The 68,814-nt window shown below is 46.4% G+C and overlaps 4 protein-coding genes across 19 annotated transcripts in view; 2 read left to right on the plus strand and 2 right to left on the minus strand.

Moving 5' to 3' along the window:
* LOC118578333 (solute carrier family 35 member E2A) overlaps positions 1-5,108 on the plus strand; it is a 35,152-nt gene extending 30,044 nt beyond the window's left edge. For all 6 annotated transcript variants that reach the window (XM_036179195.1, XM_036179192.1, XM_036179196.1 and 3 more), the window contains 2 exons: positions 685-830; positions 2,566-5,108. In XM_036179195.1, coding sequence (XP_036035088.1) covers positions 685-830; positions 2,566-2,803 — 384 coding nt within the window. In that variant the 3' untranslated portion in view covers positions 2,804-5,108. The remainder of the gene's footprint in view (positions 1-684; positions 831-2,565) is intronic.
* A 3,262-nt stretch (positions 5,109-8,370) lies between these two features.
* Positions 8,371-35,670, plus strand: Cdk11a (cyclin dependent kinase 11A). 4 transcript variants are annotated; one of them, XM_036178955.1, is made up of 21 exons: positions 8,481-8,544; positions 9,145-9,268; positions 9,341-9,387; positions 10,398-10,513; positions 12,983-13,110; positions 14,597-14,735; positions 18,191-18,327; positions 24,406-24,528; positions 25,832-25,927; positions 26,013-26,177; positions 26,563-26,628; positions 27,353-27,528; positions 28,285-28,375; positions 32,934-33,055; positions 33,317-33,422; positions 33,723-33,844; positions 33,929-34,036; positions 34,152-34,268; positions 34,442-34,590; positions 34,836-35,025; positions 35,108-35,670. In XM_036178955.1, exons 3-21 carry the CDS (start codon positions 9,379-9,381, stop codon positions 35,198-35,200), a joined length of 2,253 nt encoding a protein of 750 aa, XP_036034848.1. In that variant the 5' UTR covers positions 8,481-8,544; positions 9,145-9,268; positions 9,341-9,378; the 3' UTR covers positions 35,201-35,670. The 4 variants fall into 4 exon arrangements, with proteins under 4 accessions (XP_036034846.1, XP_036034848.1, XP_036034847.1 ...); XM_036178953.1 differs by lacking the exon at positions 9,341-9,387 and having other exon boundaries at positions 8,371-8,544; XM_036178954.1 differs by lacking the exons at positions 8,481-8,544; positions 9,341-9,387 and adding an exon at positions 8,785-8,950.
* Positions 35,671-36,057: 387 nt separating this feature from the next.
* Positions 36,058-40,093, minus strand: Mmp23b (matrix metallopeptidase 23B). 3 transcript variants are annotated; one of them, XM_036177866.1, is made up of 8 exons: positions 38,467-40,093; positions 37,828-37,967; positions 37,595-37,734; positions 37,357-37,524; positions 36,844-36,975; positions 36,652-36,762; positions 36,408-36,534; positions 36,058-36,288 (listed from the first exon to the last, which is right to left on the minus strand). In XM_036177866.1, the coding sequence occupies exons 1-8, from the start codon at positions 38,617-38,619 to the stop codon at positions 36,114-36,116; spliced, it is 1,146 nt and encodes a 381-aa protein (XP_036033759.1). In that variant the 5' UTR covers positions 38,620-40,093; the 3' UTR covers positions 36,058-36,113. The 3 variants fall into 3 exon arrangements, with proteins under 3 accessions (XP_036033759.1, XP_036033758.1, XP_036033760.1); XM_036177865.1 differs by having other exon boundaries at positions 36,844-37,008; XM_036177867.1 differs by lacking the exon at positions 36,652-36,762 and having other exon boundaries at positions 36,844-37,008.
* A 61-nt stretch (positions 40,094-40,154) lies between these two features.
* Positions 40,155-56,079, minus strand: Mib2 (mindbomb E3 ubiquitin protein ligase 2). 6 transcript variants are annotated; one of them, XM_036177858.1, is made up of 21 exons: positions 55,790-56,076; positions 55,226-55,346; positions 53,273-53,422; positions 46,583-46,851; positions 46,328-46,499; positions 45,261-45,367; positions 44,973-45,167; positions 44,706-44,848; positions 44,476-44,583; positions 43,336-43,440; positions 43,070-43,232; positions 42,861-42,994; positions 42,638-42,786; positions 42,385-42,541; positions 42,114-42,274; positions 41,862-41,988; positions 41,541-41,774; positions 40,990-41,168; positions 40,722-40,909; positions 40,579-40,644; positions 40,156-40,469 (listed from the first exon to the last, which is right to left on the minus strand). In XM_036177858.1, exons 4-21 carry the CDS (start codon positions 46,827-46,829, stop codon positions 40,231-40,233), a joined length of 2,874 nt encoding a protein of 957 aa, XP_036033751.1. In that variant the 5' UTR covers positions 46,830-46,851; positions 53,273-53,422; positions 55,226-55,346; positions 55,790-56,076; the 3' UTR covers positions 40,156-40,230. The 6 variants fall into 6 exon arrangements, with proteins under 6 accessions (XP_036033752.1, XP_036033757.1, XP_036033755.1 ...); XM_036177859.1 differs by having other exon boundaries at positions 40,155-40,469; positions 44,476-44,571; positions 55,226-56,077; XM_036177864.1 differs by having other exon boundaries at positions 40,155-40,469; positions 44,476-44,571; positions 46,800-46,851; positions 55,226-56,076.
* Positions 56,080-68,814: the final 12,735 nt, after the last annotated feature.

The raw sequence follows: 68,814 nt of genomic DNA on the forward strand, positions 1-68,814 counted from the left end.
ATAAATTCATACCTAGGGCCAGGTATTGTGGTGAATGCTGGAAGACCAGAGAGACAGAACAAGCCACACCTAACCTCATCTGGCCAACTTCTCAGCTGATCTTGTTTCCTCAGACTGGAAGCCTCTGTGTCCTCATATCTGAATGGATCTCAGCTGAACTGCTGCTCAGAAGCCTAAAAGCTTAACCAGGCGTAGTTCTTTGTCCTTTTTTTTTGGTTTTGGAGACAAGATTTCTCTATAAAATAGTCCAGGTTGTCCTGGAACTCACTCTGTGGACCAGGCTGGCCTTGAACTCACAGAGATCCGCCTGTCTCTGCCTCCCAAGTGCTGGGATTAAAGGTATGCACCGCCGGCCCAGCTACAGGTTTCTACACTTGTACTCCAAGTGCTTGACTTGCTGGAACATTTCCTCAGCACACTCCTCCCAATATTTGCGATAAGGTCAGAATTGACCCAAGTTGGGCTCAAATTTTCTGTTTATCTCGGACAGTCCACATCCTCCTGTCTCTACTTCCTAAATGCTGGGATTATGGGCATATAGTACCATGCCAATCCCATGCTGAAAGTCAGAGAGGCATTCAGAGCTGAGTGTTACTGCTTTTCAGTTACTAGGCACTAGTGAGACATATCCAGACACAGCAGGGAGACACAGGCCTGAAGACTGTCCTGTTGTTTTGGCCACAGGATGTCCCAGTGATTGGCAGGAGTGGGAGAAGCTTCAGCTACAGCCAGGACATCGTGCTGCTGCTGCTGACAGATGGTGCCTTGTTCCACCTTCAGAGTGTCACTGCATATGCCCTTATGGGAAAGATATCCCCTGTGACTTTCAGGTGAGTGGAACATTTTTTCAAGAGACGTGGAAGATGTTGAGGTTCTCTTCTGTAGTGACAGCTGGTGGCACATTATGGTTCCTTTGATATTTTGTATAGAAGAGAGCTAGCTGTCAATGTGTCTAAATAGTCTGTTTGAGGTGTTCCAGACAGGAGCTGGTGGCAGCATGTTGCTCTTGAGCACTTAGTGTGGGAGTGACAAAAGAGTTCTCTCTATATTTGATTTTAATCAGTTTACTTTTTCTTGTTTGACTTTGTTTTTATTTTTCAATTCTCTGTGTAGCCCTGGCTGTCCTGGAACTTGCTCTGTAGACCAGGCTGGCCTTGAAATCAGAGATTTTCCTGCTTCTGCCTCCCAAGTGCTGGAATGAAAAGCATGAGCCACCACCACCGCCTGGCTTTGTTTTATTTCTGTTGTGCGATTAAATAGTATAGGACCCTTAGTATCTGAGGGAAAATCGTGCTGGGACCATCCACTAATACCCAAATCCACAGATCATTTTCTATATTCGAGATTGCTTATATGTAGTCCCAGCTAGTCTGGAACTCACTATATAGCCAAAGAAGCCTTGAACTCCTTATGCTCCTGCGTCTATTTCTCAAATGATGGGAGCATAGCCATGTACTATCATTCTTGATTCAAAATTCACAGATCTTAAATTCCATATATAAAATAAATAATGAGACAAGCGTTGTAGCACACTTGTGCAATTCTAGTATTCAAGAGGCTAATGCAGGAGGACCACTGCAAGTTCAAGGCCAGCCTAGGGCATATAGCAAGACCTTGTCTCAAATAGCTAAGACAAGGACCTGGAAAGATGGCTTAGAGTTTAGAGCACTTGTTTCTCTTGCAGAATACCTGGGTTTGATTCCCAGCACCCACATGGTGATTCACAGCCATCCACAACTCCATTCCAGGGGTTCTAATGCCCTCTTCTGTCTTCTGTGAGCACCAAGTATGCACATGGTTCATATATAGACATTCAGGCAAAACACTCACACAAAAAGTGAAATAATAAATAAAATGTTTTTAATAAGGGAAAAATAACTAAGGCAAAAGTGGGTGTGATAATGCACATTTATAATCCCAGTACTTAGGCATAGGCAGGATTGGTAGTTCAAAGCCAGCCTCATCTGGGAGTTAGATGTTGGCCTGGGCTTGGAAGGAAAAAAGAAAGTTCAAGCAAAGGTGACAAAATGCCATTCATTAAGTCCAAGTGATGGGGATATGTCATAGTGTTTCACTACTTCTCTGTTTAAGGTTTTTCTTCTAAATTTATTTATTTAATATGTACAGATGTTTTGTCTATATGTATGAGTGTATGTCATGGGCATGCTTGGAGCCAATGGAGGCCAGAAGAGGGCATTGGATTCCCTGGGACGGCAGTTATAGACAGTTGTGAGCCGCCATCTGGGTGCTGGGGACCAAACCCACATTCTCTGGAAGAGCAGCCACTGCTCTTACCCACTGAGTCATTTCTTCAGCCCCCGTTTTGACAGTTTTCATTAAAAAGAATAAACCTGATAAATAAAAGGACGTTTCAGGCAAAACCCCTAATGCTCCCCACCCTAGTGCTAGTCGCCTCATCCTTGTCCCCCTTGGGGCCAAGACCGTGGATGGAGGACACAGGGGTGGGACATTGTGTGACATTTGTTAGTCACTGCCAACAGCAGGCTCTGCTCTGTGTGGGTGTGAACCCAGAGCCTAACTGTTCTCTCCGCTCTGTTGCCATAGTGTCGCCAGTACTGTGAAACACGCCTTATCTATCTGGCTCAGCATCATCGTTTTCGGCAACAAAATCACCAGCCTGTCTGCCGTCGGCACCATCCTTGTCACAGTGGGTGTCTTGCTCTACAACAAGGCCAGGCAGTATCAGCAGGAGACCATGCAGAGTCTAGCCACAGCCACTAGCCGGGCCCCAGAGGATGACACAGAGTCGCTGGTTCCACAGGACTCTAGACAGCACCACTGAGCTCCTTCTGATGCTATGTCCCCTGGAAACCAGGCTTGGACTGTCCCCCTGTACTATATGCTGGAATAGAGAGGCAGACTATGTGGTCATGTCTCTTGCTCCTCACTCAACATCGGGTGAGGAATTTGGGGATCAGCTTCTGCCTGACAGAGCCCTGCAGGAGGAAGCAAATGGCCTGCAGCTACCCTGGCACACTGCCCAGGCTACAACTGGGCCAATGACTCGGTGGGCCAACTGTGGATTAAGCACAGGTTCCAGTACCAACATGAACTGCTCTCTGCTTGATGCCATCCAAGAGACCTCAGCTTTCTTATGCCCACCACCACCACCACCACCACAGGCACTAAAGCCTCCCGGTTCGTGACACTCTGTGAAACAGAAATCTCAGATGCCAATGACTCTCGCACGGAGCCACAAAACCCTGGGAAACCAGAGTTGCAGACAGAATGGAGACAAGTGTCTCCTTCCACAGAGGGACAGTGCTTGTGTGAAGGGAGAGTCTCCCCTTTGGGGCCTGTGCTACACTGATCTATCCCACTCCAGGTTTGCTGTCTCATGTTTCTGCTACCCTTTTGGTCATTTATCCAACTCTGGGAAGTAGGCGATGGATCTCTAATTAGAACAGGTGCCCTGGAGTTCTTTTCCATCTTGGGTATGATGAATGTGAAGCAGGCTGTTTTAAATGGCATAGTTGACCACCACAATTCCCCTTCAGGATGGATAGTAGGAAAGTTTAGCAGAGATGTTTACAGGTTATGGTGCATTTAAAGTAACGCCGCTTTTTAACAGAGCAGGCCCCTGTAAAAGCTTCTGGAGTATCTGCATGTAAGGTGAATGAGTCTGTGTACACAGCGGCCTCTTCCCAGGGATCATAGGTGTCACTTGCTGAGCCACCAGGTGCCCAGAGCCTGTCCCTCCTCCCAGGGTCACTAGTGTCAGAGCTCAGGGTATCTGAGTAGTGGAGGACCGTAGTGGAGGCTTGGGCAGCATGAGATGCTGAGGTTCTTCTATCTTATCATTTTGTGGGATCTAATGTATGGTGCAATCCATGGCCAGCCAGTCTTTAAGACGCTCTCCATTGACCCAAACTCTGAGACTTACTAGCCTTAGCCACTGGCACTTCTTGTTCCAAGTCTCACTTCACGTCCCTGCTGTACATCTTCAGTGCCCATGGTGGTTCACTTTCCAAGTTGGACTCCTTGCTTGGAAAATATGAAAATAGCCCCACAAAGAGATAGATTGAGGTAAAAAGAGCAATAATTATGTCTAAGTTTATTTACTTGAAAAAGTCTGGTATGATGATGGATCAAAATGAGGCCTTTATATCTATAAGCCACCTGTTAAAAGACGCTGACTTGTGTTCTGGACACAGGCTAGTGTGTTCTCCCTGTGCAGTGTCAGGTCAGCTCCACTGTGAAGGAGTTCTCTCCTTTGACTTTGCCCAGGTTTCTAGGTCCTTCCTCTTTGCTTTTCCCAAAATAAAGATGCAATGGAGGGTAGATGATGGATGTTGGATTAATCTGTACATTAGGCCTGTCTACTCAAGAATCTGGGTGTGGAGCTACTGACACACACAGAAAGGCACATGCTTGTGGGCATTGGTTGGAAGATCCCTCTGGCCTTCCTACAGACCTTGACTAATTATGCTGAGAGCCCCAAAAGACTGGTTTCTGAGTAATGTTTGTAATTTCTGTCTGTGTCCCATGTGGACATGCTCTGTCTACCCCTCCCCACTTCACCAGCCTCACAGCTTGCTTTGATTTTCTAAGTGTGGACTAGAAACAGAAACAGCAATTTATTGTAAAGCTGCTTTGAGACTTGTGCTCATCATAGGCAGAAAGATCATGGAATCTGTACTAAAGCCAGCACCAGTACCCTGTCCATCTTTACATTCCATCTACGTCATTGCCACACACGGCCACTTCTTCCAGCATCTCCAGGACAGGCATGGATTCAGAGTCCTGGAAGGACCCTGCTTGGCCATTTGGTATGACCATACCATCACAATATTTTTTTTATTAACTTTGTGAGTACTTTTATAGAATTCTATGTTCTTAAGAATTGTCGCTGATGTACATGTAGAAATATCAACACCAGGTGTCATTACTTGTGGTGGGTTAATTCTTCCTGGGTCTGTGTCATTGTCTGGTCTGTTTAAACAGAACACTGGATGGATCTTCTGAGCCAGCCATCTGCTTACTCACTACACCCATAGTTAAGAGACATACAGATTTCTGGAAGCCAGATGCTGGTGGAACAAACCTTTAATCCCAGCATTCGGGAGGCTGAGCCAGGCAGATCTCTGTGTGCTCTACAGCGTGAGATCCAGGACAGGCGCAAAACTACACAGAGAAACCCTGTCTCGGAAGGAAAGAAAAGAAAAGAAATACACAGATTTCTAAACATTTCTAGGGGCTGGAGAGATGACCTACTGGTTAAGAATGGTTAAGAACTAGTAGTACTCTTGCTGAGGACCCCTGTACAGTTCCCCGAACACATGTAGGGTGCCTCACAAGTGCCTGTAACTTAAGGATTTTGATGCCTCTAGCTTCTTTGGGCATCTGTACTCCCATGCACATACATACCCATGCACACACAAATTTAAACATTAAAAAACAAACTTCCATGGCTTTGGGGTGTAGCTTAGTGGTACATCACTGTATGCATTGTGAGGCCCTTGGGTTGGTCTCCCGCAGCACACATGGGGTAGAGAGATGAAGGGGATACAACAAACCTCCGAAACTTCGACCACCAAAAGACATAGAAGATGTTTTGTTTTGTTTGTTTTTAAAGTTGGGCGTGGTGGCACTGAGTGTAATCATAGTCCTGTGGAGGCATTAGGCTACATAGTGATTTCAAGGCCAATTTGTGCTACATATTGAGACCTGGTTTCAAAACAACAACAAAAAAAAAACATTTTTTTTTCTGATCTTTATCATTTCTTGCATATCAGCACTATAACTGTCTACCTGGGAAGTTGAGAGTACTCTTGTGAAATCCAAAATGAGTTTCTAATTTGAGAAACATAGAAACAATGAGTCAGAGGAGATGAAAGAGAAAGAAACTGCACAGGGATCAGTCAAGTCACCTTCACAGACAAGTGCTCTGTGACCTGCTCTCTAGATACCACCTTGCTCAGTGGAGATAGTAAATGCACGTCTCTGAGTGACGTCTTCTAGAACCTGCAAGCATTTCCTAACATTGGAAAAGAGTAAACAGAGGTGTTACTAGAGATGGGAAACCATGCCAGTTCTGAGTTGAGTTTCCCTTCGTAAGCCATATTGTCCTTGTAGTCCCTGAACTCTACATCTACTTGAGCCTTCTTAGTATTGACATTACAAACATAGGTCACCACTCCTATTTTTTTTTTTTTTTCAAATCTCTTGCCCTTGAGAAACTGCTGTTATTTTCCCTCAATACAGAAATATATGGCCTACCTCTGGGGGCCTCTTCATCTGCTTTTTTTTTTTTTTTAGGGCTAGAATTCAGTGCTTCAGGAATGCTAGGCTGTTGCTCTTTTCTGGGCTATACCACCAGTCTGTTTTCTTTTCAGTTTTTCGAGACAGGGTTTCTCTGTAGCTTTGTGCCTTTCCTGGAGCTTGCTTTGTAGACCAGGCTGGCCTCAAACTCACAGAGATCCGCCTGCCTCTGCCTCCAGAATGCTGGGATTAAAAGCGTGAGCCACCACCGCACGGTTACCCAGTCTGTTTTCTTAGTTGATAAATGTCTTGGCTGTCTGCATGAATTACAACAGAACCTTAAGGTCATGCTAATTATTGACAAACAGTATGATCCACAATTCAGAGTATAGTAGATTTTAACTTCTCCTAAGTATGTTTCCAGTTTTCTTGGGGGCTCTGATTCTGAGCTAGGTGGGTGTCGGATCCATGTTCAAGTTTAGTTTGAAACAAATTCAATTGGCGAATATTTTGTGATTTTGTGTGTGTGTGTATGGGGGTGGGATATGTTTGCTTTGTCTTTAGATTCCATTTCTGGGACTCAAACTGCATCAAATGTCTGGATTTGGTGATTGTTGTGAATCTGTATTTGTTCAAGCAGTGTTGGCACTGTGGAAAAGGCCACAGTTTCAGGTGGTAAGTCCCACATTTTAAAAAAAAAAAAAAAAAGGAAAAAAAAACCCCTTGATACTATCTTGGTAATTGTTTTATATCAAAGTCAAGTCATATTTGTCTTGCACCAAACAATGAGGGAACTAAAATGCATCATAAAATCTATAAAATGTTTTGTATTTTGCCTATTTCAGTATTTCAGTGATTAGATTAATGCCTCCTAGAATTCTGTTAAATAATTCAGTGAGTCATGTAATAGATTGGTATTGTGAAAGCCTCCTCATTCCTTTTATCCAAGCCACCAATAGTTCTTGTAAAAGAAAATAAATGAGAAATATGTACTACTTGTTTTCTTGATGTAACTTTTTTTGGGGGGAGGGGATTCAAGATATTTCTCAGTGTAGCCCTGGCTATCCTGGAACTCTCATCGTAGACCAGGCTGGCCTTTAACTCACAGATTTGCTTGTCTGCTTGCAGAGTGCTAGAACTAAAGGTCAGCACCACCACCACCTGAATTTGCTTTTTTTCCCCCAAAAATCCCAAAGGATAACCTGACAAAGACATGCTGAAGAAATTTTTATTTCTGCTCTGCTCTCCCTGTCATAAGCTCTGATAGGCTTTTAGTGGAATTGTAGGACCCTTCAAAAAGATATCTAGTTGATTTAAGTAAACACCTTTGAGAAGTACTGCCAATATGTCCACTTTAAAATCTCACTGTAATCTACCTGCCCTGTTTCAACGTGTCAAGACAAAATGACAACTTGGAGATCTTAATTAGCTTAGTGATTCTGCAATTAGAATGAACAGAAAACAAAAGAACACAAGATGGTGGTACACACAAGAGGATCTCTCAGTTCGAGGCTAGATCTACATATGGAACTTGGTCTCAGAGCAAAACAATAACAACAGAACTCCCAATCACTTCAACAGGCCACGCAGAAGAGGTTGGTTTTAAAGACAAAACGGCTGAGGAAACTGGATTCGTTTCAATGTTATTTTCTTGAACAGGGGGCTTCCTCATCAAGACAGGTGTAACTAGCCTATCTGGGAATTCGGCTTCTTGAGTCAGGCAGATCAAAAAGGTTCCATTTGACGGCATGACCCTCCAATGTGACTCCACTTGGGGGCTTAGCACGGCTTAGCCCAAACAAAGGCCTCAGGTAAGTTTGGCAGGAAGACACGAATGTCGAGTTGTGGAGGCTCGAGTAGCATGTCGGGAGGGGAAAGGCTGTCCAGCCTGTTGCCGATGCTACCGAGTACCTGCCCGTAGTTAGTCCTGCACGCCAACGTGGCGGTGCAAAGGCAGCCAAGGCCCAGAGTTTCTCATCGGCGGCTCGTGCCTGTCCAGATCCAGAAACGACGCCCGGGCGGGTCGTCTCAAACTACGTCATCTACTAGAGACACCCAGGGCCGGGCCAGAGGCCAGTCTGCCCTTAGTCTCTCAGTCGCGCGTCATTAGCAGGAACCAACTCAGGTAGCAGGGACACTTCCGGTGCGCGCAGGGTACCATGGGGGCGGGGGACATAAAATGGAGGCCGCACGCGGCCCGCTAGCGTCATCCCGACGTAATCAGCACGCGTCCACGAAGGAAGTGGCGACGATCCTGCCGCGCGCCGGTGCTGTTTCTTCTCAGACTCCAGGAACGACGGCGGCGGCGGCGGCGGCGCAGGGGTGAGTGGTGGCGGGAGGTCAGCTGTAGGTTGACTGTTTGGCCTGAAGAATCGGGGCTAGGGACACATTGCTGCCGCGTACAGCCTTGCTCCACACAGAACTAAGGCAATGGAGGCGGCAGACCCTGGCGCTCCCCGGAGCCGGCCCCTGCCTCAGTTTGACGCGACTGAGCCCTCAAAAGTAGGACCCCGCGCTGGGGCCCAGAGTTTGACAGTACACCCTGATCTTACCGTCACCCAGGCCTCCTCGCATCCCGGAGCTTTCTCATACAACCTTTTGACACCTAAGGCAGAGTTTGTTGAGTGCGAGGCACTGAATAAGAGCTTTGACCTGGATGGTCTCTCATCCTAGAACAGTACCATTACGTGGAGGATGATGATTGCGTTTTACGGAAAAGTGAACCGAGGTAAACAGTTGCCCAAAACCTTACAGGAATGTGACAGAAATATTATGTTAAGGCCGAATCCTTCCCACTTACTTGGAGTTCCGGGACTTATTCTGAAACACTACTGATTAGACTTCAAGTGTTTAGAAAAGAGAGAGCAACAGACCATAGTTTCCTGTGTCCCGAGGTTGCTTGAATTATTTTTCTTTTTGCAGTGTTTTAACTCAAATGGGTGATGAAAAGGACTCTTGGAAAGTGAAAACGTTAGATGAAATTCTCCAGGAAAAGAAACGAAGGAAAGAACAAGAGGAGAAAGCAGAGATAAAACGCTTAAAAAATGTAAGCTATGTTTTTTAAGTAAGTGGTTTTCTTAAAGGAGATTTAATTTCTTTGCCCTCATTTTTCCATTAGAACAACGCTTCTTCGGTGAAGTTCTTTTGTACTTCCAAATGTCACAGGTGAGCCCAAAATCTATTCTAAAATTAACAAAAACATATACTCAGTTGACATTGAAGGTAGATTGATAACACACTGAAGCTGTATCTAGGGTTTTGTTTTTTATGTTTTGCATGTATGTCTGTGAGGGTGTGAGATCCCCTGGAACTGGAGTAACAGGCAGGTGTGAGCTGGCATGTGGGTGCTGGGAATCGAACCTGGTCCTCTGGAAGAGCAGCCAGTGCTCTTATTCACTGAGCCATCTCTCCAACCTCTGAAGCTGTATCTAAATATCTCTTTTAAAAATAAAATGGTGTGAACTTGGAATCAATATCGCAACCAGACTATTTTTTCTCATTTCATATTAGTATATTCATAATACCATTTCCAAGTATTTTTAATATAATGGGAATTTGCCTTGCAGTTAAAACGAGTGCTTTGTAACTTCCTTGGTGTGAGTGATAAAATAGTCGAGGTTTTTGGTGATTGGACATAAGTACTTCTTTTGATAAAATTAGAAAGAGACCATTTTGAAATGTATATATAAATCTTGTATGATGTATTTGATGTATAAAGTCTAACTTAGGCCTTAATTTTGGCTCATAAATAAATAAACTAACATGCTTTGCGCAGTCTCATGTCCCTTATCGTACATAGCATTTTTAACTTCCTATTCTTGGGTTCGGGGTTACAAAAAGAAAAAGTGATGTAAATTACATGAAATGTGAACAAAAGTTATCTTGCATTTTGTAATGTCTCCAATCAACGTGTATATTTAAAGTTACTCAGCAAACTTCAGTTTTAATCCCAAGACTCAGGAACTCAAGAGGCCAGTGCTATATAGTGAGACCCTGTCTCAAAAAAAAAGAAAAAAGATATGTTTAGTAAGGTAAGGTAACCACAGCATTTGGGAGCTGAGGCAGAAGGTTTTGAGTTCAAAGCCAGCCTGAGCTACATAACAAGATATTTTTCAAATATTAGAAAAGTTATCTATAAGGAAAATGACAATGTTTCACTTTTCTTTACATCTTAGTCTGATGACCGGGATTCCAAAAGGGATTCCCTTGAGGAGGGGGAGCTGAGAGATCATCGAATGGAAATCACAATCAGGAACTCACCATATAGAAGAGAAGATTCTATGGAAGACAGGTGAGAAATTGTAAGGTGTTGTCATAGGCATGTTTAACCTGCAACCCATGGGCCACTTGTGCCCCAGTTAGCTGTGAATACATTTCATACCGAATTGTAAAATACTCAAAACATGAGTTTTGTTCTTTTTTTGCAGTTTGGTGAGAGAGAAGGAGAGAGTGAGAGGTAGAGGGAGAGAGGAAGGGGAGAGAGAGAGAGAGAGAGAGAGAGAGAGAGAGAGAATGAGAATTTACTCACAGAAGCCAGAAGAGGACATTGGATCTTTTAGGAGTAACAGGTTGTTGTGAGATGCCCAATATGAGTCCTGGACACCAATCTTGGGTCTTCTTCAAGAACAACTGTAGTCAGAAGTTTTCCGCGGTCATGACAAATCTCTCCCACTGAGTCCCAAAGCTGCTTAGACCCAAGTAAATACACAGAGGTTTATATTATTTATAAACTGGATGGCATATGGCTCATGCTTCTCCCTAGCTAACTTAAGCCATTTCTGTTTATCTGTAAGTTGCCAGGTGGCTTTGTGGTTTACCTGTACTTTGACATCTTGCTTTCTTGGTGGCGGCTATCAGCGTCTCTCTCCTGCCTCTTCTTTCCTCTTTTGTCTCTCTCCAGTTGAAATGTACCCCCTAACCTTATTCTGCCTCACCATTGGCCAAACAGCTTTATTTATCAACCAATCAGAGCAACACATATTCACAGCATACAGAAAGACATCCCACAGCAAACAGTAAATGTTTTTAACCACTGAGCCCCATAGACTGCCTCTTTCAGTTGAAATAGTTTTGGAGCTGGATAGAAGGCTTAGTGGTTAAGAGCACTTGTTGCTCTTACAGTGGACCTAGGTTAGGTTCTTAGCACCATATGGCCATGATGGCTAACAACCCCCTGTAAGTCCAGTTTCAGAAGATCTGATGCCCCTTTCTGACCTCCATGGGCACATGTAGCGCACATACATTTATGCAGAAAAATATTCATACTCATACACAAATCTATAATAATTTCAGTTTTTGAAAATTTTGGTTTTTGTGTTTACTTGAGACAGGGTCTCTGTATGTAGTCCTGACTTTCCTGAAGATCTCTATATAGACCCTTGAACTCAGAAATCCATCTATCTCTGCCTCCTAGGTGCTGGGATTAAAAGGTGTGCACCACCACACCTGGTTGTTTAAAGTTTGTATTTTGACTTGAAGTTTACCTCACATGTGATGTTGCTTTTGTGTGGAGTTATGAAGGAATGTAAACATGTATTCCTTTCTTTATGGCAATTCTTCAGTCAAGCCAGCACCATTTAGATAATACATTTAAATGTTTATCTGTATTACAAGCCTACAGTTTTAGAAGTAATCCGAAGTGGAATTCAGAGGGGCCACTATCAGCAGTATCATGCCAACATGTATGTCTGATAACTCTTTCAGTGTGGTGATGTCTTATCATTTGTTTTCTTCCCATGTCTTGTAAGATAACTAAGGAAAATAAAATCAAAAGTTAAAATAACATGTTTGATGTTTTTTGTTGTTGTTGGTTTGGTTGTTTTTTGGTTTTTTTGTTTTTTTGGTTTTTTTTGAGACAGGGTTTCTCTGTGTAACAGCCTTAGCTGTCCTGGAACTACCTCTGTATGTAGATCAGGCTGGCCTTGAACTCACAGAGATCCACCTGCCTCTGACTTCTGGGATTAAAGGCATGTGCCACCCCACCCAGCTAGTATGGTTCTTTTGAGAAGCTCAGAGTGTAAACTTTTCCTTATTCTTGGTGTTATAGAATTAGTTGAAGATACTATTAAATGAACTTTTGGTCTTGTTAAAGTTGATGAAAATTATAGGACATTAGGAATCTTACTGAAGTATAAGTGACTAAATGAACTGCATATAATGTGTGATTTGACACATTTTTATTTGGCCATCAGCCCATTACCACAATCAAGAAAATGATCCTGCATATTGGGCGTTAACAGCCTAGATGCAAGATTGTAAAACACCAGAAGCGAACTTCTGCCCTCTGGTGTTCTCCCATTGTGTTGCAAGCCTGTATTTAAGACTTCCTCCCTCCTTCAATAAACAGCATTCAAAAAAAAAAAGAAAAAAGGAAAGAAAAAGAAAATGAACAAATTGACATGCCACTCCATAAAGAAGCATTTTTGTTTACAGACATTGATTTCTCATATTTTTCATTTAACTCTTAAAATAGGTTCAATTTCAATTTTTGCTTTTGTTTTTTTCAAGACAGGCTTTCTCTGTATAACAGCCCTGTCCTAGAACTCAATTTGTAGACGAGGCTAGCCTGGAACTCAACAGAGATCCACCTGCCTCTGCCTCCCGAGTGCTGGGATTAAAGGAGTGTGCCACCACACCTGGCTTCAAATTTTCTTAGGTGATGGTTGGAGTTGAACTTTATTCTATTGGGATTAATGCTTTTCTTTGGGTATACTCTAGTTCTCTGCACTTGCCATCATGGTGTCTCTCTCATCTATTTCAGAGGAGAGGAAGATGATTCTCTGGCCATTAAACCACCCCAGCAAATGTCCCGGAAAGAAAAAGCCCATCACAGAAAAGATGAGAAGAGAAAAGAGAAGCGTAGACATCGTAGCCATTCAGCAGAGGGAGGTATGAGAGTCTTTGCTTTCTTCCTGTGGTAGTCACAGCTGTTTGTCTCCTCTGTCATCACCTGCCTTCTTCAGAGTGTATCTACAAATGAAGATGAATGGAAAGCTAGCCAAAACCATAAACTAATTGTAGACTCTTTAGAATAACTGTTTCTTTTTTCTCCTGGTACATAAATGTTTTCTTCTCTCCCCTTTTACATTGTTTTAAAGTCATTTGTCTATATATACAGTTGCTATCATTTAATAAATATACGTGAAAACACCAAAAAGATTTAATAATAATGGGTGTTGGGGTCAAGTCCAACTAATGGCTTTCATTTGAGAGGTTTGGTCTTAGTCCAGTACCAATACCAAGAGGTTCTCTCTCCCTCTTTTTTTTTTTTTTTTTTTTTGGCTTTAATAACATTTTTAAGAAGCAAGATCTTGCTAGGTAGCTCAGCCTGTCCTCCAGCACTCAAGATTTTCCTTCTAAATTTTGGGATTACAGATAGTTTCTGCATTCCTAGCTTTAAGGGGTTCTTAAGAGTACTAGGAAAACAGACCCTGAGACCAATTAAAATCATATAATATTATAAGTGCAATTGCTAATGTGTTTTATTTTTGTTGTTTTGTATTTTTGTGTCTTTTAAAGTTTACTTTTTATTTAACGTGCATTTGTATTTTACCTGCATGTATGTCTGTGTGAATGTGTCAGATCCCCTAAAGTAGAGATACAGGAAGTTATGAGCTTCGATGTGGGTGCTGGAATCTGAGTCCTCTGAAAGAGCAGCCATCTCTTCTGCCCTTGCTAATGTGATTCTATATATAATAGTAGAATCTATTAAAAAGGACAGTTTTGTTTTGTATTGTGTATAAATAGTGATTTTTAAGTTATGAAAATAATATGTCATGATTAACACTCAGAAAGGTGAAAATCAAGGCTAGAGAGATAGCTCAGTGGTTAAGAATGCTTACTTCTCTTTCAGAGGATCTGGATTTGGTTCCCAGCACCCACATTGGCATCCTACAACCACCTATAACTCCAATTCCAGGGAAAGCAATATGCTGGGGCTTTCAAGGGCACCTGCATGCACTTCGTGCACATAAACTAATGCAAGCGTCCACGTATGCCAAAAATATATGTGTCAGAAGAGGACATGGGATCCCTTGGAGCTGAAGTTACAGGTCATTGTGAGCCTCCTGATGTGGAACCAAACACAGGTCCTCTTGAAGAAGAACAGCAAGCATTTTTAACTGCAGATTCATCTCTAGTTCCACATTCTGTCTTCCTTGTTTTGTTTTGTTTTTTTTATTTTGTTTTGTTTTTCTTTTTCTTTTTTTCAGACAGGGTTTCTCTGTGTAGCCTTGTCTGTCTTAGAACTCATTTTGTAGGCTAGCCTGGAACTCAGAGCTTCTCTTGCCTCTGCCTCCTGAGTGCTGGGGTTAAAGACACGTGCAATCACCGAGGCATAAATTGAGCTTCTTTACATGATGCTCATATCTCATAGGGAAGCACGCTAGAGTGAAAGAAAAAGAAAGAGAACATGAACGTCGGAAACGCCATCGAGAAGAACAAGATAAAGCTCGCAGAGAATGGGAAAGACAGAAGAGGAGAGAAATGGCAAGAGAACATTCCAGGAGAGAGAGGTGAGACCTGCTCATTAAGGACTTTTAATACAGAGATTTTGCTGACTGAGAGACTTGGTTTAGTGAGATCAGTTGGGCAAAGGATATTGCAAGGGAGTCTGAGATCTGTATTACTGACTTTTTCCTTTGCTGTGACAAAATACCTTAGAAAAGCAACTTAAGGAAGGAAGAACTTACATTGGTTCAAGTTTTAGGTTTCAATCCATCATGGCAGGGTCTCAAGAGTTTAAGGAAGCTAGTTGTTACATCTGCAGTCAGGAAACAAAACAATGTTATTTCTCACTTCTTTCTACCTTTTGTTCATTTTGGAACCCCAGTCTGTTGAATAGTGATACCCACATGAAGGTGGGTCTTCCCACCTCAGAACAGTCTAGAAACCCCTTACAGTTGTACCCAGAGATTTGTCTCCTCGTAATTTTAGACCCTATCAAGGCAACAGCAATAACTAACAAGGACTGCCAGGTAGGAATTCAGTTATGAGGATCAAGAGTTCATCTAGAGCCAGGCAGTGGTGGTGCATGCCTGTAATCCCAGCACTTGGGAGGCAGAGGCAGGTGGATCTTTGTGAGTTCGAGGCCAGCCTGGTCTACAGAGCTAGTCCAGGATGGGCTCCAAAGCTACAGAGAAACCCTGTCTCGATAAACCAGAGAGAGAGAGAGAGAGAGAGAGAGAGAGAGAGAGAGAGAGAGAGAGAGAGAGAGAGATTTCAGCCAGATCTGAAGTGGTAGTTTCCTGCATCACATTGAAAACAGACTGTGGATCTTCCCAACAAAAATGGACTAAGTAATAAGAAAGGAGCCCCCCAAGGACCTGACAATATAGGAACTAGGACTCCAGGCTCAGGCCGTTCTTTTCCATCAGTTCTCTATCAGCTTACACTCCAGGAGCAGTGTCTGTTTAGCTCCATATATATCCTCTGAACTGGTTTAGACTAAGTTCAGGAAAGGTTGGGGAGTTGGCCTATTGAGCAGGAAGGAGGATGGTGACAGTGACCATTCCCAGCAGGTAGCGCTAAACACACAGCATAGGGTAAGAGGTGAAAAACGCTGCTTCTCACTGAAACATTTGGTGTACTCAGCAGTCAGTCTGAGGCCAGCAGGGACAGGTATAAATTCACAGTATGTGGAACACCTAAGCCCACTATTGCTTTTGTAGAGACTAAGGTGCCTTGTCCAGTGAGGGTGGCTGGGGATAGAAGTAGAGCTTGGTAAATGAAGCTTGAGCCTCTCTGTAGGTTTTTTTTTTTTTTTTTGTAGGTAAAGCAGGAGAAGAAAATAAGAGAAAACATGTGGACATATTTCTGGATAATACTAAGCAAATCTACCTGTCTATTCCCCCAAACTAGCTTTAAAGCTGGTTATAATTGAGAAAAGCCACGATGATTGTGCTTTAGAAACTCACTAGAGGATAATCTGAGAACTCAGAGTGAGAGCATTAAAAATTGACCTATAGGAAGACCTTAAGTTCAAGGTCATTCCTGACAGCATAGTGAGTTTGAAGCCAGTCTGAAATCCATGAGACCCTGTTTCTTTTCTTTTCATTTCTTTTTTTTTTTTTTTAAGATTTGTTTGTTTATTTATTTTTCAACTGTTTACTTATTTATTTATTATGTATACAGAAGACGGCGCCAGATTTCATTACAGATTGTTGTGAGCCATCATGTGGTTGCTGGGAATTGACCTCTGGAAGAGCAGTCAGTACTTTTAACCTCTGAGCCATCTCTCTAGCCCCTAAGATTTATTTTATAGCTTGCCAGAGTGGGGGCATGCTTTTAATCCCAGTACTCAGGAGACAGAGGTTGATCCAGGACAGACACCAAAACTACACAGAGAAATCCTGGCTCTGAAAAAAAAAGATTTATATATATGAATGCTCTATCTCCATGTATGCCTTTATACCAGAAGAGGACATCAGATATCCTACAGATGGTTGTGAGCCACCATGTGGTTGCTGGTAATTGAACTTAGGATCCCTGGAAGAGCAGCCAGTGCTCTTAACTGCTAAGCCATCTTTCCAGCCCCTGAAACCCTGTTCCAAAAGGTGGAGAGAGTGAGGAGGCTGAAGAGATGGTTCAGCAATTAAGAGAACTTTCTTGATCTTGTAAAGGACCAGGGTTCATTTTCCAGCACACATGGTGGCTCACAACTGCCTGTAACCACAATTCAAGAGGATCTGATACCCTCTCTGATCTCCCCACGCACCAGGCATGCACATGGCACACATACATGTGTACAAAACATTCATGCATGTACAATTATTTTATTTAAAAGATCACACAGACCACAAAGTAACATATCCAGGGAACTTGTTTTGGAGAGTATTGAGTCTTTGCTTAAACATGCAGACTGTACTTAATAGAGTAGTAGGAGTTATCTTCTTTGAAGAACAGAAAGAGAGAGAGGAGTCTCAGTGGCCTGTTTTTGGGGTAGCTAACAACCCCACTAAGTAAGAAAGGAAGACCTTCATTCAGGATGAGCTTCAGACTGGAAATGGTAAATGTACAGGTCAACAATAGAATTTGTGCAATTATCATTCTGGAGGCAGAGGCATATGGATCTTCATGGGTTTGAGACCAGCCTGGTTTACATAATGAGTTCCAGGCCAGCCTCAGTTACTCAGTTACTCCTACTTTCCCAATAGTAAAACTAGCCAGACCTTGAAGTGTATCCTTGTATTCCCAGCTCCTGGGGGCTTAGGCAGAAGGATTGCTCAAAGCTTTAGGCCAGCCCAGGAGACTTAGTGAAACCCTAACAAACAAACAAACAAACCACCATTAAATAACATATCAGGTGTACATATATAAAATCAAAGAAGCAATTAAAACGTAAAACTCCAGAAACACAGAACCTTTTATCTAGCCAGAGGAACATGGAAAATGATGAAGTTAGCCACCTGGACATGTTTCAGTACCTAGTAAATTTTCTGCACTCCAGGTGATTCATGCCTTGTTTCAAGCTCATAGCTCCTCTGCTGTCCCCATCATGTTCAAGCCCACACTATCTCAAGCTAGGGTAGGAAGTGGCCCTAGATCTATCTGCCCAGACTCCAGTGAAAGAATTTGTCAACACTCAGGTCTTGGGGCCATGGCTGCCTCCCTACTTTCCCAGGAGGCCTCTCTAACTCCTCTTTGTGTACTCCTGATCTACTGGGTCTAACCTGGGTTCTTTGGTATACTTGGGGATCTACATGCTGTGTTTTCCTGGAGCTGCCAACCGAGGCAATATAACCAGTGTGTTTGGAATCTGACAGATGATGGCCTCCTCTTATGCTTTTCTGTTGTAGCTCACCAGGAACTGCTTGATGATATGCACATATGGATTTGACACCTAAATAGCCATTTTTGGGTTTACAGTGTGCAAATACACTACATAAGTTGAGCAGAAATCAAACAACCTGGCCTACAAAAGAAACTTCCTGTGGGTTAGGAGAATGATGACTTGGTGTGCTTTTTCCAGGGACCGCCTGGAGCAGTTAGAAAGGAAGAGGGAACGGGAGCGCAAGATGAGGGAGCAACAGAAGGAACAGCGGGAACAAAAGGAGCGGGAACGGAGGGCAGAAGAGCGTCGCAAAGAGAGAGAAGCACGTAGGGAAGGTAGGAGGGATGGATTGCCCTCTTTCTCTGTGGGGCCTCTTCCTGGGCTACTCTGAGGGGATTGACTGTTGCCATAGATTTCACACACATGATTGCCCTACAGGAGTGCTTGTAATGTGACTACCTTGAGTGGGCCTTGGGAAAGACACTCTTTCCCGGGAGCAGAAAGAGGCAGTTCTTGACTCCTATGATTGCTTTACTAAATCCTTACTCTGCCAGGCTGTGGTGGTGCACACCTTCAATCCCAGCACTCGGGAGGCAGAAGCAGGCAGATCTCTGAGTTAGAAGCCAGCCTGGTCCACAGAGAGAGTTCCAGGACAGCCAAGGCTACACAGAGAAACCCTGTCTTGAAAAAACAACAACAACAAAAAAAACCTTTCCATTTTTCTTCCCATCTTAAATTTCATGGCAATCTATGTATATTTTCTGTTTTACTCTTTAAAAAAAAAAAAAAGCCTTAGTTATTTTTATTCTGTATTTATGAGTGTTTTGCTTGCATGTATGTCTGCAATATATGCATGCTATGTGTCCTTAGAGGTCTGCCGAGAGCATCAGATGCCCTGGGACTTGAGTTACAGACTGTTGTGAACCTCTGTGTGGGTGCTAGAACTCAAATTTGTGTCAGATTTTCCTTTTAAAGTCTGGCTGAAAGGATAGGCTTCCTGTTGTCCTTTTGCTGTTTATATTCTGCATGTCAGATTACATTTTTGTTTCTCATTTTTCCTTTATTGTCATCTTTTGTATCATTGATCTATTTCTCTTTGTTTTAATTTTATTTATTTGTATTATTTTATGTGTGTCAAACCTACATTGGGATGGTTAATTTTTTTCCCTTTGACTGGGACAAACATTGCTATTTCTTTGAATGTCTTGTGAGTGTAGTTTTTGTTGTTTTGTTTGTTTGATTTTGTTTTGTTTTCAGGCAGGGTCTCTGCATAGCCTTGGTTGTTCAGAACTCACTAGTAGACTAGCCTGGCCTTCAATTCACAGTGATCCATCTGCCCCTGCTTCTCAAGTGCTAAAAGTTGTTTGCTTTGTTTGTTTGGTTCCTTCTTGATTGATTGGTGTCTTAGTTAGGGTTATTATTGCGGTGGTGAAATACCATGACCAAAGCAACTTGGGGAGGAAAGGGTTTATTTGGGTTACACTTCCTCATCACAGTTCATCATCAAAGGAAGTCAGGACAGTTCCTCAAACAGGACAGGAACCTGGAGATAGGAGCTGATGCAAAGGCCGTGGAGGAATGCTGCTTTGTGGCTTGCTTTCCATGGCTTTCTCAGCCTTCTTTCTTATACAACCCAGGACCACCAGCCCAGGGATGATACGTCCTGAAGTGAATCTTTCTCTGTATTGCCAGCTCATACAAAAAGCAAAAAACAAAAAAATAACAAACAAAAGAAAACTCGGGGTTGGGGATTTAGGGATTTAGCTCAGTGGTAGAACACTTGGGCCCTGGGTTCGATCCTCAGCTCCACAGGAAAAAAAAAAAAGAAAAGAAAACCCAGAGACTTATTGTTAATTACAAAAGCTCATACTATAGCTTAGGCTTGTCCCACTAGCTCTTATACCTTACATTAACCCATTTCTATTAATCTATGGGATGCTATGTGACTCGTGGCTTTTACCTGTCCTCCTGCATGTCTTGCTCCCTCTCTGTCCTACTGGTGACTCTGCCTTTCTTCTTCCCAGAGCTCTCTATGTCCAGAATTCCCTGCTGTACCTCCTGCCTAGCTTTTGACCATTTAGCTTTTTATTAAAACCGTCACAGTGACATATCTTTACACAGTGTAATCATATATCTTGCAACATTTCCCCTTATAAATAAAATAAAAGTGAATAAAAAGGAAAGGGTTTTAACATAGTAAAACTATACAATAAGAACAATTCTCAGGAAAGAATTACATTCATAATGTCCAATCCATTTGTATTTGGCAAATTCAGAGAAAATACTCCATTATTAATGCTATCTTGGTAAGGCTAAAATTTTGTACCTAATTTCTATAACTACCTAGTCTTCAACTCCATCAAAGACCCCAGAAGGATATAGTATTACCTAAGTAAACAGGAAGGGCAGAGCAAGCAAATTCCCCAAACTAAGAAACGACAATGACAGCTGGCTGCCTGGATAGTCATCCTGAGGTGCCATCCCGAGTCAGCCAATGGGCCTAAAATATCTGAGAGACTTCTGTGAAGCAGGGATTTTGAAGGACTGTCCTAGCTTGTCTTGGCAAAGTTCGGCAGTCGCCTTCTTTGTGTCTTGCTTGTCTAATTTGGTGCAGGGTGTTGTTTTTGTTTTTGTTTTTCAAATGTATTTATTTACTGTGTATACAGTGTTAAGTGTTCTGCCTGCATAGATGCCTGCACACCAGAAGAGGGCAACAAATCTTATTTAGATGTTGTGAGCCATCTTGTGGTTGCTGGGAATTGAACTCAGTACTTCTGGAAAAAGAGCTAGTGCTCTTAACCTCTGAGCCATCTCTTGGACAGCATACTGTGAGCAGTCAAGGCAAGGGCAGTTTCTTGCCCAAATGGCTAGCTTTTGCCAAAAGGAAAGCAAACTCTGTATGTAGGTTCTTTGATGCCTATCATCCTTTTTTGAAGTAAATTGGTGCTGCTAGGAGCAGACACATCTCACTGTCATGCAAAACCTTATGTTGCTAAAACATTTTAAATGCAATATTCTGTAGGTCTTTGAAGTGTTTGAAGATCACTTGTATATCTAAAATATATCTGTTTGACCTTGTAAACATAGCATGAGTATAAATTTCATTGTTATAAGTGACTAACTACTAACCTGCATTTGTTGTTGTTGTTTGTGTGTTTATTTACTTATTTATTAATTTTTCTATTATCAGCTTGATGTAGTACAAATTCTTATCCTAATAGTGAAATGTTTCACTGAGGCTTGCCCAGTGATTGAGTAAACCCAAACTTATTATAAGCCATAGTCATCCTAGGGTCCCCCTTGCTATGTAGCCTCCCTAGTCCTATGGGTTGCACAGAACTTTGCTTTATATATAGTATCTACTCATGAGTGAGTACATACCATGTTTGTCCTTCTGGGCTTGGGTTACCTCACTCAGGATGATATTTTCTAGTTCCATCCATTTGCCTGCAAAGTTCATGCTATCATTGTTTTTCTCTGCTGAGTAGTACTCTGTTGTGTATAAGTACCACATTTTTTAAATCCATTCTTCAGTTGAGGGGTATCTAGGTTGTTTCCAGGTTCTGGCTATTATGAATAGTGCTGCTATGAACATAGTTGAGCATGTATCTTTGTGGTATGATTGAGCATTCTTTGGGTATATGCCCAAGAGTGGTATAGCTGGGTCTTGAGGTAGATCGATTCCCAATTTTCTGAGAAACCGCCATACTGATTTCCACAGTTAAACTGCATTTCTTTACTATCCTAAATAGTCCGTAATAATAACATTCAAGGACTAGAAATTTAAATTATATTGTTAAATGAGCTGCATAGGTATAATATCTTAAATAAAAAGTAGAAACACGTGTATAATATGTTGTAACAAAAATAACCTTAAATTTGTATGTCTGTAGCCAGGATTTTCAGGAGTTCTCCCCTGAGCAAATCTGATCACTCTCAACCTTGAATGAATCCACATGCTTTTCTTTTTTGTGGAAACAAAAACTTAACCTCTTGGGGCTGGAGAGATGACTCATTGGTTAAGAGCACTAACTGTTCTTCCAGAGGACCCAGGTTCAATTCCCAGCAACCACATGGCAGCTAACAACTGTCTGTAACTCTAGTGCCAAGGGACCCAACAGCCTCACACAGATATACATGCAGGCAAAACACCAATGCACAAAAAATAAGAATAAATATTATTTAAAAACATAACCTCTCCTCCAAAGCAACATATTTTTTTAATTCCATTTTGAAGACATTTCTTTTTTTTTTTTTTTTTTTTTTTGGTTTTTTTTTTTTTTTTTTTTTTTTGGTTTTTCGAGACAGGGTTTCTGTGTAGATGGAGTCCGTGCTGGACTAGCTCTGTAGACCGGGCTGGCCTTGAACTCACAGAGATCCACCTTTCTCTGCCTCCCAAGTGCTGGGATTACAGGCATGTGCCACCACCACCCAGCTTTGAAGACATTTTTAAATATATATAGGTTCGTTTAATTTAACAGTTTCCATAATTCAGTATCTCTCAGCAGCTATCATTTCTTCATCAGCAATCAAAAAAATTCAAAGTTGGGCTGGAGAGATGGCTCAGAGGTTAAGAGCACTGGCTGCTCTTCCTAAGTCCTGAGTTCAATTCCCAGCAACCACATGGTGGCTCACAACCATCTGTAATGGATCTGGTGCCCTCTTCTGGCCTGCAGAGACACATGCAGACAGAGCACTGTACGCATAATAAATAAACAAATCTTACAAAAAAATTCAAAGTCAACAAGACACCATATAGAATCCTTAATGTGTATTTTCCATCTTTACCTGGCTTATCCTTTTTATATTATTTTATTCTCTCCGTAAAGACTTTTTTTTTTGAGCTGAGGATCGAACCCAGGGACTTGCACTTGCTAGGCAAGCTCTCTACCACTGAGCTAAATTCCCAACCCCTATAAACTAAGTTTTTTTAATAAGCACCAGCCCACCTGAGAAACTCTAGGACTAGGAAGCTAAACTAGCTCTCTGTCCAGAACTTTTCTTAGCTTTCATAGGCCCTATGTTTGGATATGTGACCCCACAATGGGCTGGAGCCTCTTCCTCATCAGTAACTAATTAACAAAATGCCTCTGCAGGCTTGCTTACAGCTTCCATCTTATGGAATCACTTTCTTAATTGAGATCCCCTCTTAGACGACTTTAGTTTGTGTCAAGTTGACATAAAACTGTCCAGCACTGTTTGTTAATAGTTTTTCTTAGACAGGGTCTCTTTATGCAACCCTGGCTGTCCAGGAACTCACTATATACACCAAGCTAGCCTCCAACTTACAGAGATACACCTACCTCTGCTTCTGTCTGCATCTGTCTGTCTCCATGTGCTGTGATTAAAGGTCTGTGCCACCATGCTGGGTCTTGTTTATCTATATTTTTTTTTAAGATTTATTTATTTATTACATATATAGTGTTCTGCCTACATGTGTCCTTGCAAGCCAGAAGAGGGCACCAGATCTCATTACAGATGATTGTGAGCCACCATGTGGTTGCTGGGAATTGAACTCAGGACCTTAGGAAGAGCAGTCAGTGCTCTTAACCACAGAGCCATCTCTCCAGCCCGTTTATTTATTTTTTAACTTGTTAACATGTTTGTCATGATTCTGATCTCAGACCCTTCCTCAGGACTTGCTGTGACTGTGTTGTGAGTGTTGGTACTGTCTGTGCTGACATTTGGCCTGGCACATCCTCCTGTGCCAAATCTAAGTCTGCCTGTGTCTGGGAATGTGCAGTTACTTTCTAGCTTCCCCTGTGTATACAATTGCTTTAGTGTCCATATCCTTAAAGATCTAGCTACTAAATGAGGAAAAGAAGATACAGGAGTGGGCATAAGTGCCCTGGCCCTTACATTCTCTCTAAAAGACAGCCTAACCAGAGTGAGATGCAATCTCAGTAGCTTGTCTGCTTTATCCCTCTGGGGCTGCAAACAGCATTGAGAGCATAGGTCTTTGATGATTGGGGAACTCAGAATAACTTGTTGCCCTAGGGACAAGGGTGGGCAGCTTCTGCTATGCTAACAGCTAAATTGACCAGAATTAACCAGTTTGTTATCCAAGCTTCCCCTGGAACTTGAAGACCCTCAGTGATTTCAGAGTTCCACACTAATTTCCTAACACAGGCCAAGTTGATATTGAGGTGCTGCCTGGCATTTCTCACTCCACCATCTTCCCAGAATTCTTTGGCACCCACCTTGGGCTCTGTGACCAGTGAAGGTCATTCTAGAAGGTCCTCTGGTCAGCTGAGAACCTCCAGCTTGGAGCTTTTTCCAATGAGTTTTTGGCCTGTGATGTTGACGCTTTTAATGCCATGTGGATTTGTAACACCCTGGCAGTTGTACACAGGGTGGAGCCATGTTGGGAAGGCTACTCCCACCAACCTCTCTGCTCTGTTTCATGTGTACAGTCTCTGCACATCACCGTACCATGAGGGAAGACTACAGTGATAAAGGAAAGGTTGGCCACTGGAGCCGCAGCCCTCTGCGGCCACCACGAGAGCGCTTTGAGCTGGGAGACAACCGTAAGCCAGGTGAGGCCAGGCAAGCATGAAGTATCTTTCCTGGGATATATTTAACCAAGAAGTTTTGCTTTTTTAACAATTATATATGAAACTGCCATAATGTAACCTATTACTTTGTATTAAATGCTACCATGAAAAGTTTATTTTTAAAATGGGGGGGGGGGGCAGTTAATGAAATTAAGGAAAGCCTTGCCTAGCAATTTCTTTTGCACAATAAAATCATGTATTGGTGAGCAAGCAAGATGGCTCAGCAGGAAAAAGCTCTTGCCAAATGTGTTGACCTAAGTTTGATGCCTGGAATCCACATGACAGAAGGAGAAACCCAGTTGCACAAGTTGTCCTCTGACTTACAAATCTGCTCCCAGTAAGGCATGTGTTTCTTTTTGTTTGTTTCTTTTTTGTTTTTTGAGACAGAGTTTCTCCGTGGGCATGTACTGAGATATTTGTAGCTGACACTTTTGGAAGTGTTCTTTTCAGTTAAAATATGAGTGGATGAACTATTTGCTATACACAGTTATACACAGTGAAGCTGATCATTTTGTAAGCTACATGTTAACTTTTGGGTGGTTCTGGCTTGTTTATTTAAGAACATTTTTCTATGGCTGGGAACATACATAGTTTGTAGATTGCCTGCTCAGTGTTTGAACCTAACACCACATTTAAAAAAAAAAAAAAATGACCTCCCTTTTCTCTCTCTGCTCTCTTCCCTTCGTGAAGTCTCTCTCTCTCTCTCTCTCTCTCTCCCTCTCTCCCTCTCTCCCTCCCTCCCTCCCTCCCTCCCTCCCTCCCTCCCTCTCCCTCTCCCTCTCCTTCTCCTTTTCCCTCTCCCCCTCTCTCCCAATAAAGCTCTAAAAAGGTTAAAAAAAAATGAGTATGGTAGGATAGGTGTATAATCCCAGTCTTCATGAGGTAGAAACTGGAGGATCAGAAGTTTAATGTTATTCTCTGCTACCTAGTTAGTTCTAGGTCAGCCTGAGTTATATGGAAGCCTGTTTCAAAAAGGAAAAAAAGTAAGACTGGAGAGCTGGATCAGTGGTTACACAATCTTGGTGCTCTTGTAGAGGACCTGCATTCTGTTCCCAACACTCGAATGGCAGCTCACAACTATTTGTAATTCCAGTTCTAGGGAATCTAATACTCTCTTCTTGCCTCAGCATACACCAGGCACACATGATGTACATACAGACAAATACTCGTAAGATAAAAATCAGTAAGGTAATTTTAGAAAGGAACAGTAATTTTTAAAACATCTCTCCAAATTCAGCTGTGTATGTTTTTTTTCGTTTTTTTTTTTTTTTTTTTTTTTTCAAAGTAAAAGAAGAGAAAATTGAAGAAAGAGACCTTCTGTCAGACCTACAGGACATCAGTGACAGTGAGAGGAAAACCAGCTCAGCTGAGTCTTCATCAGGTATCTGAGACCACCTGGCTGCGGCTTTGGTGCTGCTGCCAAAGGAAAGCCAAGATTTACCCTGTGACTCTGTTTTATTCTGTAGCAGAGTCTGGCTCAGGTTCTGAGGAGGAGGAGGAAGAGGAGGAGGAGGAAGAAGAGGAAGAAGGGAGTACCAGTGAAGAATCAGAGGAAGAAGAGGAGGAAGAAGAAGAGGAGGAGGAAGAGGAGACTGGGAGCAACTCTGAGGAAGCCTCAGAACAGTCTGCAGGTGAGGAGCAGGCAGCTTGTATGGATTGCGTTGTTGTAAATGTAGTTCATGTTCACTGTAGAGTTTAGAAAAATAATTTGAAGTCTAGTGTAAGCACATACCCAAATAAAGGTGCCTTACTCTGTGACATTCACATTGACTCCAAAATTGGGACTGGAAATGTGGTGGTTCAACAGTAAAGTGCTTGCCTATTGTATGTGAGGCCCTGGGTTCAATCCCTGATACCACCAGGGAAATAAACCCCCAAATTGGTAGGTAAGAACACCTGCTATTTTCCATACCTCTTGCTAACCATTAGGTTGGCCTGATACAGGGTAGACTGGCAGTTCCAAGTCTAGCTCTCAGCTCCATGCTGATCTGAGCACATGCCTGTTTTCTTTTGCAGAAGAAGTGAGTGATGAAGAAATGAGTGAAGATGAAGATAGAGAAAATGAAAACCACATCTTGGTTGGTAAGGACCTCTTTGTGGTAGTGCCTGTCCCTGTATAGTGATTCACTGAGTGAGGCTGCCTGGTCCTGTTAATACAAACCATGCACAGCACATAATACTTCATAAACTCAAGATTTTCCCTGGAAACAACAGAGAACTGCTGTCCTGACACTGTCCAGGAACAGAGGTAACCATCTGAGAGATGGTGTGATTCCCAAAGGACACATCTTTGGGCACTTTGCAGCCTGTGCTCACCATGGCTGACATGACTGACAGAAAACAGCTTTATTTAGATGGCATCCTGCTGTGTGCCTACTGTGATTTGGGTGCTGAGGAATCCCAGGGTTTTGTGCTCATGGAGTGAGGTTATGTTGGAGAGCAGTTTCTGTGTCTGGTGCACAGGTACTCTTGTGGGATGGGAGACCTGGCCGGGCGGGCCTCAAGCATCTAACAGGGTTGTGGTTTGGTGGACATGAGTTCTGGGCCTATCCACTACATGTGGCATCTACCTGCATCCTATGAGCCCAGTATCTGGTTCTGGCTCAGATTCTGACTTTTCCTAGATCACTAGAGCTACTACAAGCCTTGCTCGAGTACCTTTTTCCGAGGGATGGGCCTTATACTGGCTCCTTCTATGGAGAACACAGGACATGCCCCTCCTGTTTAGCACTCAGAGCCCTAGAGCAGGAGAAGGGATGACTGTACTTACTTTCTCCTGGTCTATAATTAGATTTAACTCTTAAAGTTCCAGAGTCGCGATTTGACCGAGATTCTGGGGACAGTGAAGAAGGGGAAGAAGAAGTGGGTGAGGGGACCCCACAGAGCAGTGCCCCAACGGAAGGAGACTATGTGCCTGACTCTCCAGCCCTGTCGCCCATTGAGCTAAAACAGGAGCTGCCCAAGTACCTGCCAGCCCTGCAGGTCAGACCCCTCCCCACTCATCCCAGGCTAGTTCCCTGCTCTGCTGTAGACCAGAACGATGCTTCTGGTGCTGATGTCTCTCCTGAGGTGCTGACATTCTCCATACATTCTGGCTAGTCATGGCATCAGCCTCTCATGATCCTTGCCATGGTCCTTCTTTGTGCCTGGCAGCACTGTGGGGCTTACTAGGTGCCAAGAGCCATGTGCTGGTGTTTCTGCCTTTGCTTGATCCCTATATATTGGCAAGGGATTCAGTATAAGTGCATAGGACTGCAAACTTTTGTTTAGGAAAATGCCAGTGAATGTATGACACTGCCTGGAGGATTCAGAGGTGTGGTCATCCTGGGTATGTCACCACCATTCTGAGTCCTTGTCACCTGCCCCCCAGTGAGTGCTTCCAACCAATTGAGTCTAGCTACAGACCACATAGAGTAGTGGCACCCCAGTCTATGATATGCATGGAAGGTTGGCACTAGGGAGAGGCAGGCCATGCCCTCTCTAGGGTGGCATAGTTCACCAGGCAGAGGATGCAGGTATAAGAAATCATCTATTTTTCATGCCAGTTCATTTAATGCAAAAGTGGTACGTGGTATTGGAAGTAGCAGAGAAAAGAACAAGTTGTTTATTCTCACCAGCATTGCATAGTTGGTTCTTCTTAAGTTGCTTAGCTAGTTTACCTGCCCTGTACAAGGTACAAATACTATGTTAGGGTATCAGATATTGCCATTGAGCCCTCATGCCCTACTTCCTCCACAGGGATGCCGGAGTGTAGAGGAGTTCCAGTGCCTGAACAGGATTGAAGAAGGCACCTATGGAGTAGTCTACAGAGCAAAGGACAAGAAAACAGGTAGGTTATCTATTAAGGAAATGTTAGGGCCAGGGACTAGTCAGCAGAAACTCTGGCCTGCCCTGGGACAAAGAGTCATTTCCTGGGTAATGATGAGTTGGTTGCCCTGTATCGGTACAAGGTCAGTCTTGGGAGTTCTAAGAGGCAGTGGTTTCCATGGAGAGCCTCGGTCTTTGTGCAGACTCTAGAGGGAGTTGAGTGTCCTGCCCACAGCAGCTGGCCTGTGGTCTCTGCCTGTGCACTGTGTAAGCACATGGTTGTTAAATGTGGATTCACATTTCCATTGGATCTTTGGAAGCACTCCTACCCTTTCCTTGGTGACAGTTCTCAGGCCACTTTATACCTGTATACCTAACACCAGATCTTAACTCAGATGATGCGGACTTGAGCCTCTTGGTATGTTCAGAAGTCAGAGGTCAGCCTAACTGTGGTTCTGCTGTTCACCATGACAGTAGGTGGCAAGTTCCAGAGTGAAAGATAAGGACAGGGAAGTGGCAATAACTGAAAAGTACTTTTATAGACCCATAAGTTGGGCCTTTTCCTTTTATTTTTATTTTTGCAGTGCTGGAATTCTATGTACTCAACCACTGTATTATACTCCCTGCCCAAGCTTTTACTGTTCTTCAGTTATTATTACTACTGTTTTGGGGATTTTCTTTGTTGGGTTTTGTTGTTGTTGTTGTTGTTTTTTGGTTTTTCAAGACAGGGTTTCTCTGTAGCTTTGGAGCCTGTCCTGGACTAGCTCTTTAGACCAGACTGACCTCAAAGTCACAGAAATCCAACTGCCTTACCTCCCAAGTGCTGGGATTACAGGTGTGCGCCACCACCACCTGGCGACAGGCTTTCTCTATGTAGTTTTGGTGCCTTTCCTGGATCTCACTCTGTGGACCAGGGTGGTCTTGAACTCACAGAGATCAGCCTGCCTCTGCCTCCCAATGTGCTGGGTTAAAGACATGCAACCCGCCACACCCACACACAACACCAACACCACCAACCACACCTCTCACCCCACCCCCCCATCCCTATCCCCAGCTTTAGTTTTTTGGTTTTTGGGGTTTTTTTGAAGATTTATTTATTTATTATGTATACAGTACAGTGTGTATAACTGCAGGTCAGAAGAGGGCACCAGATCTTATTACAGATGGTTGTGAGCCACCATGTGGTTGCTGGGATTTGAACTCAGGGCCTCTGGAAGAGCAGTCAGCTCTTAACCTCTGAGCCATCTCTCCAGCCCTAGTTACTTTTTTTGATACAAGTTCTCACTATGTATCCCTGGCTAGCCTGGAACTCCCAGTGTAGACAAGAATGGCCTTGAACTCACAGAAATCTATCTGCCTGCCTCCCAAGTGGTGGGATTAGAGGTGTACACCACCATCCTTTGCTTGTCTTACTATTTTCCTTCCTGGTCAGTACCAGCTTGATTTCTTTATGTCTTGCATTCAGAGTGTGTGGTATATTCGGAGATAAGGTCTTATCATACTTTTATGGTGAGAAACCAAGAGCATTAGCAATAGCCTGCCTTGTTTTCAGGACCAATAACTTGTAGGGAAGTACCCTTGCCCAGCACTGGATTTTCATTTAATGACCCATGTCTTCTCTGTGCAGCATTGTCCACCCACATAGGGCAGTTGATAGGTGTAGCAATCAAGTCATGGTCATGTCCAAGCCATGCACAAGATCAAGCCAGTGAGACTCCCTTTTAAAAAAAAATTATATTGTCTAATAAGGGGTCTGGAGATGGCTCAGTGGTTAAGATTGGTTGCACTTAGCTTGGTGGTGGTGGTGCATGCCTTTAATCCCAACACTTGGGAGGCAGAGGCAGGCAGATCTCATGAGTTCAAGGCCATTGTGGTCTACAAAGTGGGTTCCAGGACAGAGAAACCTTGTCTCAAAAAAAACAAAAAAGATTGGTTATTCTTCTAAAGGACCCAGGTTTGATTCCTAGCACCTACATGGTGGCTCACAACGATCTGTAACTACAGTTCCAAGGGATCCAGTGCTCTCTTCTGGCCTCTGTGGGTCCTGTACATGTGTGGGACACTTAACCTATATTCAGGCGAAACACTTGTATGCTTAAAATAAGTTAGATTGTATTATGTTTCAAAATAGTATGGTTCCATAAGGACTTTTCATATTTCTGTAGTTTTTGTTAACCTCCCCCTCATTCTTTCTTTTCCTCATTGCCCCTCCCATCTCTGCTTAAACCTTTAACCCCAAGTATACCCTTATTTGTTTTAATTTTTTTGATTGAGGCAGGATCTCACTATATGGCCCTGGCTGTCTGGAACTCATTGTGTAGACCAGGCGGGACTCAAACTCAGAGATCCACATGCTTCTGCTTCCTGGGTGCTGAGATTAAAGATGTGCCCCACCAGTCAGGCGGTGCCACCCTGCACTCAGGAGGCAGAGGCAGGCAGATCTCTGTGAGTTGGAGGCCAGCCTGGTCTACAGAGCGAGTTCCCTGTAAAGGCAAAAGCTACACAGAGAAACCCTGTCTTGAAACACCCCCCCCAAAAAAGATGTGCCCCACCGTGCCCAGAACTCCCCTAAATTTAATATCACATGTATTCTACTATCCTCTGCTCTCATTAAGGCCTATTCTATTTCTTCCCTATAATAGGCCGTCTGGAGGTGCTATTTGTCCTCAAGTGATCCTGGTGCTATTTAAATTCCTTGCCTGTGCCTATGTTTTGAAGTGTACTCCCTACTTTTTCCTCTATCAGTTGGTGAAGACAAAGGAGAGCATCTTAATTCACAGTCTTCTTTTAACAAACTGAAACATCACATAACAATTTATCAATATAATATGTATTACAGCGACTTTGAGAGCCCTCTTCTCTGTCCTATTGATCTCGGTCTTTATGCCAGTACTGTGTTGATTTTATTACTATGGCTTAGTGTGGTGTAGTTTGAAATCAGACAAAGTGGCACACACCTTTAATCCCAGAACTTGGAAGGCAGAGGCAGACAGATCTCTGTGAGTTCCGGGCCCGCCCAGGGTTCATAGTGATCTATGGACACAAGGACCTTTGCGTCCCTCAACAGTAGTCCATCACTGAAGGAAGTCAGGACAGAACTTAAACAGGGCAGGAATCTGGAGACAGGAATCTGCAGATACCACGGAGAGTTGCTGCTTACTGGTTTGCTCAGCCTGCTTTCTTTTTTTTTTTTTTTTTTTTTTTTGGTTTTTTTGAGACAGGGTTTCTCTGTAGTTTTGGTGCCTGTCCTGGATCTCGCTCTATAGACCAGGCTGCCCTCCAACTCACAGAGATCAGCCTGGCTCTGCCTCCCAAGTGATGGGATTAAAGGCATGCAACACAACTGCCTGGGTTTGTTTTTTTTGTTGTTGTTGTTGTTTTTTAAAGGACTTCTGGTGCTATACTGAATAAGAATGGAGATGGTGGGCTCCCTGTCTTGTTCTTCATTATTAATGGAAATGCTTTTTTTTCTTCTTAATGTGTACAAGTGTTTGACTTGCATGATTGTCTGTGCACCATGTGTATACCTAGTGCTAAGGAGGCCAGAAGAGGACATCAGATCCTCTGGAACTGAAATTAAAGATAGTTGTAATTGAGGCCAGGCGGTGGTTGCGCACGCCTTTAATCCCAGCACTGGGGAGGCAGAGCCAGGCGGATCCCTGTGAGTTCAAGGCCAGCCTGGGCTACAGAGTGAGATCCAGGAAAAGGTACAAAGCTACACAGAGAAACCCTGTCTTGAAAAACCAAAAGATAGTTGTAATTGGCCATGTGGATTCTGGGAACCACACCTGGGTTTGGGCAAGAGCAGTTAAGTGCTCTTAACTGTTCAGCCATCTCTAACACCTGGAAATGCTTTTGAGTTTCCCCCATTCAATATAATGTTAAGTGTAAGTGTTTCACATTTATCCTTTACCATGTTAAGAATTGTTCCTTCAGGAATTTTAACATGAGAAATGTTTGATTTTGTCAAAATGCCTTTCTTGGGCATCTATCAAGATAACTCTGTAATTTCTGCTCCTGAGTCCATTTATGTAATTTATAACATTGATTTGCATAGGTTGGACCATCCCTGCATATTTTCAAAAAGCCAATTTGATCATGGTGTATTATCTTTTTGATGTGTTCCTGAATTCAGTTTGCATTTACATGGTTTGTTTGTTTGTTAGTTTGAGGCAGACCCTCTCTATGTGGCCCTGGCTGTCCTGGAACTCACCATGTAGACCAGACTGACCTTCAAATCACAGAGATATCTCTCTCTCTCTCTCTCTCTCTCTCTCTCTCTCTCTCTCTCACCCAAATATTGAGATTAAAGGCATGTGCCACCACAACTGGCTATTTTGGTTTAGTTTGTTTGTTTGTTTGTTTTTGGTTGGTTAGTTGGGGTTTTTTTGTTTCGTTATGGGGTGTTTTTTTTGGGGGGGGTTGTTGGTTGGTTTTTGTTTTGTTTTGTTTTGTTTTGTTTTTGAGACATTGTCCCACTCTCCAGCCTCAAACTCATGGCAGTTCTTGCCTCAGCCTCTCCAGTGTTGGGATTACAAACATGAGCCACCATGTCCATCTAACACAGTTTTTTTTAACAGATGAAATTGTGGCTCTGAAGCGGCTAAAGATGGAGAAGGAGAAGGAAGGCTTCCCAATCACGTCACTGAGGGAGATCAACACCATCCTCAAGGCCCAGCACCCCAACATTGTCACTGTCAGGGTGAGGCTCAGTCTGCACATTTGGCATGCCCTGCCTGCATGGGAGGCTTATCCTTGAAGGGACAAGAGAAAGGGTTACGGCATCCTCGTAGGGCAGGTGTTAGCACTTCCAAAGGTATCATCACCCCAAGGTCTCTTGGTAGGTCTTTGCTGCCCACAGCATATGTCTTCAATTTCAGGTTTCCCAGAACCAGTGCTTGCCGGGGTGGGTTTGGAGGTAAAAGCCATGCTCAGAACCCATGGATCGACTGTTAATTCCTAGGAAATCGTTGTGGGAAGCAACATGGACAAGATCTACATTGTGATGAATTATGTTGAGCATGACCTCAAGAGCCTAATGGAGACCATGAAGCAGCCCTTTCTGCCAGGTAAGGCTGCATGTCTCCCTGGATAGCGGCCAATGCTGTCCAGTCATGAGATAAAGGCAGAACACCTTGTTCTCTAGTATGTTGCAGGGAATCTCTGAGCAAAGGTAGGAATAGTGCCCTTTTAGTGACTGTGTGAGTAGTGGCCATAGAGAGCTCAGAGCCACCCTGCAATGAACTTGCTGCAGAGGTCTAGTTGAAGCTGGGTTGCACAAATAGCCCAGAGACCCTGGGCCCTTTTGCAGGGGTGTTGGGAACTCATGGAGCAAAGGAAGCATGTGTGTGTTCTTGTCACTCTCACAGGGGAGGTGAAGACCCTAATGATCCAGCTGCTGAGTGGGGTGAAGCATCTCCATGACAATTGGATCCTGCACCGTGACCTTAAGACCTCTAACCTTCTGCTGAGCCACGCTGGCATTCTCAAGGTGGGCCCCTATACTTCCCCACCTCACTCCTGGAAACCCTGTCTATAGCCTGGTCTTATAGGCCACCCATCCTTATTGTTTTAGGTCGGTGACTTTGGGCTGGCTCGTGAGTATGGTTCACCCCTGAAGGCCTACACTCCAGTTGTTGTGACCCTATGGTATCGTGCACCAGAACTGCTGCTTGGTGCTAAGGTAGGTTGAAGAGAGGTCTGAGAGTCTTCCTTGCTCCATGTTGCCCTCTCTCAAACCTATGGCTGGCACTAATGTGGGCCTTCAGGCATCTGAACCATGTTCTCTGGACTTTCAGGAGTACTCTACAGCTGTGGACATGTGGTCAGTGGGCTGCATCTTTGGAGAGCTGCTGACACAGAAACCTCTGTTCCCTGGGAAGTCAGAGATCGATCAGATCAACAAGGTTTTCAAGGTGATTATTCTAGCTGGCCTATCTTTCTAGAGAATGGCTGGCAATGTGTATGCAAAACTGGGATCAGGATTGTGACCCAGGCCACATTGTTTTCTTTTGGTGGTCCCTCTGATAAAAGTGACATGTAGGCATCGTGAAGTGCATGTCTAATTCAGATATCCCTGTTTTTCTAGGACCTGGGGACTCCCAGTGAGAAAATCTGGCCTGGCTATAATGACCTCCCAGCAGTCAAGAAGATGACCTTCAGCGAGTATCCCTATAACAACCTCCGCAAGCGATTTGGGGCTTTGTTGTCAGATCAGGGCTTTGATCTCATGAACAAGTAAGTCTGAGGGTGGTGCCATCTGCAGCCACTTAGGCTCCAGGCTGATTCTCTTGCAGAACTGCCCTGGGGCCTGGAAGCCCCTGAATACCAGGTTTTAGGAGATGCTGAGGCCCAGTGGGTCTCATCTCCTCTCTCAACCTAGCTCCACAAGTATCCACCAACATGCTTTGCATTGTCTGTGACAGCCATGTGTGCCCTGAACCACACAGCAGATACTCACTGTCGAATGCCATTCTCTTCAGGTTCCTGACATACTACCCTGGGAGGAGGATCAATGCAGAAGATGGTCTCAAGCACGAGTATTTCCGAGAGACTCCCCTCCCCATTGACCCGTCCATGTTTCCCACATGGCCCGCCAAGAGCGAGCAGCAGAGGGTGAAGCGAGGCACAAGTCCACGGCCCCCCGAGGGCGGCCTGGGCTACAGCCAGCTGGTGAGGGGCATGGCTAGTAGGGGTTCCCATGGGGGAGACTAGGCGGGGACACAATCCTCATGGTGGCCACCTTACTTTGCAGGGTGATGATGACTTGAAGGAGACGGGCTTCCACCTCACCACCACCAACCAGGGAGCCTCAGCTGCTGGCCCTGGCTTCAGCCTCAAGTTCTAAGATCAGATTGACCCTGGCCAGCTAGGTGGGGCAGGCAGATCTGCTGAGTCAGGAGAGCCTTGTTTTTGTTGTTGTTTGTTTTCTCCATGTTGTTATTTGTTTGGGGGCGGGTTGTACATTTGTAGAATTAAATCACATTTTTCCTTCTGGAAAGGAAAGACAGTTTTAAGAGGTATCTATGTTTCCTAGTGAGGAAGGGTCGGCATCTATAGGTGCCAGAGTAGATGGCTAACCCTTCCGCACGGTAGGACCTGGTCTGGAGCAAGCTGGAGTGGTCTGCTTGTCAGTCTTGGAGGGTGGTGGCTTGTGTGTGATGCATGAGGCAGCCTGTTTGGCACTGGGGTATCTAAACCAGCCCCATCCACACAGACCTTGGCCCACAGATCCAGGTGTGTGACAACTTCAGCCACAGTCGGGTTTTATATGAGGCTGTTGATGTTTTAAGAAGCAGTAAACTATTCTTAGAGGAAGCTCCTGTATGTCTTTTTTTTCTTTCTTTTTCTTTTTTTTTTTTTTTTTGCTAGCATGCTGGTTCTCCACTGGGCCTGGTGGGTGTCCCTGGGGTGGGGAGCTGTGACTGCTTAGGGCCTCTGTCTCTGCCTAAGCTGGTCCTCAGCCTCTTCACCTAGGGCCCATGCACATCCTTCTCTCAGCACACCCTGGGTGATGCTGCTGATCCCTGTGCTTCATTTTACTCACTGTTCTAGAGGCTGTCTTGGCAAAACCCTTCTTGTCCTTGGGGCTATGTCCTCACCAAAAAGGGCTTTGCAGAAGTAGGGGAGTACTGACCCCAGGATCCCCACATCCAGGTGGGCAGAGACTGGCCTCCCCTCTTCCCATGAAACAACACAGAGACATCATAGAGAAAGTGCTTTATCTGCTGGCTTCCAGCAGAGTCTGTTTGTTAGCAGGCTCAGCTCCTCACTCGGACCCGCCAGGAGTAGGTAGTGAGAACACGCTGGTGCCGGCGCACCACACACGTATAGATGCCTTCGTTGACTGCGTTGGCAATGATGCTCAGCTGTGCCTCACCCAGGGCCAGATAGCCAGGGTAGGAGAACTCCAGGGGCTCCTGGTCCTTGTACCAGCTGCAGGGGAAGGTTCCTGCATCCCTACCCATGCCAAGGACCCCAGGATATGCCCACCAGGGTACCCCCAGGCAGCCCCAAGCCCCTCTAGACATGCCTGCCCAGTGCTGGTTACTCACTATACTTTGCCTTTCTTGTGTAGGATCCTCTGCCCACAGTGGAAGGTCATGTTCCTGCCCTCTCTCACCAGCCTTGTTTTCATTCTGGTGGGTGGTGTGGTGGTAGCCACAGTGGGGAATGGGAATTCTACTCAGAGAATGGTGAAATGCCATGTCAGTGCTTACCCGCATCAAACCAGGCCCAAGATGGAGAGAGACCTGAGTTTTAAGAGACTCCCACCCAACCCATCTGAGCCCCCATCACCATAGCAGAAGTCACAGCTTCTGGGGCAGAGCCTCTTCATGAGCCTCTGGTGGGTATCACAAAATCCCTTTCTTGCCCAGGATGTACACCCAAAAAGCCGGTCCAGGCAGCCTAACAGGAGGGCAACATGGCTCAGGGTTTGCCTAGAGCCCTACCGTCCATCTGCCCACCCACCTGCCCCATTGTACCCACCATAGAGTCGGTGTAATCCCCACAGCTCATCCTGAGACAGTGTCTTCCAGCCTCGCAATGTGGCATTGATGTGCATGAGCGCCTGATGTTGCTGTGAGTGCATCAGTCCCAGCGCATGGCCGATCTCGTGGGCTGCCACGTGCACCAGGTCTGTGAGCCAGACGCCTGTGGGCCCCATGGCTTAGTACTTGAGAGCCCTCAGCCCTTCCACTCCCAGTCTTGCTCCAGGAGGCCCAGCACTGATGGTGGAGCCCAGCTGCAAGCCACCCTTAGACCACAGCCAAGGAAGATAAGTTTGTTCCCGGCCTAGGCTGTGAGCTTGGCCCTCAGGAATGCAACTCCAGCTCCCTCTCCAGCAGCATGGGGGGAGGGGGAGACTCAAGCCTGTGAGAACCAGAATTCCTCTCAAACATTCAGCCCCAGGAAATCCTTCCTGCCCCAAAGCCCTCTGTAGCCCACATAGTGGAGAGAATGAGGCCCCCAGGAGGAGGCCAGACCAAGGAGTTGGATTACCTTTCTTCCAGCTGTAGCGTGTGGGGCCCAAGATCCAGTACTCGCTGTCATCAAAGTGAATGCCACCATGGGGTGGGAAGAAAGCGTGGGCCAATTCACCCGTGGGACCATCAAAGCAGTGGTGCAGAGCAGAGACCAAGCAGTCAGTGTGGTTGACTGGGTAGAAACCTAGGAAAACACAAGGCTGCAATCACACTTGTGGGGGCTGGCAGGGGTAGGGAGCACTTCAGACACCCACCTATCTGGAGGTCACTGGGAAGCTCAGGGGCCACTTCACGGAAACGGAATGGGGAAACATCACTCCACATGCGAAAGGCAGCAGCCAGGCCCTGCCTTGTCTCTTCTGGGTTTAAAAGGTTCCGTGGAAAGGAGAGAATCCTGGGGGTAGGGTATTGGGAAAGTTAATGTCTGAGGTAGTGTCTCAGTTATGGCCTGACCCACCTGCCCTCCTTCCCCGGGTCCATGTGGTACCTGTATGTGAGGTTGAAGTGGTTCCAACGCAGCCTGGCTGGTGTCAATGTGTAGCGGCGTCTTCTGGGTACCAGTATGGTCAATGGACTGGGGACCTGGGCAGTGGAGACCACTGAAGGGTTTGGTGCATCCATCTTTTTCTTCACAGGAAAAAAGTGGATGTGAGGAGGCAGGAGAAACAGACTGTAGATCCCAATTGTTGCTGAAAGCTGACTATTAGGCAATGGAGCGGAGGAAGTTATGGATGAACCCTCCTTTGGGTTTTTTGCTTTTCTATGCTTATAAGTTGCTTTTACCCCCACCCTGATGCAGGGAGTTAAGAGTGGGTAGGAATGAGGCAGGCTTGGTGGCGCATGCTTTTAATCTCTGGGGGTTGTCCATAGAGGCCAGCCTAGTCTACAGGGCGAGTTCTAGGACAGCCAGTACTACACAGAGAAACCCTGTCTCGAAAAATCAAAAATAAAAATAGTCAGTGAGTGTGGGCCGAGCTGGAGCGGGACGCTGCCTCCCACCACCAACGACCACTGGACACACTGACTCAGGATGTCTGGGACTAAGGACTCACATGCAGTTCCACACACCCCTTCACACATGGCCCCTGACAAACCCTCCCTGCACCTGGCCCCCCTGTCCTCTCACCGCTGCACTCCAGGAGGTTTCTGCTGGCGCCCATGGCCACTCCAGCAACATCAGCGCGGAGAGAAGGCACAACCCACTCAGGACAGCCCCGAACCAGCGGCTCTGTTGTACAACATCCGATGCCTCCAGATCGACGCAGGCCCGGCAGCCCATGGCAGACTTGCTGTGGGGTTCAGGGCCACAAGGGGCAGCGCGACAACGCAGGGACCAGGGCCTCAGAGTTGGGGCGGAGTGGGAGGGGGGTTGGCGGCAGGCGGCTCGAGTTACAACCCTATGGCGGGGCGAGGATCAGGAGCCCGCTTGTGAAGTGAACCAGCTGGCCTGTCGGGACGATCCGCATCCCCTAGGGGGTTCCAGGAACCAGGTCGTAGGGTCTGTGGCAGTGGCCAGAACGCCTTGAAGGATGGGGGTCTATCAGAAAGAGAGAAGCAGCTAATAACAAGGGAGGCGCCAGGGCCCAGATTTGGGGAAGGGGTATCAATTGCTCCCCATGCCCACCTGGTTGGGGGCTGAATGACCTTTTGGCTTTTCTCCTCAACACCCTGGACCCACAATAAAACCCGGGAGGGAAACCTCCGTTTTGGTCCGCAGTGACAGAGTAACCAGCATACAGCAGGGAGCGCAGAGGCCAGGGGACGTGGCACTGGAAATAGGGTGGTTGAGCAGGCGGAGGAGAGACTGCAGTACAGTACGGAAGGGGCCTCCGGAAAGACGGAGTAGGAAGCCTGTGGGGGTCCTTAGGACATCTGGGGAAGGGTCTGCTTTGGCCAGAGAGTGCTCTTGTCGGATAAGAGCAGGAGGTCATTGGAGAGTGGCAGGACCAGGAATTCCTGCTCATGCTCAGAGGGGAGGGGGTTACAGGAACAGAAAGAATCAGGCATTGAGTGTGGCAGTCTGGCAGGGTTCGGGCTTGGAGGGTAGAGGGTTAGGAGATATGGTCCGAGGCCTGAAGGGTAGACTAGGCAGCCCGTGGCCATACTGGGTGGCCACCAAATGAGTGTGGCATGGCAATCCAAGTGATGCCAGACCCAGCTGAGATTCCCCAGGTCGGAGCAGACTGGGGGAGGGTGAGACAGGAGAGCAGGGGCTCCCTCCCATGACGGCTTTGGACCCTGGGTGACAGCAACAACATGCTGGCCAGCAGAGGTAGCGCCAAGCCAAGCCAAGCAGCTAGTGTCCCCTGCGGCCCCCAATAGCTGCGCTGGCAGTTCTTGAAAAGCATCAGCCATCTATCTGCTCTCCCTCCATTACTAAGTATTTGTTCCAGTAAGTGGACCCTTTCTCACTTCTTCCCTCTGCCCTGCTCAACTGCCAAGAACTTGTCGGACCCTTCTCCCTCCTACACTCAGGCCCTCTGAAAGGGGAGACTGCTCCGGCCAAAACCTAAAATAATCTAAGTCCCGCCCCAGGCGGATGGGCACAGGGACAGAAGGAAGTGGGGTGAGCCCCCTATAGGGCCGAAAATAGAAGCACCCTAAGCCTTTTAATGCACTGTGTGGGTTTTGCGACCCTCTTGTGTCACACCACAGCCAGGGCACTTGATGTGGCCTATAACCACATCAAGAGTGTACCTGACTTAGGTAGCCTGGAGTCTCAGGCAGTTTATGTGTTTGGGGGTGGGGGTTGCTGGGAATGGTGAGGATCGCTGGGGCATGCCCAGCACCCCTAGGTAAGGAGCAAGCAGCAAAGTCTGAGAATCTTTTTTTATAAAACACAGGGGGTTTGTGGAAGGTTCTGGGATCGGCCATGGTGTGCGGAACACGCTCACACGAAGATCTGAATACGGTCGCGGATGGGCTGGCGGCAGATGGGGCAGGCGTTTAGGGCAGCGCCACAGGGTGCGCATGCCCCATGACCACACTGGAACACTAGGCGGATGTGGCTGTCGATGCAGATGGGGCAGGTGATACGCTCCTCCATCTGCCGGTAGCGGCTCTGTAGCTCCTCCACCAGCTGTCGAGGTGGACCAGGCACCTGGGTGGTGTTTACCACCTCTGAACCGTCTGTGGGACAAGGTGAGTGAGAGGTGGCAACAGCAGGTGTGAGGATTAGATTTGGACAGGTGACTATGCCACAGGATAATGGGGGATATGCTAAGACCCTCCCACCCACCTGGGCGTAGCTTCTTGCTGATGACCACCTGGCACCTGATGCATTTCTTCATCCTGCGAGCGCATTCTGACAGGGGCAGTGTACCATTAGCAAGGTTGGACTAGGTGGCTGGGCCACCCTGGGCCTCTGCACCCTGCACTCACCCTCACACACGGTGCGATGCTGACACGGCGAGAACAAAACCAGCAGTGCCAGCTCCGAGCACACCAAGCACTCGGCAGCTTCTGGCCCTGCTGTGCCAGACTCATGCAGGTTCCTCATGGTGTTGGGAGTGCTTAGCACGTGCCGGGGGCCCGGGGGCATGCCCCCACTGCCACCTGCCTGTTGCTCCCTGCAGTTGGAGGAGGGGGCTTGAAAGGACCTGGTGGCCTTAACAGTCCCCCCCCCTCCAAACCCCCATCTTGTGCTCACCGGAAGCGCTGGGCACAGCCCTGCAAGGCCTTGAGCACTCGGCCTTCAGTGGCCAGGTCCAGTGGGCTCCTGCCACGGTGGTTTGCGTAGTTCACATCAGCACCCTCCAACGCCAGGAAGCAGGCCACTGCTGCACCTAAGGTCAACTCTGTGCTGCCCGGGAGGCCCGAGGCCTGTAGCTGAGTGGCAGGACATACAGATGAAGGTGGAAACCCATACACACTTCAAGAAAGCCTCTGCTGGCACCGGGCTATCCAGAAATCTGAACAATGGTACCACTTTCTTTCTGGCTAAGGCTTCTGGTTCTAGGAAGAGTAGGGAAGGCAGGCCCCAATGGTGCCCTTTGCTAGGTAGGTATAGAAACTCTGAAACCCTTCATCCTCTCGTCCCAACCAGACCCCAACCCTTTTCCAAGACTGGTCTGGACTATAGACCCTGAAACAGGTCCACAAACTGCCCCACTCTCCAGAAATCCTGGTTCCCTGGAGCACAATGGGAAGTGAGAGATCACCCAGGCCCTCCTTTCCAGCACCCACACTGTACTTTCTCACCCTTGACAGCAGCTGCAAGGGCCCTGGGTCCCCCCCAGCCTTGTCAGCCACCAACGGCAACAGCTGATGACGCTGCAGTGCAACATGCAGGGCTGTGTCTCCCTCCTCATCCTCAGTGTTGACACTGCAGCCAGCATCCACGAGCAGTGGTATTAGCCCCAAGTGGGCCTGCTGCACAGCCAGATGCAGTGGAGACTGAAGCTTCCGGTTACGCACATTCACATCACAACGGCCCTGAGGAAAGGGTGGGCACAGGCTCAGCTTTGAGATCCCATTGGGTCTGGTTCCTGGCCTGTAGGTGGCCCTGGCCCCTGCACCCACCTCTCGGATCAGGACCTGGGCCACCTCACGGTGGTTGTTGAGAGCTGCCAGATGTAATGCAGTAAAGCCATCCTCCTTCTTGGCATCCACCAGCTGTCGTGCCCGTGCCAGAATCTTTCTGACTGCTCTGTAGGAACAAGAAGGTCTGTCCAAGGTCTTCCCTAGGCACTTCACCCGAGTGCTCTGGATCAGGGTAGTCTGGCAGTAGGTCAAAAGACTGGATGACAGCAGTGTGACCAACCCCACACTCACAGCACATGGCCCTTGAGGGATGCATGGTGCAGCAGGGTGAAGCCCTGGCTATTGGTAGCAGTGACATCGATGCCAGGCAACTCAGTGAGGACCTCAACAATGCTGCTGGCACCGGCACCTGCAGAGATGGCAGAATGCAGGGGCGTGTCCGCATGGGCATCCTGAAACAGAGGGGACTGGTCACACAGCAATGCGTTTTTTCCATGGTCAAGTTGCTTCCTTGACCTAGGGCTGGTTAGTGGAAGAGAATCCGGGGACTATCATCACTCACCGGCAGGTTGACATCACAACCATGCTCACACAGGGTCTTTACCACCTCTAGAAAGCCCCTCTGCACAGCCACATGCAGGGCCGTGCTTCGTGTGCCATTCCGAGCATCCACCCCACATCCTGCACTCAGGAGCAGCCTTGTGGCCTCAGGCTGGTTCCTAAAGGAAGAAGTGGGAGGGTTTGGGGACAGTCTGTTGTGCACCCTGGCTCTAAAGCTCATTCCCAGCAGGACCCAGCACCTGCCCAGGCCTCACCCCAGAGCTGCGTAGTGCAGCGCAGTATTGCCCTCATCATCCAGCAGGTCCACACTTGCCCTTCCCTGCAGCAGCAGCTGTACCAGCTCTACCTGGCCCAAGTAAGCAGCCACTTGTAGGGCAGTCCTGCCCTGGTTCTTGGTGTCCACCTGTGCAGAAAGCCAACACATGAATTCTGGGCCCTCTCCCTGCTGGCTATTAGAAGGACAGGGTGGTAGCTTGCCTGCTCTGGGTGTCTTCGCAGTAGATCCAGAGCCCGGGCTACATTTCCCAGTGCAGCCTCTACTACCAGCTTCCCTGGGTGCTCTGGGTCACTCTTCTGGGTCCGAAGTTTGTCCAGGGCCACACTCAGTAAGCCTGGGGGCAGGGTTGAGGTAAGTGCTGGCCAGGGGATGCCCTGCCTCCCACCGGCCACTGAAGCTGGTGCCGCACTTTTGTTCTCTCTGGCACGCTCAGCCACATCCAAGTTGGCGTCTTCCTCAGGCCGGTAGGCCACTAAGCAGGAGGGGCTAAAGGTCCACCGTTGACCGCCAACTGCCACACGCAAGTTTCCATCTCCAAACACCTTCACCACTTTCCCCACTCGGCCCAGGGCCTGAGAAGAGGTGGGATCACAATAGGTTGGAAGTGGAGCAGACAGTGTGTGTGCATGGGGGAGGGGGTGTATGTGGTGGGTGACAACAGACGTTGAGACTCACAGGGGCCATGTCATCGGTCCATTCACCATGTCCAGCCTGCAATCGCTTCACAGTGTCAAGATCATCGATGACTCGGACCACATCACCCACCCAGAAGCTGTTGTGCTAGATGACAGAGAAGCAAGTAAGGGGAGTTCCTCCAGCTACTTGTATCTACTCAAGATCATGCAAAAGGACACCTCCTGCTCAGAGGGCAAGCAGATCTAACCTTGTCCCCAGTTGCTGCCTCAAGTACAACCAAATGGTCTGGCTGGATAAGGGCCTTAAGTGACCAAATCAGCCCTGGGTGGCCAGCCTAAGCCACAGGGGAGGACAACCAGAGGAGCAATGGGGTAGCAGCATCCAGAACAAGCAAAGCCAGCTCTATAGATATGTGAAGGTCCAAAAGACCTGTTTCCAGGGTACCTATCCATCAATCGGACACAAGGCAACATAGGAAAACGGGCACAGACCCAGGAAAAAAGCTGAAGATAGAGTTGGAGTTGGGTGGGACCCCAGGATGTCAACACAGGGCCAGGAAGGAGGGTAGGTGTAGTAGGGGGAAGGGAATCCTGCATGTATCTATGCACACAACCAATGCACCTGTGTGCAGAGTAAAAGCCTGAATGTTGCCTGTCCTGAAGTATCCCCCTCCAGGTTCAGGTAGGAATGCATCCCCTGCCCTACTCAGTGTCCTTTCTTGGACATTCCCACCTAGCTGGCAAATGTCTCATCCCCACAGTTCAGTTTTCCAAAAGCTTTCACAGAATCTACCCAACCTGGTCTCCTTTGGCAAACCACCTCAGTCTCCTTACAGACCACTCCCTTCTGCCCCCATGATGCACACAGCATCTGAAGAAGTATAGCGAGAAACCCACTTCTAGCCTACCACAGTTCCTTTCTTTTGTTCTCAGGACAGAGCCCCCTGGTCCACAGGTTCTAGTCTTAAGATGTTTTCAGTACTTCATTCTTCTCTGTGAATCCTTCACAAATGGATTCCCTTCCTGGTTTCACCTCCACCCACCAGGTTCTCCCCTTCAGGTCTGCAGACTCATGGGGAGGCTGGTACCCTAGTCCTGACTAAGCATTCCCAAGACTGAACAGGTACACAGAAGGAATTAGAGAAGCAATAAGTAGGGCTCAGCTCAGCCCCCTAGGCACCTTGGTGAGAGCCCCAGGGTGGAAGGTCCAACGGGTCTCATGGTTGAACTGCACACGCACGTCCCCACGATCTGTGATGCGGTGCACGGTGCCCATCTGTCCGATAAACTGTGGCAGGTCACGGAGGCTATGGCAGGGTCAGGCTGGACTCTCGGGGCAGGAAGAGGGATAGGGGTCCAAAGGATTTGGGAAGGGGGGCACATGGGGACTCAGCAGAAGAGGTGGCTCACCTCTGCCATCCTAGGGTTCCAGCCACCATGGCCTTCTTGCATGTCCCTGAGGACATCTGTGTCCAACAGACACTTGACCTTGTCTCCACACTGGAAGGGCTGGCCATCAGCACTCACCCTGCGCTGCAGCTCTGCTGGCTTGCCTGGGGGAAGGTGGCAGGCTAGGCTTCAGGAAGCAACCTGCCTTCCCCCACCAATAGGACATGCCAGGGTAATAAGGTAACAGCCAGGGCAGGAGGGCAGCTGGTGTCAGAGCCAGCCCCATACCAAGCTTTGGGAGGTGCTCCTTGTAGTAAAAGCCGCCAGCTGCCTCACCAACACACTTGAGGTCCACTTTGCCCTTGTGGCCCACACGGTACACATTGGTGGTTCCATCTGCCCATGTCACACTGGCCACACTTCGGCCTGTCTCCACATCCCAGCCACGGATGTCCACCACACGGCCTGTCTTCCCTTCCCCTCCTGGGAAGACAGTATGCACACCAGCAGGCTAAGAGTGTGCCTCAAGACTGAGCTATAGCCAGCTTCACCTCTGTCTTCCCAGCCATGACTCACCATCTTGTGAGCCCCATTCCCAGTCAGGGCCTCGTACCACCTTTGCTCCCTGAAAGATGCCCCTTAGCGGGATTCGAGGGAGGCCCTGTCGGGGACTCAGTGTGACCCTGTAAGAGAATGAGTCCTGAGCCATGCAGAGTGATACGATGGCCAGATCTTGCATTTGGCCACCTTGTCCCTCTATGCTAAAGGCATCTGGGTCTGCAGGATAGGTATTCTGGATCCCAGGCCAAACCACTATCCTTAAATGGCCTTCCCAGTAGGCCTCCACACTTTGGGGAAGGGAACAAACTATTCAGTGTCTCTGGGCTCAGAGACCTCACCAGTATCCAGCTGAAAAGGCACCTGAGATGATCTCGGAGCAGTCCATGTCTGCTGCTTTTACGGCAGCAGGGGCAGGGCCTGGCTCAGAGGGGTGAAAACACTTATCTGGCCACCAGCTCAGACAGCTGCCCTGATCTCATGCTAGCCAGAAGAGGGAACCTATACGCCATTTCTCTCCATAGAGAAGAAACATCAAGGAGATGCAGAGAACAAAGGATGGTACCAGAGGTGCCTTCCCAAGTCAATCCAACAGAGACCTGTCTCCCATCTTTATCTTACTGCATCAGGCTAGGGCCACCCCCAGCTGTACCTATGGGCTGGCACCCAAGGTAAGCTGCCCAGTGACAAGCCTCCTTGCCAGGCCTGGCACCACCAGGAGATGCTGTGTTTCAACAGCCACTACTACCCATGTGGCAAATACCTTGGCCACCTTCAGTGCTCCAGGATGCAGCTGTACTAAAGACTCATGCCTTCCTGACTCTAAGGTGAGGTAGCAGAGGAAATCCCGCCCACAGCACCCACCTTACAATGAGCCTAGAGAAAGCCTTTAGTGAGAAAATGGAGGAGTGCCATTCTCAGAGTTCTAGAATAACCTGACCCTGGGTATTCTTCAAGGAAATCTCGTAAGACGGACTTGCTAGGTACTTTTGGAAGTGACTCTGCCAGAGGCCAAGGCCTGGCTGGATGTCAAAGGCACCAATCAGAAGGCGCTAGGGAGATAGGCTGTGGTCTAGGGAACTCACGGGCGTGAGTGCGATGTCTCATAGCGCTCAAAGGCGTGGGTAAGGTCATGTTTGTTGTGCATGTAGCACTGCGTGCAGAGGTCATAGTCAAAGCAGACACGGCACTTCCAACGCATGCCACGAAGTCCATGTTTCTTGCAGCAGTCACAGATGATATTGGGGTGACGGATACCTAGGGATAGCGTGGGGTGAGTGAGAACCTGCGGTCTCCTGTCACCTGGCCAGCCCCACCCACAGCTGGGCATCACCACACACCGATTTGGGCGTTGTCGTAGAGCAGCAGGTCATGGGCACCTTGGTAGCCAGCTCGATAGTTGGTACATGTGCCCTGGTCCCACTGAACAACAACTGTACGGTCGGGGGTCGAGGGGCTGCCATGGCGGCCAAGCTCCACCACAGTGCCCACACCGCCCTCACCTCCATCCTGCTGGCCCCACTTCCAGTCCACTCCGCGTACCACACGCATGCCCACCTGCACACCTGCATGGGGGTCCAGGTCCATGGTGAGTGGGCTGTTCAAGAACCTGCAACAGAAAGCACCCTCAGTCTATGTCACAATGTCATATAGCTAGGCTAATCATAAGACACATGTTGAGATGGCCATGGAAGAGAAGGATGGATCAGGAGCAGAGAAAACAAAGCCAACAGAACAAGGAATAAAGGACAATAGGGGGCTGGGAAAGCCAGAAGCATGGGCCTACAGGCCAGGACCAGAGGGAGCCAGGGGATAAAATGGAGGGGGCAGAAGAACAAGACAGAGATGGAAGGGCAGTAGCCAAGTGCAAGAGTGCCCACTACAGGGACCCTGTGGGAGTGACTACTACTCGAAAGGAAGGGGTAGAAATTGGGGACATCATAAGTGAACAGGCCCAGGACTGGAGAGATGGCTCAGCGGTTAAGAGCACTGATTGCTCTTCCAGAGGTCATGAGTTCAATTCCTATCACCCACATGTCAGCTAACAACTGTCTATAACTACAAGATCTGACACCCTCACACAGACATGCATACAGGCAGAACATCAATGCACATAAAAAAATAAATAAATAAATAAATAAATAAATAAATAATTTTTAAAAATAAGTGGATAGGCCCAAAGGATCAGAGACTGAACCTGGCACAGTGACCACATGCTAGTGGATCTGCTCCCCAAAAGTCTGTGCATGATGCTCCATCAGTTTAAGTATACTTTAAAGCTAGAGTTGGACATGATGGTGCACACTTTAATAACAGAACTCAGGAGGCAGAGGCAAAAGGATCTCTGTGAGTTCAAGACCAGCCTGGTCTATATGGTGAGTTAAGGCTACATAGTGAGCACCTGTCTACAAAAATCAATTACTGCCGGGAAGTGGTGGTGCACACCTGTAATCCCAGTACTCGGGAGGCAGAGGCAGGCAGATCTTTGTGAGTTCAAGGCCAGCCTGGTCTACAGAGAGAGATCCAGGAAAGGTGCAAAGCTACACAGAGAAACCCTGTACCCTGTCTCAAAAAACCAAAAAAAAAAAAAAAAAAAAAAAATCCATTACTAGGAGTGGTGACACACGCCTTAAATTCCAGCATTCTGGTGGCAGTGGCAGGTGGATCTTTGTGAGTTTGAGGCCAGTCTGGTCTACAGAGCTAGTTCCAGGGCTACACAGAGAAACCTTCTCTCCTCAAAAAATAAAAATAAATTTTAAAAAATTAATTGATTAAAAACAAAGCTAATAGATGTATATTGTAGATATCCATGTGAAAGACTGTAAGGCCATCCAACTTAAGAAGCAAAGACTGTTTTTCTGTGCAGCACAGTGACATGTGGGACTGAATTAAAGAACTGTTGTTCAACCCGATACCATAAAGCAACTGGACAGGCAACCATATGAGAGAAGATGCTCACAGTATACAATCCATAGAGTACTACCACTTGTAAATGCAAATGCCAGATAAACTGAAAATGGGCAAGACACTGAGACACACACTCCAGGACACCTACTACGCATGGTACTGATCACAGGCAGGACAAGATCCTCTGTTCCACATTTCAAAGGATAGTGCAGCAAAGTCATACAACACTTTAGGGACCTTCTCTGGAGAAGCATGGTCCAGCCACAGAGGTGATGCAATCACAGAAGCACCTGCCCATGTTTCTCATGGTGGACTGGGCCGTGCAGTGTTCAGTGCCCAAGAGAATATAAACTGTCACCCACCTTGCTATTTGGGGCAGCACAACAAAGCTGATAGGCATGGAAGGGCAAAGTGCCCACTGCAGTGACTCTACTAACAGAAGTTTAAAAAATGGACAGGCAAATTCAGGGCATCATGGAGCTAGCCATGCCAAGCTTTAGGTTGCTTATGTGGCCTGAATGCTCTGTATCATACTAACATTAAATAAAGTCTTAACACATACTTTCCCAAGGTCTTTCCCAGACTCCTGCCACAGCTGTTCCCAGGCACACAAATGGATTTGAAAGACAGAATCTGACAGGGGCTCCTGTGCTATGACAGGTACTTCTACTTCATCCCATCTAAGCACCAGGGCCTGCAGCTGGGGAAGGAGGAGGGACTGCTTAGAACAAACACCAGCAGTCCTGTTCCAGGACACATGCTCAGGCTTCACAAGAGGCTGAAAGGTCACCCCACATCTGGTTTGGGTACAGCTGAAGATTATTTGGGGGCAGCTATAACATTACAGGGTCCTGTCAACTTCAGCTGGGGATCAATGGCCCTACTTAGCCATGGGGCAGAGGTCAGATCAGGGCTTGTGAGCAACAATAGGAATACAGCACACACCAGCCTTCTGCCTGGGCCCTCTTCCAGGATCCCTGTCCTTGCCCTAAGACTGACAGCCTCCTGGCTTGCCTAGTTCAGAAACATTCCCCACTATCCCTATCCACCAGGAAGCCACGGGTGGGCAGTAAGAAAGACTAGTAGCCCTGCCTAGCCACATACACTGGCTGAAGGCTGGGTGTCTACAGCTAATGGTAATGATGTGACACCACAGGCTGTCCCAGAGCCAAGCACAGTAAAAATCCAGCACCATTCAGAAGCCTATGTTGAATACAGGGAACTACCACACACTGACTCTAGATTTACATCTCTGCATATTCTCAGGGGTACAGGCCTCCTGGCCAGCACAGCATCATGCAGTTTTTATTTTTTTATTTATTTATTTTTTCACCCTGCCCCTGTGCAGTTTTTAAAAAAATTTTATTATTTCATGTGTATGAGTGTTATGCCTGCATATATCTGTATACCAAATGTGTGAAGTGCCAGGAGAGGCCAAAAGAGAGTGTAAGATCCCATGGGATTAGAGTTACTATAAGACATCATGCAGATGCTAGGTATTGAACCTGGAGAACTTCTAAAAGAACAGGCATTATTGTTAATCATGCACGACCTCTCAATCCCTTCTGCAATTCTTATTCCTATACACAGGCCCAGGACTGCTAGGACCACAGCAAAAGCAGATGGGCACATTCACCTGGCTCAGAGACTATGAAGAGCCTTCCCAAACAGCTGGACTCTGTCTTTTGAGAGGATCTCCCTCATCTGTCCATTACCTTGTCTGTCCTCTCTTTAGCTCATTCTTCTCCATGGACTCTAGAGTACCTGCTAAGATGTGGCACCAGGGCCTAATGCCAGGGTAAATCCAACCTTCTTCCTCTTTCTACAGAGGAGGGACAACCCACAAAGGAACCTCATATTGAGAATGTCCAAAACTCTTTGGTGCTAGTGAGCCCCAGACAAGGGGAGGGTCTTGTGGGCAGCTAGTCATGGCAGCTGGCTCTGCTTCTCTACAATAGCAGCTCCACCATGGATGAGAGGGCCTCCAATGGCCTCACCCTATCAGAAGAGCTATTAACATGACAGCTTATGGGTGTTCCAGTGAGAATAAGTTTTCTTTGGGGGGTGTGGTGACTGATACATTGCCCATGCTGTAGTGGGGGGCCAGAGGCTCATATGCATATTAGCAGCAGGAACTGGACTCAGGGCACCATAAAATGAAGGAGGAGGGGAGAAGAAGAGGAAGAGGGGGGGGAAGGGGGGAAACAACAAATTCTGTGGTTACTCTAGAGCTGTGTGGCATGCCTCTGTTTCTGAAACCAGCCTCTCAGCCACTGCTTATCTACAGGCTGATGGCTCCACTAACCACGTGATGCTGGGCCTTTTACAAGACATGGAGTAGGGAGGGCTTCAAACACAACAAGCACAGCCCATGTATGGCCCTGCTTTCAGAAGAATGGGCAGAGAGCAGAGAGCTCAGGAGGAGGGTGCCCAGCAAGGCCTAAGAGCACCAGAACCAGGCCTCAACCAATGACTCCATATGAAGTAGCAGGAATGCTACCAGGCACTTCAGCCTGTCAGTGGCCTGTACTGACCAACATTTACATGACCATCATGCTTGGTTAAGCAAAGCTCTTCTCAGTCCTGGTCTTAAGTTTAAAAAAGAACTTCCAGTCTCAAGAGCTGTTCCCAGTGAGCAGCTCAGCAAAGTCAGAACAGAACCAGATAGTACAGAGAGGGCTTTCTGCCCAGAACCAGCACCTCAATGCCTAAGGCTGCCCTGCAGGAGCAAAGTTGTAGGAACATAGGCAAGAGGTTCAATACATAATGTCTTTCACAGTCACAACACTGAGATGTGTGAACGCTGAGAAGCACCGGACAGTGGTGGCACGTGCAACCTGTGTCCACCCTGCCCCACTACCTGTGCCCTGGAGGTCGTAAGGTCTCCCCTCAACTTTGAGGCTGCATTCTCCCTCCATCTTTCATGGCATTATCTAACTTGAGTCTCCTTACCTGAGCTGGGCCCCTGGCAATGTCCCCCAGAACATAGTTATTGCACAACCAGACAGGAGACAGGGTTCCTGGACCTCAAAAACAGCTGGATATAGCATTCTATGACATTATTAGAAGACCCAATGGCTTTCCCTCCCCTCTCCCTCCAGTCCTCCCTGCCTGGTCTCTGCATTATTATCAACCTACCATTACCATCCCATTCCTTGGCCTGTGATAGTACTATCAGAGAACAGAAAAGTTCACCAAGTGTATGTGGAGGGGTGGATGGGTAACAGAACAGAAGAAGACAGACTGAGGGAAGAAGATCTCCATTTTGGACTCAGCTCTTGTTTTTAGCTATCTAAGGGACCTTCCTCTTTGGATGGCACAGGACCCTTACTACAGTGAAGGGGCCTGTGTACTTCATGACCAACAGAGAGCTAGGGGGCATGAGGCCACTTCAGAATTGAATTTTCTGACAAAGGTCTTATCCCTTGAGCTTACTGGGCCAATGATAAAGCACTACAAGACCCAGGGCAGAGTCAAGAGGGAAGCTGGCCTCTAGCTTACTGGGTGCAGCACCAAGCCAGAGAATGATGTATCTATCTATTGTGCCAAAGACTCTGGACAAGCCCAAGAAGTGGCCTGTATGCCTGAACAGTACCTTGTGCTCAGGCTAGTCATTCTGCAAACCACAGGTGAGTATATGCCCAGGGTGCGTGGATAGAGAAGTCCCTGATAAAATGCAGGACTAGAGACCTCCTTGAAGATGGACAGTCCATACATCCTCAAGGGAACTTACTTCACTGCCCCTTTCTGGACCATACCTGCAGTGACAGCTAACCTTGGTGTCAATTTGACTACATTTGGAATTAACTAAAACCCAAGCAGCTGGGCACACCTATGAGGGATTTTTCTTTTTCTTTTTTTTTTTTTTTTGAGACAGGGTTTCTCTGTGTAGTTTTGGTGCCTTTCCTGGAACTCGCTCTGTAGCCCAGGCTGGCCTCAAACTCACAGAGATCCACCTGCCTCTGCCTCCAGAGCACTGGGATTAAAAGGTGTGCGCCACTACCGCCCAGCCAAGGGATTTTGCTTAATTAAATTATTTGAAGTGGCCAGGTGGTGGTGACGCATGCCTTTAATCCCAGCACTCAGGGGGCAGTGCCTGGCAGATCTCTGTGAGTTCAAGGCCAGCCTAATCTACAGATTGAGATCCAGGACAGGCTCCAAAACTACAGAGAAATCGTGTCTTGAAAACAAACAAACAAACAAAAAGACCCACTTTTAATCTTGATCTTCTGAGCTCGCAAGATCCACTTTTATATGGACCACACCTGTGTTTACTGCCTACCCTCTATATCAGCTTACTGGTATCAGAGCCTACTTCTTCTTGACCCCAACACGTACTGAACTACTTCTTCTTGGTCCCAGCATGTACTGAACACCTGGGACACTGAGCCTTGACACAACTGCTGGGTTCTCAGACTTTCCATTAGGAGGAAATCATCATTGGACTAGTTAGATCACAGCCTGTAAGCTACTCTGATAAATTCCATACATTTTTTTTCACTCTATCAGTTGTGTCCTCTTGAGAACCCTGACTAACACACCTGCCACAACCTCTCAACAACCACAAGCCCCCTTCCCACTGAGTAGGACCTCTCCTCCCACTGAGTAGGACCTCTCCTCCCTTCCCCCACCTTCCTGCCCAAACTGGCAAGGCTCTTGGTAGAGTACCGTGTGCCCAAGTGTGCCAAAACCTGCCAAACTACAAAGAGAGCAGCAGCCTCACAGGAACTTTGGCCCTGTGTGTGTGGAGAGAGCCTAGGGTCTGAAAGCACTGTCCTCGAGCTCAGCCTAGTAGAGCTCCAGAACAGTCTAAGAACTGCAACCACTAAAGCTCAGGTGTGCAAACAACCTTACTTTCAAACCCACATTGACTGTCACCCAACTCTGACACACAGCATTCTTCAGGATGCTGGAAACCACAATGTGTTATGGGTACCGCCATCTCAGTAGGAAATTTACCTTCAGAGTTAACTGACTTTTTCCTTTGCCATCAGACAGTCATGTCCCTGGCATGTATCCAAGCACCCCTGGAGCTGTTGCTATAGATGTTGACAGTTATAATGGAGGATGTCAGAGTATGAGGACTTGGTTGACAAATGTGCTTTAAGAGAAGCAGAACTCACCTTAGAGCACACAGAAGCCTCTCAGCATCCCAGGCATTTAGTGGCTACTTCCTGGGCCACAAATTTTCTCAGCCACCAAAACTTCCTGTGGACTAGCAGTCATTGCCAACAGAGAACACAGCAAACCAAGGTGGCAGGCAGGAGTACAGGCTGGAGAAAGACCATTTTAGAGGCAGTTTTACACACAGTATTTACTACCAGACAGTGGCCATTGGGGCTGCTGTTATTTCTAGTTTTCCTTCCTATAAGGAACACACTGGCTTTTTTTTTTTTTTTAATTTATCTCTATCTGGCCTGGAACTTACTATGTAGTCCAGGTTTGACTGGAATTCCTTTCAAGTGCTGAGATTAAAGCATGTACAGGGGCTGGAGAGATGGTTCAGCAGTTAGGAGCACTGGCTGCTCTTCCAGAGGACTCAGGTTCAATCCCCACCACCCACATGGTAGCTCACAACTGTCTGTAACTCCAGTTCCAGGGGATCCAACACCCTCACACAGACATACATACAGGCAAAACACCAATGCACATAAAATAAAAGTTTTTTTAAAAACTGACTTCAAAAAAAGGGGGGGGGGGGTGGGGATTTAGCTCATTGGTAGAGCGCTTGCCTAGCAAGCACAAGGTCCTGGGTTCAGTCCTCAGCTCTGGCAAAAAAAAAAAAAAAAAGGAAGCTGAGCGGTAGTGGCGCACGCCTTTAATGCCAGCACTCGGGAGACAGAGGCAGGCGGATCTCTGTGAGTTCGAGGCCAGCCTGCGCTACCAAATGAGTTCTAGGAAAGGCACAAAGCTACACAGAGAAACCCTGTCTCGAAACCACCCCTCCCAAATAAGAATCCACTATTGACACAGTTAATAAGGAAATAATAGTATTAAGAAGGTGAAATAATCCACAGTAAGAGAACATAAGAAAAAAAAAAATCGCATTGTTTAGGGCCAGGCGGTGGTGGTGCACGCCTCTAATCCCAGCACTTGGGAGGCAGAGCCAGGTGGATCTCTGTGAGTTCGAGGCCAGCCTGGACTACAGAGTGAGTTCCTGGAAAGGCGCAAAGCTACACAAAGAAACCCTGTCTCAAACAAACAAACAAACAAACAAAAAGTATGTACGGGACACCACACCCAGACAGAATTAAAGATCCCTCAATAGGTCAGATGTATCAGGACTCGGGGGGGGGGGGGGGGGGGGGGGGGGGGGGCGGAATGCTGTCCCTCATTATGTGAATATTTTATTGGGAAGTCTCATACAGCCATAAAAATTAAATCATGTTAATTGTGAAAGTTAGCAAATTGCCTTTATTCAGACGAATAGTTACATGACACAGAGACCACTCAGGACTCAAGCTTATCTCCCTATATCTCTGGTGGTGCCTGAGACACTGCTGAGTTGAAAATGTGTGGCAAAAACTGGTGCATCAGAGGCTCCTAATAGGCAGGTGGACATCCTAGGTGCCAGGAGAATCAAACAAAGAATATCAACCTAAGCCACAGAGGCCAGGAAACCCAAATCTGTCCTGCATCAAGACATCTGCTGGGGGACATCCATTAAGGTTCAGGGGTATCATGGCTGCTAATCTTTGTCATCTAACTGGAGAGCTCCAGGTACACTGCAACTTGGGGTTCACCACACTGCCTAGGGCTGACCTTGGGTGGGGGAATGACATTCAGATACTTGTTGCATCAGAAGCAACAGGCCAGAGTGGAGTGGGAAGACAGGGGACCTATAAGGGGCCAACCTTGCTCTGTCCCCAAGCCTGCTGGCTCATCAGGAGCCTTCCTGGCACCTCTGCTTTTTTCATTGGTTCTGAACCCAGAGGAGGAAGGAAGGACATTTCTCACTGCCCAGTCCACTCAAGCACATTCAGACACAAACAGAAGCTTTGACATAACATCAGACGGCATCCGCAAGGGGAAAGAACCAAACCCAAACTGTCAGGCCACAGCTGTCAAGAGCTCACCTGTGTGGAGATCCAGGGTCCCCCACCCGCCTTGAGAACCGGGCAGGAGCCCTGATGCTTGGAGATTTGGGACTGGCCTCCGCTGGGCTGACCTTCCGATAGAGGCCCAGAAGATCCAACCCTGTGACCAGGCTACGCACAGTTAGCATACAAGAAGGGACCGGAGGCCGCCGCTCGCTTTAAAAGGCTCCTAGGGGTCCGGCGGCTGGGACCCGCTGCATCACCCACACGCACCGAGAACGCGCACCGGGCACGAGCCGTGTCCAGTGGCGAAGAACCTAAAGCCTGCTGCATGCATGCAAGGGACGCCCGCCCAATCTACAGCCTGGTCAAGCTGTCGGACCCCTTGGCCCAGTGCCACCGCCCCCAGCGCTGGGAGGACCTACGACCCGGTCCCCCACTTGCCCGGAGTTTCCGCGCCCGGTCGGCCCTAGAACACCGGGCCCTGAGCAGCTCAGAGGCTGAGAGCGGATCCTCGGCTGGCCACCCTGGCGCCAGCTGCAACCCGCTGTCCTCCGCCTCTCAACGGCGCCTAGCAAGGCCGCCTCTCCCGCGCCATCCTACCCTGCTGCCCCACTACGGCCCCCGACTCTGGTCCCTGACCGCAGCACAGACTGTCGGGAGCTGTAGTTTGCGGCGTCCGGCCCGGTGGCGGGGCAGACAACTCCCAGGAGGCCCTGCGCGTGACGCAAATACTTCGGGCTAGGAGGCGGGGCTTGTAGCTCCCAAGAGACCCTTTGCGTTGTGTAGGCGACTGGTCAGGCAGCAAACGACTGACAACCGCGGTGTCTATGGCTGGTGGGCGCTCTGCCTGTCTAAAGAAGAAACTGGAAATGGCCGCGTCCCGGAAAATAGGGACACATTCTGGGAGAGAACGAGGTCGGAAAGAGTGGGCACTGAGGAAGCGAGACGCGCAGAGTCTGGCCCGGAAGTGCGTCTGGGCGGAGCCCTAGTGGCATTGGTCTCCTGCTCAGTACGGGTTCCCAGGACGCTTTCAGTTGCCTTAGAGACAGATGTTTAGAGTGCCGTCTTGTCTGAAACCCGCGAGGTGTCCAGAGACTTAGCGAAGACACATCTAACCTAACTTTTGATTTAATTTTTTTTTTTTGTTTTTGATTTTTTTTTTTAAAGGGTCCCACTATGTAGCACTGCTTGGCCAGAAACTCTGTGTTGATCAGGCTGGCCTCTTTCTCCTAGAGTCACACCTGCCTCTGCCTCCTGAGTGCTGAAATTAAAGCCATGCACTATCATACCTGGCACAACATAATTTTACTTTTTAAAAAAGTGCCAATTTTTGTTTTGTTTTGTTTTCCTGCCCATCTGGGGCGAGGGGGTCAACTTGGATCAACTGAGCACCCTCCACCCCATTACTCCACTGATTTTAGTCACTCAGGCCTACAGATAAAAAGCAATCATTGCCGGGCAGTGGCGGCGCACACCTGTAATCCCAGCACTCGGGAGGCAGAGGCAGGTGGATCTCTGTGAGTTCCAGGCCAGCCTGGGCTACAGAGCTAGTCCAGGATGGGCTCCAAAAGCTATAGATAAACCCTGTCTCCAAAAACAAACAAACAAACAAACAAACAAAAAAAGCAATCATACAGGCCTTTGTGTTTATTAACAGTATGCTGCCACAGTTTACGTGTCTTAGACAGTTCCATGGAGTCTTCAGGCCATAACAGCTTAGCGCTCCAATAACTCTCTTCAAATGCCTTGCATACATGGGCAAGTACCTCTATACTTTTTTGGTTTTTCAAGACAAGGTTTTCTCTGTAGCTTTGGAGGCTGTCCTGGAACTCGCTTTGTAGACCTGGCTGGCCTTGAACTCACAAAGATCCTCCTGCCTCTGCCTCCTGAGTGCTGGGATTAAAGGCGTGCGCTGCTGTCGCCACCACCACCGCCGCCAGCCCTCTATACTTTTTCTAACTGTCCCTTCACTCAGCCTACTGTCAAGGTTTATGCCCAGTCCATTCCTGCTCTCTCTCTCTCTCTCTCTCTCCCTTCCCTCCCTCCGTCCATTCCTTCCTTTCCCTCCTTTTTTCTTTTTTCTTTTATTTTTTATAATTTTTTTGGTTTTTGGAGACAGGGTTGTTAGTTATTTGGCACTCCTTCCCTGCAAGGAAACGTCCAAACACGACAAGACCACAGAAGAGTTTTTATTGAAAGAGGCTAGAAGACGTGACAGGCCTGTGTCAAACACAGGTGATTAAGAGGACAAGAGAGAGGAGAAGAGACTGGTCAAAAATAGTGCCGGCTTTTTAAAGAGTGGGCCGCTCATGCGTACAGGAACGCATGTGGCTACTCCACGCATGTGCGTAGAGCGCACTTTATGTAACCATGCAAAGCCACGGAGTCCTAGTCATTCGAGATGTTTTGGCCTGGAAATGGCTATTTTGAACCGGAAATAACTAGGCAGTCTGCCAGGCAAGCCCAATCATGTGGGCATGTTGTGACTTCATATCAAGGGTTCTCTGTGTAGCTTTGCACCTTTCCTGGATCTCACTCGGTAGACCAGGCTAGTCTCAAACTCAAAGATCTGCCTGCCTCTGCCTCCCAAGTGCTGGAATTAAAGGCATGCGCCACCACCGCCCGGCTACCCCTCTTTCTTTTTTAAACATTTATTTTGTGGGGGCAAGGGACAGTAGTGCCATGGCCCTCATGTGAAGTCAGATGCTAAAGCAAGTGTCTGCCTGATAAGCCAAAGATTTCCCTGGTGTTTTTTATTTTGAGACAGCGTCTTACTCTTGCCCAGGTTGACCTCAAACACTCTAACTCTGTAACCCTATTATCTCAGTTTTCAAATGCTGGGGTTTATAAGCCTGAGTCATCCCTACTAGCTCCAGTCTTGGTTTATCTCATGTGTCAGCAGCTTTCTAGTTTGAGTGGGTGGTTGATTGGTAAGCTAGTTGGCTTTTGAGATGGGGTCTCACTAAATAGCCCTGGCTGGCCTGAAATTTGTGTGTACCGCAGGCTAGCCTGGAACTCACAAAGATTCACCTGCTTCTGCCCCCTTTTTTTTTTTTTTTTCTCAAGACAGGGTTTCTCTTTGCAGCTTTAGTGCCTGTCCTGGAACTCACTCTGTAGACTAGCCCGGCCTCAAATTCAAAGAGGTCCGCCTGGCTCTACCTCCCAAGTGCTGGGACTAAAGGTAAGCCTAACACAACTGATTTTATGCAGTGCTAGGTGAAATGGCATTGAGAAGGAAAGACACAGGGAACAAAGAACTTAAGACAATGCAAGGCCTTTATTTTAGTGGGATAACCTGCTTAGGGAGGTCTAGGGAAGAAGTAGAGCCCTCCATTTATTTACAAGCTGGAGTAATTATAGGAAAGAAAAGGAAGGTGTAAGGATTATGTCCTTAATTACGTCACCAGCCTAAAAAGCAGGTGGTCTCTCTGTGTGTTCTTTTTTCCACACTCTTTCCCCCTCCGCACGTGTTCCCCCCCCTCTCTCAATCTCCCTCTTCCTCTTCCCCTCTCTCTCCCAATAAAGCTCTAGAAAGGTAACCATGGCTCGTGACTCTCCTCCAGCATTCTCCTCTGTGGGCATGGCCGCTGCAGGCACTGGCCAGCCACGAGCACTACTGCTTAACCAACAGAAGGAGCAGGATAGGAAATTGAAAAGTTTTATTTTTGGACCTTGATTGGCTGTTGCTAGGACTGACCAAAGAATAACTGATGAGTATTGAGTAAAAGCATGTCAGGTGATCAGCAACATCTCTTTTGAGCAGCCATTATCAGGGATCTGCAAGGAGGCAGTGGTAAGAAATTACATTTCATTTCTAGGATGCTAATTACTGTAGTTCTGGGGAACTTGTCTCCATTTAGCCAAAATGGAAGAACTTTTTAAAATGGTGTGGCCTTGTCTAACATTGGATGGTATGGACCACATGGTGACCAATGCTGCTTGACAAAGTTCCAGCATTTCAACATTGGAGACTGTTATGCCCAGATCTTGGGGATCCCTAAAAGACCACCATGGAGACCGAATCCCATACGTAAAAGCAAAGAACCTGTTAGGATTCTGCTGTCATTCCTTGGGGTCTGTCATCTTATGTCATCAGCAGGTGCTGGCAACTATGGACCCGCTGCTTGGTCCTGCCATCTTCCTTTCTGTCCAAGCCTGGCTCTCCTCCCTCCTATCCCCTCTTTCTTTCGAATAAAGCTCTTTATAACTCTGGTTGTCATGGCCATGGCCTGTGACTTTTCCACCGGTACTCAGCACTGCCACCAATGCCAGTTATCATAACCATCACAGCCTTTATTTTCAAGCTCTGGGCCTTGGTCTCTCTGTCTGTCCAATGCAGCAGTGAGAGCAGAGAGCCCTAAGCTCAGAAGGGGTAGAGTTTTGGTTTTTTTTTTTTTATTAATTTATTTATTATGTATACAGAAGAGGGCACCGGATCTCATTATAGGTGGTTGTGAGCCACCATGTGGTTGCTGGGAACTGAACTCAGGACCTCTGGAAGAGCAGACGGTGCTCTTAACCTCTGAGCCATCTCTCCAGCCCGGGGTAGAGTTTTTATCATAGCAGAGTTTGAGGTGAGGGGATTTCCAGGGTTCAGGACCCTGACTGGCTGACATTTGTCTAGGGGATCTGTGTTAGGATCCTGACCTCATTCCTGCACATGCGCAGCTTGGTGTCTTGAATCTTAAAAAGCTAGACTCAGACCCCACCCTCTCTCTCTGTTCCCTGTTCTGCTATGCCCCTGCCATATGTCTCTCTCTCCAGGCCTGGCTTTCCTCTCTCCTAACCCTTCCTTCCTTCTAATAAAGCTCTCTGTAACTCTGGTAGTCATGGCCGAGGCTTGTGACTTTTCTGCCGGTAACCAGTGACACCACCAGCACCGTTCATCCTTTCAAGCTGTATAACAAAAATAGGTGTTGCTAGACTCAGGGACGTTTGGGCACTTTATCTAATGGTTGGGATGTCAGGTGCTTCCCCATAGATGTAGCCCTCCCTGGGTGAGGTCAGCTTATGGCTTTTCCTGGGTCTGGGTGTTGCCTGCCAGTAAACCTGTCATGGCAGCTGTGTCTGGGCCTCTAAGCCTGTCATGGCAGCTGTGTGGTCAAGAACACACTTCTCTAGCACCTTTTTTACTTTTCTTTTTTTTTTTTTTTTTTGGTTTTTTGAGACAGGGTTTCTCTGTGCCTTTCCTGGAACTTGCTTTGGATACCAGGCTGGCTTTGAACTCACAGAGATCCGCAGACAGTGCTCTTAACCTTTGAGCCATCTCTCCAGCCCCGTTTTTTGTTTTTGTTTTTGTTTTTCAAGACAGGGGTTCTTTGTGTAGCTTTGCACCTTTTCTAGAACTCATTCTGTAGCCCATGCTGGCCTTGAACTCACAAAGATCCACCTACCTCTGCCTCCTGAGTGCTGAGATTAAAGACACATGCAACCACTGCCTGGCTAAAGCAGTCATTCTTATCTCTTGCTAGAGAAACTTTTGGCCCTTCCATTAACATATGACTGGTGCCTATTGTCAAGGTAAATGCTAGATTCCTCAACCCCTGATCCCAAGCCACACCCCAGCTCACATACTCCTTTTCTCCCATTTAATCCTATATGCAAAAAAAGTAGTTGTTTTTCAATTGAACACTGCTGGCAGCCATCCCAATTCACCCTCAGATCATATCCTTCTCCCCCTCCTCCTTTGGGACATGAACCTCCTTGCTGATGCAGATCTCAGGCAACACAGAGCTTCATGCATGACAGGGAAATGAGCTACACCTCTAGCCTGCTTTCTAGTATTTTTATATGCCTAGTGTTTTGCTGATCACAGATGGCTAGTTCAGAATGTTAATCCCTACACCAATATCTTCACCTCTCTGTATCTTTGCCCAAGGCCAGTAGTTCTGTATGATTGCCACAAACCTCATAGGCCTGAAAAGGAAAAAATCAGTGGCCATCTTTGTTAGTTATTTTGGCGCTCTTACCCCGCGATGAACATGTCCCGAACACGACAAATCCACAGAAGAGCTGTTTATTAATATAGAAGAGACAGATGTGACAGGCCTGTGGGAAACACACACAAACACACACACACACACACACACACACACACACACACACACACACACACACGTGGTCAAGAGAAAAGGAAGAGAGGAGAAGAAGAGAAGAGACTTGTGAAAAATGGCGCCAGCTTTTTAAAGAGTGAGCCGCGCATGCGTACAGGAACGTGCGCGTGGCTACTCCACGCATGCGCGTAGATTACATGGCCACGTGCGCTTTACGCAGCCATGCAAAGCCACGGAGTCCTAGTCACGTGAGATGTTTTGACCCGGAAATGGCTATTTTGAACCAGAAATAACTAGGTAGTCCGCCAGGCAAGCCCAACCGTGTGGGAATGTTGTGACTTCCTGTCCATCTTGAGAGACGCTTCCTTCCCCTCACTCCTCTAAAGGTATTTGCTGACCAGCAGTTTTAGAACTGACCAGAAGTTGAACTCATGGAAAGATAAGGCTGGAACAATGAACTCATGGGAAGATAAGGCTGGAACAATAAGTCTATATATCCTGGACTTGGCAAAACAGGATATAGGGAGTAATGGACTCAACTGACCAGAAATTGAACGTATGGGAAAATAGAACCGGAATAATAAATCTGAATGTATATATCCTGGGTTCAGCAAAAGCAGGACATAGGGAATAAAAAAAAAAAAAATTATGCCTCTGTGGATACCCTGCATCCTGTTAGCTGTGAGACCAAAATGAGCCATCTTAGAACTAAGACCAAAATGCTTTCACCCTAAAACTAAGGCCTAAGATTTCTCCTTTTAGGTACAGGCCATGAGTTACTGGAATAGGCCACAAGTTACTGAAACCAGTCAGTCCAGATTCCAGAAACCAGGAAGTGTAAAAAGTAGAGAGTCACAAGGTAGTCACCAGGTAATGACTGCCAGACTATGGAGTGTCCTCTCCCTGGTTCCCAAGGTAACTGACCATAGAAATGTCCCCATCTGAGGACAGCCAATGAGAAATGGTGGCGGCTAACCACTTCCTTAGAAGTAAGATTAAGCCATGATTTCTAGAAAGCCCCTAGAAGCAAGCCAATCAGAATTGTACCCATACTAGCACCCCTAAATGATGTAACCTTGTGGTTTTTGCCTTTAAAAACTGAGTTTGGCCAGGCGGTGGTGACCCACACCTTTAATCCCAGCACTCAGAGGCAGGGGCAGGCAGATCTCTTGTGAGTTCGAGGCCAGCCTGGTCTCCAAAGTGAGTTCCAGGAAAGGCGCAAAGCTACACAGAGAAACCCTGTCTCGGAAAAACCAAAAAAAATTTTTTTAATAAATAAATAAAAATAAAAACTGAGCTTGCAGAGAGGTGGGCACTTCCTCCAGCCTCCACTGTGTTGGATCTGCTGGACAAAATCCCTGCTTAGGCTTGTATTGCTAATCCACAATTAAACCTTGCTTTTTGCATTCTGGCATGCTCGGTCTTTGGTCTTTCTGGGGGTTGCGATCTGGGCACAACATTAGCCACTTGTAATTTCACGCTTATGGTTTAACCAGTAACTTCAAATAACTACCTCACCTCTAGTCCCCTCGTCCAATCCCAAGATATGTAACTCTCTGCATGTAAACCTTTTGTACAGAAACCCCTTCAAGTGAGTGCTTGGCGCCTCCCTCCTCCACCCGCTGTGTTGAGTGTTTGGAAGGGACCAATCCCTGAGCTTGCTTTGTTATTAATAAACCCCTGTGTGCTTGCATTGGATATCAGCTCTGTGGTGGTCTTGTTTGGGGGTCTTGCAACACAGGCACAACAGACCCCTTTATCCCTCTATTCCAACTTAGACCACACTGTCCTTTCTTCGTAATTCTCATGGTTTTGTTTTGTTTTTTTCAGGGCTGAGAACCGAACCCAGGGTCTTGAGCTTGCTAGGCAAGCTCTCTACCCCTGAGCTAAATCCCCAACCCCTAATTCTCATGTTTTTGTTACCTGGTTCCTGGAATCCATGCCATCTTTCTCCGTGATTTACTCTTATTTGTCTGAAGTGGGTCTTCTACTAATGGCCTGGGAACAATGCATGTGTGGATGTGTGTTTATTCTCCTGGGGGTGCCCAGGCTCCCCTTCCTTGTGTGCTGACTGTGGACTTTTCCATGATGCTACTTGTTTTTTCTGTAGGCTTGATAACTCAGTCCAGGCCTCTACTCTGATGCACTTAAGTTGTTTCTTGAAACTCTAGGAAGATAAAACTCAATGCTAAACAATAGGAACCCACCCTTGCCTTGAGCCAAATTTCTTAAACCCTCACAAGTTGTTCCTTTCCTATTGGGCTCAGCTCTGTAAACATATCTAGGTAGAACTAATTCTGTTGTTCATTGTGGGCCTGAGGATGAACTGCTGCACAGGGTCACTATGACCCTCATAGGTAGTTTGAAAGTTAAGGCTTCTTTGTTTGGAATCCCAGCAGGCTCCATCTCAGCAAGGTTTGGGTAGTCCCTTGAGGGGGTCCTCTTGCCACTGCTGTTCAGCTGAATGGAACAATTGGTATAGTCAGCAGAATCCAAAGAAATGTGCTGGGAAAAAGAAAAACTGACTCAGGAAACCTCTAGGTGGCGGCTAGGGCTGGTGACAGAATCTGTCATAGCCTGCTCCGTAGTCATGGACATCCTGGGAGTATGCAGGTGTTCCAGCAGTTCCAGATAGAGAAAACTGTTAGATTTGAAACTGAAAGTACCAGTGAGGAAGTCCAGTGTAGGGGGCCTTGGTTGGCCTCTGAAGTGGATAAAATCTTGGCAACAGAACTCACTGGGAGAGGATGCAAAAGAGAGGGGCTGCCTGAATTCTGCTGCCTGGAGAGTTTTGGACAGCAGTAAAGGTATCTGTTTTAGTTAGGGTTTGTATTGCTGCAAAGAGGCACTATGACCACGACAACTCCCTTCCCGCTAACCCCTGCCCATTCTCCCACAGGGTTTCTCTCCGTAATAATCCTAGCTTTCCTGGAACTTGTTTTGTAGACCAGATTGGTCTCAAATTCACAGAGATTGGCCTGCCTCTGCCTCCCAAGTGCTGGGATTAAAGACATGCACCACCACCACCACCACCCCAAAACACAACAACTATTTTTTTTTACATGCAAGCAAAACATTTATTATTTATTTGTTTGTTTGTTTGTTTATTCATCTGTTCAGAGAGCTATGCTTTACTTAAGCTGTGTAAGTGAGATTCCTATTCATCTTCCCCTTCACTGTTTGATAAGGCAGACATTTTTTCTATAGGCTAATCCATAATCTAAACAGATTTTAGCCTCCCCTTCTGAAAGTATGGCCAGCATTTTCTTTCATCAGCTTGATACAGTACAAATTCTTATCCTAATAGTGAAATGTTTCATTAAAGCTTGCCCAGTGATTGGGTAAAACCAAAACTTATTATAAGCCACAGTCATCCTAGGGTCCCCCCTGCTAGGTAACCTCCCTGGATCTGTGGATTGCAGTCTGATTTATATCTAGTATCCGTTTATGAGTGAGTACATACCATGTTTGTCTTTCTGAGTCTGGGTTACCTCACTCAGGATGAGATTTTCTAGTTCCATCTATTTGCCTGTAAATTTCATGATGTCATTGTTTTTCTTTGCTGAGTAGTACTCCATTGTGTATACGTAACCACATTTTCTTAATCCATTCTTTAGTGAAGGGCATCTAGGTTGTTTCCAGGTTTTGGCTATTACAAATAATGCTGCTATGAACATAGTTGAGCATGTATCCTTGTGGTATGATTGAACATTCCTTGGGTATATGGCTGGGTCTTGAGTTAGATCTATTCCCAATTTTAAGAAACTGCCATGCTGATTTCCACAGTGGTTGTACAAGTTTGCACTCCCACCAACAGTGGAGGAGTGTTCCTTTGCTCCATATCTTCTCCAACACAGACTGTCATTAGTGTTTTTGATCATAGCCATTCTAACAGGTGTAAGGTGGTATCTCAGAGTCATTTTGATTTGCATTTCTCTGATGACTAAGGATGTTGAGCATTTCCTTAAATGTCTTTTAGCCATTTGTGATTCTTCTCTTGAGAATTCTGTTTAGCCCTATAGCCCATTTTTAATTGGATTGTTCAGTATTTTGATGTCTAGTTTCTTGAGTTCTTTATATATTTTGATGATCAGTCCTCTGTCAGATGTGGGGTTGGTGAAGATCTTTTTCCATTCTTTTTGTCTTATTGACTGTGTCTTTTGCCCTACAAAAGCTTCTCAGTTTCAAGAGGTCCCATTTATTAATTATTTCTTTCAGTGTCTGTGCTACTGGTGTTACATTTAGGAAGTGATCTCTTGTGTCCATGCATTCAAGAATACTTCTTTCTTACTTTCTCTTCTATTAATTTCAGAGTAACTGGATTTCTGTTGAGGTCTTTGATCCACTTGGACTTGAGTTTTGTGCATGGTGACAGATATAGATCTATTTGTAATCTTTTACATGTTGACATCCAGTTATGCCAGCACCATTTGTTGAAGATACTTTCTTTTTTCCATTATATAGTTTTGGCTTCTTTGTCAAATATCAGGTGTTCTTATGTGTGTGGATTAATGTCAAGGTCTTCAGTTATTCTATTGGTCTGTATGTTGGTTTTTATGCCAGTACCAAGCTGTTTTTATTACTGTAGCTCTATGGCAGAGCTTGAGGTCAGGGATGGTGATGCTTCCAGAGGTTGCTTTATTATACAGGTTTCTTTTAGCTATTCTGGGACTTTTGTTTTTCCATATGAAGTTGAATATTGTTCTTTCCAAGTCTGTGAAGAATTATGTTGGGATTTTGATGGGAATTGCATTGAATCTGTAGATTGTTTTTGGTAAGATCGCCATTTTACTATGTTAGTCCTACCTGTCCATGAGCATGGAGATCCTTCCATTTTCTGATATCTTCTTCAATTTCTTTCTTAGAGATTTAAAGTTCTTATCAAATAGGTCCTTCACTTGTTTAGTTAGTGTTACCCCAAGGTATTTTATATTATTTGTGGCTATTGTAAAGGGTGATGTTTCTCTGATTTCTTTCTCAGCTCTTTTGTCATTTCTGTATAGGAGGGCTATCAATTTTTTTTTGAGTTGATCTTGTATCCTGCCACTTTACTGAAGGAGTTTATCAGCTATAAGAGTTCCCTGGTAGAATTTTTGGGGTCATTTATGTATACTATCATATCATCTGCGAATATTGAAAGTTTGACTTCTTCCTTTCCAATCTGTATCCCCTTGATCTCCTTTGGTTATCTTATTGCTCTAGCTAGAACTTCAAGTACTATATTGAATAAATATGGGGAGAGTGGACAGCCTTGTCTTGTTCCTGATTTTCATGGAATCGCTTTGGGTTTCTCTCTGTTTAATTTGATGGTGGCTGTTAGATTGCTGTAAATTGCCTTTATTGTGTTTAGGAATGTTCCTTGTATTCCTGATCTCTCTAAGACATTTATCATGAAGGGGTGTTGGATTTTGTCAAAGGCTTTTTCAGCATCTAGTGAGATGATCATGTGTTTTTCCCCCCCTATGGTGTATTACATTGACAGATTTTCTTTTTTCTTTCTTTTTTTTTTGGTTTTTTGAGACAGGGTTTCCCTGTGTAGTTTTGCACCTTTCCTGGAACTCACTTGGTAGCCCAGGCTTGCCCGGAACTCACAGAGAGCCACATGGCTCTGCCTCCTGAGTGCTGGGATTAAAGGCATGTGCCACCACCACCCGGCCTGACATATTTTCTTATGGTGAACCATACTTGCATCTCTGGTTGGAACCTACTTGGTCATGGTGGATAATTATTTTTTATGTGTTCTTGGATTGGGTTTGCCAATATTTTGTTGAGTATTTTTGCATCAATGTTCATGATGGAGATTGGTCTGTAATTCTCTTTCTTTGTTGCATCTTTGTGTGTTTCGGGTATTGGGGTAACTATAGCCTCATATAAAGAGTTTGGTAATATTCCTTCTGTTTCTATTGTGTGGAACTGTTGGAAACCAAAAATTGGATAGCTGCGCCTTGACTTTTCTTGCTTGGATGATCTGGCATAACTGCACCCATTGATTTGCAAAACAATCATTCCCGGAAAAACTACAAAATGTACTTTTAGATTAACTTCCTGGATTATGTTTGATTGATCAGTTGTTCAAGCATTGGACTAAAGAGACCTCTCCCTAACCCTTTTCTAATTGATTGATTGGTTACTCAAGCACTGGACCAAAGAGACCTCGTCCTGAACCCTTTTCTAACAATTTTTTCATCTCCCTCCCTTCCCCTCATATCAACCAGTATATAAGCTTGCTTCACTTTGCAATAAATGAGAACTTGACGCGACTCAGATTGTCTCTGTCTTTCTTTATGCGCCTGGTCTTCTTTCTCTTTTGCCTCCATTGGTCTTTCAGGTGGTGCCTCCTCGGGTCCGACCTAATAACCTGGCCTGCAGGGGACATGGAACAAATGGAAGAGTATTGGAATTAGCTCTTCTTTGAAAATCTGGTAGAATTCTGTGCTGAAACCATCTGTGTCTTGGGCTTTTTTGGTTGGGAGACTTTTAATGATTGTTTCTATTTCCTTAGGGGTTATTGGTCTATTTAAATAGTTTATCTGGTCTTGATTTAAATTTGATATGTGATATCTATCCAGAAAATTGTCCATTTTTTTCAGATTTCAGATTTTCCAATTTTGTGGAGTACAGGTTTTTTAAGTATGACCTGATGATTCTCTGGATTTCCTGGTTGTATATTGTTATGTCTCCCTTTTCATTTCTGATTTTGTTAATTTGGATGCTCTCTTTCTGCCTTTTGGTTAATTTCGATAGGGGTTTGTCTATCTTGTTGATTTTTTCAAAGAACCAACTCTTCGTTTCATTGATTCTTTGTATTGTTTTCTTTGTTTCTATTTCATTCTTTGTTTGTTTGTTTGCTTGCTTGCTTGTTTTTGTTTTTGTTTTTCAAGACAGGGTTTCCCTGTGTAGTTTTGCAACTTTCCTAGAACTCACTTGGTAGCCCAGGCTGGCCTCGAACTCACTGAGATCTGTCTGGCTCTGCCTGCCGAATGCTGGGATTAAAGGCGTGCGCCACCAACGCCCGGCTCTATTTCATTCTTTATGTCTTACTTTTCTGCTTTCCCCATGTCTGGCTGGGCTGACCCCTGGTGTCTCCCTGGTGTCTATTTTTCGTAATTCTTTCTTCTATCCAGAGCCTAAATTCCCCCTCCTACTTACTCTTCCTGCACAGAAGTCCCACTTATACCTCTTCCCTTACTATATTAGCCATTCAGCTTTTTATTAGACCAATCAGGTACCTTAGGCAAGCAAGGTAAAACAGTAACACATCTTTACATAATTAAACAAATGCAAAACATCTTTACATAGTTAAACGGATATTCTGCAACATAAACAAATGCAACATATTGTGGTGGTATTGTGTTCCCCAAAATATTGTGCACCCTAATAAGTTTATCTGGGGTCAGAGACAGAACAGCCACTAGATACAGAGGCCAGAAAATGGTGACACTCACACCTTTAATCTTGGTACTTGGGAGGCAGAAATCCATTTGGATTTCTATGAGTTCAAGGCCACATTGGAAACAACCAGGCATGGTGACACACAACTTTAATCCCAAGAAGTGAGGCTTTAATTCCAGG

Source organism: Onychomys torridus, chromosome 2 (genome assembly GCF_903995425.1).
Source record: "Onychomys torridus chromosome 2, mOncTor1.1, whole genome shotgun sequence".
Taxonomy (NCBI): domain Eukaryota; kingdom Metazoa; phylum Chordata; class Mammalia; order Rodentia; family Cricetidae; genus Onychomys; species Onychomys torridus.

Excerpts from the sequence above, each read along its gene's own strand:
- Mmp23b (XM_036177865.1), bottom strand. The coding sequence starts at position 38,619 with ATGGGCTGCCGGGCCTGCGTCGATCTGGAGGCATCGGATGTTGTACAA. Across the intron at positions 37,968-38,466 it reads AAACCTCCTGGAGTGCAGCG|AAAAAGATGGATGCACCAAA; the intron begins GTGAGAGGACAG and ends TTTCCTGTGAAG. Across the intron at positions 37,525-37,594 it reads TCCCAGTGACCTCCAGATAG|GTTTCTACCCAGTCAACCAC; the intron begins GTGGGTGTCTGA and ends GTGTTTTCCTAG.
- Cdk11a (XM_036178953.1), top strand. The coding sequence starts at position 8,402 with ATGGAGGCCGCACGCGGCCCGCTAGCGTCATCCCGACGTAATCAGCAC. Across the intron at positions 13,111-14,596 it reads TAGCCATTCAGCAGAGGGAG|GGAAGCACGCTAGAGTGAAA; the intron begins GTATGAGAGTCT and ends CATATCTCATAG. Across the intron at positions 34,269-34,441 it reads AGATCAACAAGGTTTTCAAG|GACCTGGGGACTCCCAGTGA; the intron begins GTGATTATTCTA and ends CTGTTTTTCTAG.
- Mib2 (XM_036177858.1), bottom strand. The coding sequence starts at position 46,829 with ATGGACCTGGACCCCCATGCAGGTGTGCAGGTGGGCATGCGTGTGGTA. Across the intron at positions 42,542-42,637 it reads CTGCACTACGCAGCTCTGGG|GAACCAGCCTGAGGCCACAA; the intron begins GTGAGGCCTGGG and ends TTCTTCCTTTAG. Across the intron at positions 40,470-40,578 it reads CAGCAAGAAGCTACGCCCAG|ACGGTTCAGAGGTGGTAAAC; the intron begins GTGGGTGGGAGG and ends CTTGTCCCACAG.